This window comes from Homo sapiens, chromosome 8 (assembly GCF_000001405.40).
Source record: "Homo sapiens chromosome 8, GRCh38.p14 Primary Assembly".
Lineage (NCBI taxonomy): Eukaryota > Metazoa > Chordata > Mammalia > Primates > Hominidae > Homo > Homo sapiens.
Window position 1 is genome coordinate 21584151 of NC_000008.11, and position 65825 is coordinate 21649975.

General features: G+C 44.9%; 1 long non-coding RNA gene across 1 annotated transcript, besides 1 other annotated feature; it reads right to left on the reverse strand.

The window, feature by feature from the left end:
* Positions 1-42527: 42527 nt before the first annotated feature.
* Positions 42528-57330, reverse strand: LOC107986922 (uncharacterized). The gene is made up of 3 exons (XR_001745823.2): positions 55976-57330; positions 47427-47542; positions 42528-42979 (listed from the first exon to the last, which is right to left on the reverse strand). It is a non-coding gene; the product is annotated as an uncharacterized LOC107986922 (long non-coding RNA).
* Positions 65736-65825: part of an enhancer, noted in NCBI's record as "NANOG-H3K27ac-H3K4me1 hESC enhancer chr8:21507398-21507984 (GRCh37/hg19 assembly coordinates)", that runs on past the window's edge. NCBI's record gives its function as "activates a minimal SCP1, AML or CMV promoter by ChIP-STARR-seq in naive H9 embryonic stem cells {active_cell/tissue: H9 hESC(naive)}" and the evidence as "EXISTENCE:reporter gene assay evidence [ECO:0000049][PMID:30033119]".

The following is a 65825-nucleotide window of genomic DNA, read 5'->3' on the forward strand; positions in this document are numbered from 1 at the left end:
ACCTGAAATCGAAGGGGACCTTACAGAAATTATGCCACCTATTCTTGAAACAGTTCTAAAAGGGAATGGGAAGAAATGTTTTCCCTGCTTTTCTAGGCAAAGACTGCTCAGAAGGACAATATTACCAGCTATCATTTACTGAGCAGCTATTATGGGCTAGGGTTTTACATATGTTACATCTCATCTTTTTAACAAATCTCTGAATAGATATTTGTATCCATAGTTTACAGACAAGGTTCAGATAGGTTAAGAAACTAGCTGAGGTTCAGATAGGTTAAGAAACTTCTCCTGAGTCCTACAGAAGTCACTGGTGAATCCAAGGCCAGAGCCTGTGCTCTTTCTGAAATACCATGGAGGGGGTTTCATATCACCTTAAACATAGAAGCCAGCCACAGCCAGTTTGTCTGTTCCTCACCATGAAATAGAAACTTGCCTCATCTTCATACATCTTTGTATTCTCCTAGCCCAGCACATTTTTCTGTGTACAAAAGATGTTCAATATATGGTTATGGATAATGAGAAACCCATACAGGCAAACAAAATCTTGATTAACCAGAACCCTGCCAACTGAAACTCTCAAGTAACTAAAATAAAATTGTAGAGCTTCTATTTTAAGTGAAACAAGCAAATCACAGCACAATACACTTGTATCTGACTGTCATTTCAGGTCAGTGGACTAGGTAGGCAGTTGAACGGGTGCATGGAGGAATGCAGGCATGCTTGCAGTGGGTCAGTGTCCTGCCCAGCCTGTGTATCCAGTCGCTATCTTGCTCAGAGAGAACTGATAGCTATGAGGCTGACCCCAAGGCCCAAGAAAACTGTTATTCAACAGAATCAAGAGTCAGGACTGGGGACCTACTATGTCCTTGGAAATGCACCACATGTTGAAGGGAGTATAGAATTATAATTATGTTCCTAACATGTACATTACATTATAGTAATGGAAGCAGAAAATCGTCAGAAAACTTCAATGGTCAGGGTGGAAAAGCACAGTATATTGAGTTGACTCTTAGTTAACTTGACAATTCAATTACCCAAGTTAACCAGTCTCAGTTAATCAAGGTTACAATGCAATTGAGATTCACCCTACAGATTACTTGTACCCTGATGACCAAATGTTCCATAAATGTGTCCTTCCTCAATGTAAAATGGAAGTGTAGCTTTCACTTCTCATCAGTTTCACCCACTGGCCACTTGCATCAGTGGCTCCTCAAATCCCCTAATACAGCAATTTCTACCTATGTTTCTGAGCTTGAGGAGGGGGTGAGAAGAGACCAGGCTGCACAGTCAGCCAGGCCTGAGCTTGACCTAGACCATCTACTTAGTACTGCATGACACTGGGCAAACTTATTTGCCCTTCAGGGCCTCAATTTCCTCACCTTTAAAGTGGGGATGACAACACCCACTCCCTTGAGTTATTTATTTACTCATGTAATAAATACAGCAAGGTCCTCACCTTGCTGTAGACAGGCTTTAAGGAGGTTGATGAGATTACATTAGAGAAACAAGCTAAAGGTTAAAACTGATAGCAAGAGAAGAAAGGGAATTAAGGTAGGGATAATCAAAAGCTGGAATCGAGGCTGGAAAAAGTGAGGATGACAAAGATCTAGGAGTTGCCCATGCACGTGACTCCAAGCATCATAGAAACCAGTGTGAAAAGGAAAGGCTGGTCTTTTATACAACTCACAGGGTTCCTAAGAGAAACACCAGGTGATCAGGACAGAGGTGCACTTGGCCCTGAGAGCAGAGGGGAAAATGCCTTCTTAGACACCTCTTAAGGAGGCCCCTACATGATGTAATGAGCAACATCGTTGAAGTAAACACCCCATTTTCTTTTCAACCACTCCATTGTGGGCTGGGAGCATCCCATCAAAGCCTCATTCAGTAAAAGCTGCTGAATTCAGGGGAGAGGTCAGGGGAAGGGCAGAGTGATGAGAGCTCAGTGCCCGACTCCAGTGGTACAACTTGATCTGGGACACATTTTAGACTATGTAAACTTTAGACTCCAGATTGTCACTTGAAAAATTCTTTAAGGTATCATTTCTCTTAGCTGAGTTCTTTTTTCTTTGCTAACTTAATTTTCAACAATGAGTTCAGTATTGTTTACTCCTCAGAAGCACCTGTGGTGCCACAAACCTGGGCTGCCCATCAAACCCATGCATCTCAACCAGCAACAGAGCCAAGAGTAAATGTGAAGTCCTCTTATTGGAGCTGAGCTGAGCAGCCCTCAAGGAGAAAGCCTGAAGGAAGCCATCCCTCCTCCAATTGACAGTGCCATCCAAAAGGCAAGGCCAAGATTCTCCTTTGTAAAGGAGTCTTGGGTCAATTCCAGTATGTAGATAAACGGGTGAGCAAGGCTACACCATAGAGAATGGCCATAAGGATTTCGGTCTGGAATTTTTTTTCAATTTCATTTAATTTTAAGTTCTGTTATACATGTGCAGGACAGGTAGGTTACATAGGTAAACATGTGCCATGGTGGTTGACTGCACCTATCAACCCATCACCTAAGTATTAAGCCCAGCATGCATTAGCTATTTTTCCTGATGGTCTCCTTCCTCTCACCCTCCTCCACCAGGCCCCAGTGTGTGTTGTTCCCCTCCGTGTCCATGTGTTATCATTGTTCAGCTCCCACTTATAAGTGAGAACATGCAGTGTTTAATTTTCTGTTCCTGTGTTAGTTTGCTGAGGATAATGGCTTCCAGCTCCATCCATGTCCCTACAAAGGACATGATCTCATTCTTTTTTATGGCTGCATAGTATTCCATGGCATATTTCTACCACATTTTCTTTATCCATTCTATCATTGATGGGCATTTGGGTTGATTCTACGTCTTTGCTATCGAGAATAGTGCTGCAATGAACACAGGCATGCTTGTATCTTTATAATAAAACGACTTGTATTCCTTTGTGTATATGCCCAGTAATGGGATTGCTGGATCAAATGGAATTTCTGGTCCTAGATCTTTGAGGAATCACCACACTGTCTTCCACAATGGTTGAACTAATTTACATTCCCACCAACAGTATAAAAGTGTTTTTATTTCTTCACAGCCTCGCCAGCATCTGTCGTTTCTCGACTTTTTAATAATCGCCATTCTGACTTAGCTTGGAATTTTTTAAGTTGATGTGCACAAGAGCAAAATGTATAGGCTTTCAAAGCAAACACTTACATATGCCAAGCTATTCTCAGGACCCTACCTACAATAAGTCACATAAGCTCACCAAGGAGGTGGGACCTATTACTATTCACAGTGTACAGAAGAAGAAAATGAGCCACAGGGCCACACAGCTAACAAGTGGCAAAACCTAGACTTGAACCCAAGCAGTTGGAAGCAAAGTTCATGCTCCTAACCACACACTATTTTTGCTTATTAAGCAGTTGAAGTACTAGAAAAATCTACCAAAATTAGTAATGTTGCTTTCGTGATTGTTGCTCTGAAGGGCTCCTTCCAGCAGTTTACTAGTAGTTATCAGACCTCTTGTCTCTCCAGTCCACTCCAAGTTCAACGCAGTGGAAAGTGTGATCTGAATAAAAATGATGTGTGTCTTTCCATTCATCATAGCAGTGGGCTCATGCCCCGCTCATCCACGGGGATATCAAATCATTAAGAAACAAATTGAAATGGTGGGGTTCAAAACACTTCCCTGATTTTACTGCTCCATCTACTGCCCCTGACTGTGATTATACAATAATAGTATCAAGTATGTAGAAGCATCAAGAACTGCGGGTCTTTGATGAGCTCATGTATCCGTTCTTAATCAATATGAAGGCTTGGGAAGAGTCAACAAAAACCACACATGATCGGATATTGCTCCTGGTGGACTTCACCACCAGGTGATAATTGGTTAAAAACATGGTCTGTGGTTGAAAGACCTATCAAAGAGCCTGTCTGCTTCTCACATAAAACACTGGCCTGGAAACCCCAGGCTTCATGCTCATTCATCAAGTATACATTATCTATAAAATATCCAAAAATTGATAAATCTTTTAGGAGAAGTAAAGAGATGTCTTTTGTGTGTGTGATGGGATAAAATACAATCATAGATTCAATAAAAGTGAGCAAGATATTATGGCTCGGAACCCATCTTTCAGAAAGTTTATTTGGCCAGGCACAGTGGCTCATGTCTGTAATCCCAGCACTTTGGGAGGCCGAGGTGGGGGGATTGCTTGAGGCTAGGAGTTCAAGACCAGCCTGGCCAGCATGGCGAAACCCGGTCTCTACTAAAAAATACAAAAATTAGTCAGGCGTGGTGGTGTATGCCTATAATCCTACATACTCAGGAGGCTGAGGCATGAAAATCACTTGAGCCTGGGAGGCGGAGGTTGCAGTGAGCTGAGATCACGCCACTGCACTCCAGCCTGGGCGACAGAGTGAGATTCTGTCTAAAAAAACAAAAAGAAGAAAGTGTATTAACAGCTCTGGGTACAAATGATCTTTCTCTGGTGTTGTATTCAGCAACAGGTTTTAAATTAACTATACAACGTGAGGGGCTGGACCAAGAGCAAACTAGTCTCTGCAAAAATTGGGACAGATGCTTTTAAGCCTCCAACTCTCAACTGGAATCAGTGCCCCAGAGTCTTACTCCCCAAGTTTGTGCCACAGGTAATTGTCCTAAAATCTGTTTTTATTGCCAGAACTATCAACCACATTAAGGTCATCTCACTAAATTTTACTACAACTTAATGTTTTCCAACCAATGTAAAATTTATAACTGACTTTAAATTTGATAAGGTCCTCGTTGGAGGCTTCTGATTTTTTGTTTGCAAAGTTCTTCACCAATTCAGACACCATTTTTCCACCCCTTTAAAAAGTTCTTTTCAAACTAGGGAGGATAAAGCTCATTTTTACTGAAACACTTGGTACCTAAACCCAACTTTACATTTTCTACATTCTGCTAGGAAGTGAGACATCTACCTTAAGGGCTCAGAGATGAAATATGTTGAAATCCCAGAACGTCAGAAAGCTCTTCTGCCTGTCCTACACTTCCCAACCTCATAAACTTTCCAGGTCAAAGTTGTGGACCTGTAGGTTCTAGGATAGCCATGCCCAAGGCTTACACAAGAGAGGCATATTCCCGGGCTGGGCGCGGTGGTTCACGCCTGTAATCCCAGCACTTTAGGAGGTTGAGGTGGGTGGATCACCTGATGTTGGGAGTTCGAGACCAGCCTGACCAACATAGAGAAACCCCGTCTCTACTAAAAATACAAAATTAGCCAGGCATGGTGGCGCATACCTGTAATCCCAGCTCCTCGGGAGGCTGAGGCAGGAGAATTGCTTGAACCCAGGAGGTGGAGGTTGCAGTGAGCCAAGATCGCACCACTGCACTCCAGCCTGGGCAACAAGAGTGAAACTCGGTCTCAGAAAAAAGAAAAAGAGCGAGAGAGAGAGGCACACTCTCTTTCTACCTGATTCAGATCTTATACCCTTTGGGTGCTGTAAACTCAAGATGGGCTGACAACAAGAGTCAATCATGCTAGAGGTAGCACAGTCGAGAAGAGGTATAGGTAAAATTTCCCCCAGATGTATTCCACAACCATACAACACCACAGGTTCTATGCATAACTGGGTTTGTTAGGAAATTTTTCTTTCAATGGATCCAACTGTCTCTGGGGGATTCATCCCACAGAGAAGTGAGTCGCCCATCCCCCAGAGGACCCCAGTGAGGCTCAAGCAGACTAGCAGCCAAATCTAATGCTCCAGACCCCCAAAACAATCAGCCCCAAGATGAATAAGAATAACGTTCAAAATAACATTTTTAAAAGACCATGTGTCCAAACATGCTGTGCATGTCCTGGCAGGGGAAGCTGAGTGTTAAGACAAATCACATCCAACTTGCCAGGGAACAGGATCAAGACTAGAAGAAAAATATCCCTGTCATGTGAGCCAGGCAATCTGACAACGTTTCCCCCAAGTCTGACAGAGATAAGAGTGGCCAGTCTACTTTTACTGCTGCCAAAGTTATTTTTTCCCTGATGGCTGGAGAGATAAAAGACCTGAAACCATAAATATGAGCAGGTGAATTTGTAAAATCCAGATTCCTTTCAAAAGGAAACGGTTTATTTAAAAAACAAACAAACAAAAAGACAACTTCAAACAGGAAAAACATCCAAGCTGTTATCTTTAGGGTCCCAAATGGCCACATTCCCAGAAGGAAATTGTAACCATTGTAGAGCTCATTCCAGGATGTGTACCAGGTCTAAACAATGCTGACATCACTTAGGCTGGTTGGCTGGGCACCTACCAAGGTATCTTCTTTCTATGAAGCAACAGCCCTCCTATTTGGCAAGAACATCCCAGCCAAAGGGGAGGTTCTTCAAGGAATTGAGATAGCCCTGGAAGCATTAACTGTGGAGATGAACAGAGGAAAACGCATACTGGCTCTTACCAGGAAGAGAAGAATCACATACTCTGCACAGAAGGCTGAGGGGTGGTAGTGAGACCATCCTCCATCAGGAATGAGCAGAAAAGGGGAAATGTGGTTGTGTTTGATGGCAGCAAAGGGGAGGGTGATCACACCGGTTGAGTGGTGGGGAGACCGCAAGCTGAGGGAGCTACTTCAGTGGGGAACTTCATAGAGACCTGATGGGGATTTGAAGTATGATTAGGTGGATTCAGAGCTGAAAGTGGATTGAGCTACCTGTCAGGGACTCTGTCCTCCACTAGTGAATTAAGCCAAAGAACCTTGTCATTCACTGTCAGAGATAACCTCATGCAGTGAGAGCACAAAGCACTGTGTCCATAATCTAGTAAAAGGAGGACACTGTCCCCTAAGAGCTGCCAGGAGCAAAGCTGGGGGCATCCAATCCATTTTTAACAGCCCAATCAGGGTGACCATGGCTCCCATGCTACAGCAAGGGAGCTGGGAAGAGCCACGATGCAGGTTGGCCCTCCCATGGTTCAACCAAGAAAGGAGATGGAGCAACAAGACAATAGACTGGGGTGACTCTCACAGGTATCAGCACTATCTGTTTCTTCATCAAGGTTGAGCAAGAGAAGTCACATGCATCTTCTCTCCCGGGATATGACTCCCTCATGCCAATCCTCCTAAATCACAACACACTGATTGATTGGCATATATCGTAGTCCACTCAAGCTGCTGCTATAACAAAATGTCAAAGACTGGGTGGCTAAAGCAACAAAAATTTATTTTCTCACATTTCTGGAGGCTGGAAGTCTGAGATCAGGGTGCCAACATGGTCAGTTTCTGGTGAAACCTCTCTTCCTGACTTGCAGACAGTCCCCCTCTCACTGTGTCTTCACACGGTAGAGAAAAAAGCAGCAGGCTCTGTGGTGTCTCTTCTTATAAAGTCACTAATTCCATCATGAGCCCCAACCACATGACCTCATCTAAATCTAATTCTTTCCCCAAAACTCCGTCTCCAAATACCATCACACCAGGGGCCCAGAATTCTGGGGGGACACCATTCTGTTCCTAGCAGCATGATTTTCTGTGAATCCAGGCATTCTCTGTGTTATGGGTCTTCACTCACAAGCAACGCTGTTTCAACATGCCAACCTTAATGTTAGCATCATGAGGCTTATGGTTCTATGGTGGCATGAGAAGTAATAATAGACAAAGTGACTGCATAAAATACATGTTCATCAAATATCTGTCCCTCATCCCAACTGCCATCCCCTTGTCTTCCACAGCCTGTTTCCAAACCCTTTGCTCTGATCTTAAATCTCAAAGGTCTTCTAAATTCCAGACATTCTGGTTCCTGAAAATTCAAAAGGGACAGGACACCAGCCCCTGAAAGAGGGACTATTGTGGAAACACTGGAGATAGAGGAAGAACAGGGGAATCTATCCACTCACAAGTTATGCAAAGAGAAGAGACTCCAGCCATCACCAATATGTATTTCTTGAGACTAGCCCTATGCTAGGTACATAGTGGGAAACAGGGGAAGACAGGGGAAGGCCCTCAAAGAGCTCGCATAACCCAAAAAGAGGAGCAATGACTTTGTAATTTACATGGTACTGGCTCTAAGTGCTGAAAGAACTTGGAGGAAGGAGAGATCTGAGTCAGCCACAACAATCAGAGAAGGAATTACGGGAGAAGAAACATGGGAGCTGGGGCTTGAAAGACAGAAAAACATTTCAGAGAGGAAAGAGGAGGGTTTCGTCAAGCAGGAACCAGCATGAGCAGAAGGACAGAGGCAGAGATCTGGCAGAAGGAGAAGACATGAGGAGACCAGGGTGGCAGGGTGTTGGGATGCATTCATTTATTGACTCATCTTTTCCTTCATTAATACATATTTATTGAGCACCTATTATATAACGGACACTATTGTAGGTGAAAGGGACTCAGCAGTGAACCAAAAAATCCTTGCTCTCATGGAACTTACATTCTAGTAGGAATAAAAAAAATATATACATAACATCAGTGGTGACAATAATTATGAAGAAAAATAAAGGAAACCAGGGTTTCCAGTCAGAATGGAGTAAGAAGGACCATGACCCTTCTTTCTGAGACATTCGAACTATTTACAAAATATAAAATGCAATGGTTTTGAAGACACTGAACATTAGGCAACAAAGGACAATGATTCCTGAGAGACAAGAAACAGGTGAGCTCTACAGTAGTCCCAACTTGAGAGAATTTCTAGGTCAAGGCACAAGGAGGAGGAACAGATGGAGCCCAGAAGACATTTTTAGTTGAAGAGACAGAGAGCTTGGAGTCCAGGGAAACCAAGGCAGATAGTTGCCAAAATGGAGTAGAAACAGAGAGAGATGCAAGGAGAGATAACTTTGGATATCAGGACAGGGCTCCTACTGAGTAGTCAGCTGAGTACTGATCAGCATGTATGTGTGTGGAAAATGTCCAAGACCAGGGAAAGAACCATCCGAAAGGATTGAAGGAAACAGTGCCCACTGCTCACACAGGGCCAGAGACAGTGCCTATTCCCATCAGCCGCACTGTAAAACCTTATAACTCAGAGCCTTGCCTCAGTAGTGAGGAATGCCTAGACTGAGCATTGCTTTGGTTCCATCTAACAAATCTTAAGCCCAAGACCCGAAAGAAGTCAAACTGTTTCCAAGTCACTTGACTCCACCACAGAACTAAGCTCAAGAATATTTATATGAAAACACAAATATCCAGCACCTAAGTAATATTCACAATGTCTGACAACTGATCAAAAATTACCAGGCATACAAAGAAATAGGAAAATATAACCCACAATGAGAAAAAAAATCAATCAATTGAGATCAACTCAAAAATGACACAGATATTAGAACTGGCAGACAATAACATTAAATGGTTATTATGACTGTAATTCAAAGAGTTAAGTAGAGACATAAATGATAGAAAGATAATTGGAATTCTATAGATGGAAACTACAATGTGTGAGATAAAATTACACAGTGTGGGATTAAAATCCCATTAGACATTTCGGAAGAAAATGGTAGCAAATTTTGAATACATATCAATAAAATCTATTCTAAATGAAACTCAGGGAGACAAATAACTTTACAAATAAACACAGCATTACTAAGTTATGGGATAACTCCAAGTGCTCTCACGTATGTGTAATTGGAGTCAAAGAAGGAGAGGAAAAAAGGGAAGACAGAAAAATATTTGAAAAAATAATGGCTAGAAATTTTCCAAATCTAATAGTCAAATTGCACAAAACCAACAATAGAGAGAAAACTTTGAAAGCAGCCAGAAAAAGAAGCCCACATTTTGGGTACAGCAGAACAGGATACTATGTGAGCAGATAACTCATCAAAAACAATGCAAGCCAGAAAGCAGTGAAGCAACAACTTTAAGTTACTGAAAGAAAAATTTGTCAACCTAGAATTCTGCAGAAGCAAAGATATCTTTTAAAACCAAAGGCAAAATAATAACTTTTGAGACATGAAAAAGCTGAGAGAATTTATCACCAGAAGATCCAGAGTACAAGAAATGTTAAAGAAAGTCCTACAAGCAGAAAAAAAAATGATACTAGATGGAACTAGATATCTACAGAAAAGAATGAATAGCCCTGGATACGGCAAATACATAGGGAAATATGTAAAATTGTTTTTTATTATTTAAATATCTTTTAAAGATAGCTAATTATATAAAAATAATAACAATGTAGCCTGGGGTTCATAACATAAATAAAAGTAAACAGTGTAGCAACAACAGCACAAAGAACATTAGAAGAGAAATAGAAGTATATTATTATAAAGCTCTGATGTTATTCATGAGGTACTTATAATACCACTTAAAGGTAGAATGATAAACTAAATATGTATATTAAAAATCCTAAAGCAACCACTAAAATAACAAAACAAAGAGTTATAGAAAATCACTTTATAAATTAAATAATAAAAATAATCAATTACTCCAAAAGATAGTAGAAAAGAAGAAAATAATAAAAAGAATAGATAAAACAAATATAAAAAACTAGCAAAATAATAGATTTAAGCAACTATATTAATAGTCACATTAAGTGCAAAGGTCTGAATACTCCAACAAAAAGCAGAGATTTTCAGCTGCGTACTGCTCACAAGAAACTTTAAATATAAAAGCACAATTATATTAAAAGCAAAAGCATGGAAAAAGTACTATGCTAACACTGATCAAAAAACACTGCAATGGCTATACTACTATCAAAGTAGATTGTAGAGCAAAGAATATAATCAAAGGTAAAGTAGGTTATTTCATAATGATAAAAGGGCCAATTCATCAAAAAGACACAGCAATGCCAAAAAGGTAATGCACCTAATAATAAAGTTTTAAACTACATGAAGCACAGACTGACAAAACCGTAAGCAGAAATAGACAAATCTCCAATTTTAGTAAAGAATTTCAATGCTTACTTCTCAATAATTGGTAGAACAAACAGAAAGGAAATCAGTAAGGACATAGACTATTTAAGCAACTTTATCAACCAACGGTACCTAATTGATATTTATAGAAAAGTACACCCAAAATAAGTACAAGAAAGGAAATAATAAAGATGACAGCCAAAATCAATGAACTAGAAAACAGAAAAGCAATATAAATATTAATAAAATCAAAAGATGTTTTTTGAGATCAATAAAATTGATTAATTTCTAGCCAGATTAATCAAGAAAAAGGAGAGAAAACATGAAATACCAATATCAGGAATTAGAGAGGTTATATCACTACAGATTCTGCAGATATTAAAAGGATAATCAGAGAATCTTACGAAAAACTTCGTGCCAATAAACAAGCAACTTAAATAAAATGGACATGTTCTTTGAAAGAAAAAAACCATCAAAGCTCAATGAAGAAAAAGTTGGTAACTTAAGTAAACTTATATGTATTAAATAAATTTCTTCCCACCAAGAAAATTCCAGATGCAGATGATTTTGCTGGTATATTCTATCAAAATGTTAAGGAATAAATAATAACAATTCAATACAAACTCTCCCAGAAAATTGAAGAAGAGAAACACTTCCTAATTCATTCTCTGAGGTCAGGGTTACCCTGATACCAAAACCAGATAAAGATATTTCAGTAAAACTACAGACCAATATCCCAACAATTGGATGTCTATAGGAAAAAAAGTAAACTCCAATCCATACCTTAGCATGATATACAACCTGCTTCATTTTCTTGACAGGTTGCATGTAGAGAGGGAGAGGAAGAGAGAAGTCAAACATGATTCTAGCTAATTAAAAATGGATCATAAACCTAAATATACAGCCTGAAATTATAAAACTTCTAGAAGAAAATACTATATAAGTAAAAGCTTTTGTCCCTGGGTTAAGCAAAGATTTCTTAGGTCTAACACAAAAGCAGTATCTATAAAGGAAGAAATTGATATATCAGACTTCAAAATTTAAAACTTCTGATCTTTGAAAGACACTGTTAAGAGCATGAGAAGACATGCCACACACTGGGAGGAAGAGCATACATCTGATAAAGAATGTGTATCCGGAGTATATAGAGAACTCTCAAGATTCAAAAAGAAGAAAATAGATAACCCAGTAAAATAATGGATTGGTGAACACACCCTAAGATGACCTCCAATGAGTCATGCCCTTGTTTAATCATCTGCCTTTGAGTACACATAGATTCTGCAACTTGCTTTTAACCAATAGAATATGGCAAAGATGATGGGCTATCACTTCATGATTACCTTATGTTACGTAAGACTCCGTCTTAGCAGACTTGCCTGCTGGCCTTGAAGAAGCAAAAAGCCATGTTTTAAACTGCCTATGGAGGGGGCCACATGGCAAGGTATGGCAGACAACGTCTAGCAGCTAAAAGACAGCTAGTAGGAAGCCAGGGCCCTCAGTCACACTGCTCCAAGATAATCCTGCCAACAACCTGATATGCTTGGAAGTGGATTTGTCCCTAGCCTAGCCACCAGATGAGAAATCAGCCTGGCTGACACCCTGATTACAACCTGGTAAGACCCTGAGCAGAGGACTCGGCTAAACTGTGCCCAGACTCCCAATGCACAAAAACTGTGGGATAACAAATGAATGTTGTTTAAAGCCACTACGTTTGTGATAGCTTGTTATACAGCACCAGAAAACTAATAGTCATGCAACACGTAACAATGTTTTGGTCAGTGATAAATCACATATATGATGGTGGTCTCACAAGATTATAATTCCATATTTTTACCGCACCTCTTCTACTTTTACATGTATAAACACTTGCCAGTATGTTACAGTTGCCTACAGTATTCAGTGCAGTCACATACTGTACAGGTTTGTAGCCTAGGAGCAATCAGCTATGCCATCTAGCCTAGTGTATGGGAAGCTACGCAGATTGAGTATCCTTTATCTGAAATGCTTGGAACAAGAAGTGTTCCAGATTTCAGACTCCTTTAGATTTCGGAATATTTGCATGTACATAATGAGATATCTTGGGGATGGGACCCAAGTCTAAGCACAAAATTCATTTACATTTCATATAAACCTTTCATGACTATCCTGAAGGTAATCTTATACGTATTGTATAATAACGGGCATAAAGCAAAGTTTTGACTGCAACCTGTCACATGAGGTCAGGCGAGGAATTTTCTACTTGTGGCATAATGTCGGCACTCCAAAAATGTTTCAGATTTTGTAGCATTTCAAATTTCAAATTTTTAGATTAGGGATGCTCAACCTGTACCACTTAAGTTTATGTAAGTACACACTATGATGTATTCACAATGACAAAATCACGTAAGAATACATTTCTCAGAATGTATCCCCATCATTAGGTGACACATTACTGTCCACAGACAAAACTTCTGAACAGATGCTTCACCAAATGAAGTATATGGGTGGCAAATAAGCACATGAAAAAGATGCTAAAATAATAAGCACATGAAAAAGATTACTAAAATAATTAGTAATTAGAAAAATCCAAGTTAAAACCACCATGAGATATCACTACATACCTTTTAAAGTTGCTGAAAGTGTTGGCGAGGACATGGAGGAACTGGAACTCGCCTTCACTGCTAGTTGATCTGTAAAATGTAAAAAGCTTTGTTGGAAAACAGTTTGACAGTTTCCTAAAAATTAAATATACACCTACCAGTCATTCCTCTCCTAGGCATGTACCCAAGAGAAAGGAAAACATGTGTTCATACAATGCCTTGCCCATGAATGTTCACAGCATCTTTATTTGTAACAGCAAAAACTAGAAATGTCCCACACAGCAGTAGGTGAATAGACAGGTACACAATAGAATACTACTCAGCGATAAAAAGGAATGAACTACCGATACCTGCTACAACATGAAGAAGTCTCTAAATAATTGTGTTGAGTGAAAGAAACCAGGCAAAAAGGAATATATACTGTTTGATTCTACTTGTATTAAATTATAGAAAATGCAGACTAATCTATAGTCACAGAAAACAGATCCGTAATTGCTTGTGTATGGGAGAGAGGCAGGAGGGAGGATTACAGAGCAGCTCAAGTCAACATTTGCCAGTGATGGATAGGTTCATTACCTTGATTGTGGGGATGGTTTTGCTGATGTATATGTTATATCAAAACTTATCAGATATGTGTAGTTTACTGTGTGTCAATTATACCTTAATAAAGCTCTCAAATTTAAAAAACAAAAAGAATAATTGGGGAATAGAGAATGACAAAGGGTGGTGTTTTTGATAGGAGGTTCATGGAAAACTCTCTGGGAAGGTACCATTTGTGTAGACCCAAATGAAGTGAAGGAGTGAACAATGTGACCAGCTTTGGAGAAGAACATTTCAGGTAGCAGGAAGAGCAGATGCAAATGCCCTAGACTAGGACTGTGCTGGGCACGTTAGAGTATGATGTGGCTGCAAGAGAGTGAACAAAGGGCAAAGGAGGTCAGAGAGGTAGAGAAGGCCTAGATCATGTAGAACTTATCGTTTTTTCACTGACCCGGTGAGGTGGGGGTGGGGGGCAAGCCCCAAGGGGCTCTTGCATCTGGCACCAAACACCTGGCTGCACGCCACCCAGGCACAACCCGCTCCAGGGACAGTGCCAGGTGGAGAGTTTAACTGGGGCAGTACACTGTCAAACAGTAACGCAAGTGTCCTAAGGTGAGCTCAGGGAGCACAGAAACCTCCAGTGGAACAGAAGGGCAAAAGCTCATTTGATCCTGATTTTCAGTATGAATACAGACCGTGAAAACAGGGCTTCACAATCCTTCAGACCTTTTGGGCTTTAAGCAGGTGTCAGAAAAGTTACCATAGGGATAGACTGGATAAAGAAAATGTGGCATACATACACCATGGAATGCTATGCAGCCATAAAAAAGAATGAGTTCATGTCCTTTGCAGGGACATGGATGAAGCTAGAAACCATCATCTTCAGCAAACTAACACAGGAACAGAAAACCAAACACTGCATATTCTCACTGGTAAGTGGGAGTTGAACAATGGAGAACACATGGACGTAGGCAGGGGAACATCACACACTGGGGCCTGTCAGGGGGTTGGGGGGCAAGGGGAGGGAGAGCATTAGGACAAATACCTAAGGCATGTGGGGCTTAAAACCTAGATGACAGGTTGATAGGTGCAGCAAACCACCATGGCACATGTATACCTATGTAACGAACTTGCACGTTCAGCATATGTATCCCAGAACTTAAAACAAAAATAAAAATAACATTGGAAAAAGGAAGTATTTGCTTGCAGAAGAAAATAAGTAGAAATATATATAGAATAAAATCTCAAATGCCTATGGGATAGCCAGTAACATAACACTGGTATAAAAATAAGAGACTATAGTAGAGTTTGTGGCTAAATGCGCTGACTAAATATATTCAAGCCAAAACAGCAGGCAAAACAATATGACAACCACAATATTTAAGCCAAATAAAATGTATTTGCAGTTTGAATTTGGACCCAAAGGCCACCAATTTTTATCCCTGGCATAGAGGTTCCCAATTAATAAACATTAAGAATACATAATTTACATTACAATGTTATATCCAATGTTGTCTTCAATATACTATCCATTTATGTTATACTAGTTGTCATTTTCCCACAGAAAAAAAGAACTTATCCTGAGAGAGATGGGGATGGCTTGGATTGTTTTGCACAGTTGTGACATGATCCCATTTATGTTTTAAAATTAACATCTAAACCATGACTATCATTCCCAACTATAAAAAGGAAGGATGGAAGCAAGGAAACCAGTTAGCGGACTGTTGAAATTGTTAGGCAAGAGATCATGGTGACTTGCTCCGAGATGACTGTGGTAGAGTTCAGGAGAAGGGGTAGGAGGAAGGGAGGAAGGATTACTTCAAAAGTAGAGCTGCCTCATTTTTTTTTTTTTTTTTGGCAGGTTGCATGTAGAGAGGGAGAGGAAGAGAGAAGTCAAAAATTATTTTTAGATTTTTTTTGGTCTGGACATCTGGAAAAAAAATAATTTTCCCATGACAAAGATGAGGAAGTCTGAGTTGTCAGTTTCTAAGATGCACTCAGATTTGTCTATGGTGAGTTTAAGGTACTTGCTAGACAACCAAGCAGCAACACTGGGCAAGCTGGATATATCAGTCTGTAATAAAGGGAGGGAAGTCAGAGGTGGGACTGGAGATATAAATTTGGGGAGGAACCCAGAGAAGAGCTATTAGAACTGAGCACCCTGGGGAACTCCAGCATTAAAAAGTAAGGAAGATAAGGGAAAACCAAGAAAGACAACTGTTAAAGAACAAGAGCGAGCCAAGGGAAGAAAGTATTTCAAATAATACAGTGATTAGTTGTGACAAATACAGCCAGCAGGTCAACAGGAGGACTCTGAGTTGACCAGTCAAATTAGTAATGGGCAACCTTGCTAGGAGCTATTTCAGTGAGGTAGTAGGAATGAAAGCTTGATGGGAATGCGTTCACGGGAGAATTAGAGGTGAGAAAGTAGATACAGAAAGTATCGACAAGTTTTGCTGTCAAAGCAAGCAGAGAAATTGAACAGTAATTGAAGAGGGACGTGGGGGTCAAGGGAGTTTTTTTTTAAGATTGAAGATATTATGGCATGTTTGTATTCTGATGCGAACACTCCAATAGAATGTAGAGAGGTAAAAATTAATGATGCAGGAGAGAGAGAGAGGACAACTGCAGGGGAAAAAAAAAGTCCTTGAGCTTTGGGAGCTGTAGGAGATAAAGATGAAGAAGTGAGAATAATGTACCCATGGAGGGCTCTTACTCAAATGTACCACTCCAGATCAGGACCCAAGAGGAAGGGAAAGGATCAGGAAGCTAACACTGATGAGTGCCTATGACATCTCAGGCACTTCCTGGTTATTCTTTTCAACCAGACTAGGAGTGATTCTTTTCAGCTTCCCTTTGCAGGTGAGGCAATTGAGGTTCTAAGAGATCAAATGACCTTCTGCATTGCCCATGGCCAATCCCAGCTACACAGAGGCTGCAAGAGGTCATCTTGAGCACACAGCAGCTGCCCCTTCACCCTCCACACTTCCAGACCTGCTTACATGATAATGTCCAAACGCTGAGGCTGGTCTGAACCAAGACTGTGCAAAGAACAGTTTGACTCTCTCTACTTGGGCTGCAGTTCAGCTACATAGTGGAACACGGACTATTGGTTTTCTTACCATCTTCTTTCCTCAGAGCCATAAAACCACAGAACACTAAAGCTAAAAGAGACCTCAGAGATCACTCAGCCCACCACCCCCTTTTTCCTAAAAGGAAACTGAGGCAAAAGGATACTTAGGCCCAGACTCAAAGACAAAGCAGAGACAATTGTCATCTCATGGCCTGTGAGCTGTCAAACACCATTCCTCTCTCGTCCCCAGAGACATGAGTACACGCACCGTGTGTACAAAACCGATTTGAAGATGCAAATTGGCTACATCCAATTTCATCCAACTGTCCTGGAAATTTAAGAGCTCTGCTGACAAGCACAGAGCAAAGAGTAAATTGTTCCCCTGAAAGAAATAGTCTTGGAAATGGCCTCGCCTGTCCCTGTCCAAGGTGCTAGGCATGCAGAGGCCATGAGGAAGAAGCATGTGTCTGCCAGGCCCAAATGCAACCTTCTTGTGAAAGGAGACGGGAGGGAAGGCTAGGGTTTAGAGAGAAGGCAGATAAGGGACCCCCTGAAATCCGTCAGACTTGGAAATTGATTGGCACCTTTGCCCAGGACTTCCTGTGTACCTCCTGCAAGTTTACTTTCCAAGGTAACTAGGTGTTATTGCAGGAGATGCATGCCGACCACTAAAGAATGTTCCTGCCCACTCTGGGTTTACAGAGAGAGAACAAAAGAAACAGAAGTTTGAAGTAACAGCACTACTTTCTTTTTATTTATTTTTTCTTACAAACCCCGCAGATGGCATCTGAAGACACAATTACTCTCAGGGAGACCTGGGCACATTCTCCAAGTGCCAGGGCCTCCCACACAGGGTATCGGCTGCCCCAAGCCCTGACCCTCTGACATGCCAAATGGATTCACCCAAAAGTAGATAAAACAGAACTCCACAGATTAGATCAGTGGTTTTCAAGCAGTCTTTTAGAAGCAGAAACATCATTTCAAACAAAATCTGATCAGAAGACAGCAACCACTAAAGACACTGTGCTTGAAGCCAAAGTGGGGGCTACACACCCTATGCCCTCAACCCACCCCATGCCTTGGAGATACCTCTGTAGGATGGTGGGGTTCACTGACAAGTCAAAAGTCACTTGGTTGCCAGGCACAGTGGCTCACACCTGTTGCTGCAGCTACTTGGGAGGCCAAGGCCGTAGGATCATTTGAGTCCAGGAGTTTGTTTCCTGCCTGGGCAACATAGCAAGACCCCATCTCTCTTTAAAACACACACGTATACACACATACACACACACACCCCACACACAAACGATTAGGTTAACTCACAAAAGGCCTGTAGAGCTCTGTTCCATCTCACTCTTTAGGAGGCAGATAGCCCTGTCAAGTCCCAGTCTGTAACACATCACATTGTGTCCTTCCACCCTTAGTAGTAAGACCCTACTCTCCAGTTGCAAAAATCTCTGGTCACAAACAAACCTGAACTGCACCACATTTTTTTAAATAACACTCTGCTCTTTCCCGTACCCTTCATTCAGTTTATCAGTGACTGACATGGGCTGGCTTTCATTTCCAGGTTCCACCTTGCCCTGGCATGCACCTAGGATTGACCTCCTTGCCTCTGTCTCTTTGAATGGACCTCTGGTACCTCTCCATAGCAGATGCTGTCAATGACCTGTCCATATCCCCGTGTTGGTACATGCCAGTGGTGTCCTGCTGCAAGCACATATACCTCCCTGCCTGAGGGATTTCTTTCAGTTTGCAAATCTACAGGAGATGCTGAGAGTCAATGTTCTTGGAGTAGCCATCAGCCAATAATCCTTGAGCAAAATAAGTCTGTGGAGTGTTCTAATCTATTTCCAGTTTCCCAGTAGAATTGAGCCCAGATTCTCACAGCGGGAATTTATACAATAATACATCCTTTTCAGCTTTCTTCCTTCCCTGTCTCACTTCCCCACTCCCTACTGTGTTTCCAAGGATCACCTCCTAAATAAACTACATGCATCCATCTACTTGGCTCAGAATATGCTTCTGGGAGAACCCAATCTAAGATATTTGGTGCCAGAATAAGAGTAGGAAGCAGATCTTCAGCATAAGGTGCTAGAATAGGATCACATGCCAACCAGATGCTAATGAGGACCCCATGGCTGGTGACAAATGGGATGGGGTGCAGACAACCCTGGCACACCATGGCATCACAATTACTAAAATGCTCACCTGTAGTGAAACGCATTGAGATGGAGTCCAAGTGGAAGGAAATGCACTGGCTTATACAATAGGTCTAGCACAGTGTTACTCAAAGTGTGGTCCATAGGCTTTCTTCAATTTTTTTAGAGACAGGGTCTCACTCTGTCACCCAGGCTGAAGTACAGTGGCACCATAATAGCTCCCTGTAACCTCCAACTCCTGGGCTCAGTTGATTCTCTCATCCCACCTTTCTGAATAGCTAGGACTACAGGAACACATCAGCAAGCCTGGGTAATTTTTTAGCTTTTTGTAGAGACAAGGTCTCACTATGTTGCCCAGGTTGTCCTCAGACTCCTGGCCTCAGGTGATCCTCCTGCCTTGGCCTTCAAAGATGCTGGGATTACAGGCATGAGTCATTGTGCCTAACCATATGCCTTTTTTATTTTGTTTTTTTTTTTTTAGAAATTCATCAGTCCACAAAGTATTGCTTAAACTATTCCTTTACAACAAATAGTCTGAGAAGTACTGGCCTAGACTTGAAAACAACGGGAGTAATTTTAGTTATGACAATTGTGAAGTTAGTTAAGTGTTGTTAACTGCCCCCAAAGTTCTGAAGGAAAAATATGATAGGTTCAGGCCAACTGAGCTATCAACTTGAAATTCAGAAGGTCTCCAGGAGCATGTTAGAGAGAACCTCGTCTCCTCCAGCTGAGAGGCAGACTGAACAGAAATTGGGCTCAATATATGACTAACAGGGTGGCAGAGATGCAAAGAAAGCTGCATTCAAAGCCTTCAATGCTAATGGGATGGCCCCCATTAGAAATGAATGGAACCCTGAGACCTGTGATAAAGACATTTAGATTGACTCACTTGAGAACCTTGAAGTCCCAGATTCCCCTAATCCCTTGGGCCAGCAGAAATACCACCTCCCCCATGGAGAGGAGACACTGTTTATTGGCCTGGATCCATGAAAAAGCCTCACTAAAAGCTAATGACTCACAAAATGATGATTACTGTCCCCCAGGGCTGCCTGCACTTCCCCTTGTTGTTTCTAAACCAATATCTAAGAACAAGTCTCAGCATGAATTGACTAGACAAATATGTCACTTCTTATGGAAGGAAATAGATTATTCCAAAAAAAAGAAGCTGCTGCAAATCCAGCAGGAACTTGGAGAATATGCCTGGGAATTAATCTTGAGTGTGCTGGACTGCATGGGTGGAATACAAGGTTAGGTTGTGGACAATTCATTGACATGAGAACACTTTCCTATGACTCAAGATTGAATGCCCTGGCAAAGACATTCAGAGCCAGTCCTAATGCACTGTTGGCATGGCTCCTTGAAGCTTGGAAACAATAACAGCCTATAGTATATGAGGTGGAAATGCCAGAACTGCCTTGGCAGGGTATTGAGGAAAGGAACAAAAGGCTCAGAGAGGCACCTTGTTGAATTGAATTTACTGTGTTATACCAGGGAACACGCTAACTATGTTCTCCAGGGAGGCCTGGAGGACATTGCCTTCAATAAAGCAATAAAGAAATGGGGCACTGTGATCAGTAGTTCAGTGGTGGCTATTGTCTGAGGCCAGGAAAAACAGTGGGAGATGCTGCCGTGGCTCCCAAATGTCAATGGGGCTGGGATTCTAGAATAGCCAGGACAACGTCAGAAGCAAAGTGAATGCAATTACGTGATGGGCAGCAAGGCTGGAATCATAACCAGGAGGAGGTGGGGTGGGGGGAGACTTGTTGCAATGACTAATAATCCTCGATGTTTCCAGAGGTGAGATAGATGTTCTTTGCCAACAAAGGTATTGCTTGGCTTATATAATCTAAAATGATCAAGACGGGGTGAGAAGGCTGATGTCAGTGGCTAGAATAGAACATTATAATCCCTCATCCAGTTTCCAGATCTGAGATAGTTCTTGGACTCACAGCCCATCGGTGAAAGAAGAGATCAGGGCCCCTTTGATAAAGGGTACTGAAAATGCCACAGAAAGTATATACAGTACCAATACTCTCATTCCTACCCTAAATGGACTTTTGGCCATTTATCAGAGTAACCGTATAATGGGAAAAAGATAATGCCCAGAAATTTCAGAGACTGCTGGATACAGGATCTGCACAGACTGAAACTGATACCAAGGGATCAAAAACACCATCCTATTTGAGTGGAAAGCATAGAAATATTATTTAATCAATGGACTCCCAGTAGATGTTCACTTCATAGAGGGTCCAGTGGGTTTACAGCCTCACTCTGTGGTCATTTCTCAGGTCCTTTTATGCATAATCTAGATGAATGCACCTAGAAGTTGGCAGACCTCTCACATTGGCTTCCTGGCCTGTGTAGTATTTGTTGGAGTAGAAAAGGCCAAGTGGAAGCCTCCCCACCTTTCCTGCCAGCAACACATACCCACACACTCACACACACATACTCTTACACACACTCAAACACACCCACATACATACACTCACACCCACAAACACCCACACCCACACACATACACATACTCTTACCGCTGCTATAGTTTGAATGTTTTTGTCCTCCTCCAAATTACACATTGAAATTTAATCTCTAATGCAACAGTATTTGGAAGTGTTTTTTTTTGTTTTGTTTTGTTTTGTTTTGTTTGAAAAAGAGTTTCACTCTTGTTGCCCAGGCTGGAGTGCAATGGTGTGATCTCAGCTCACCACAACCTCTGACTCCCGGGTTCAAGTGATTCTCCTGCCTCAGCCTCCCAAGTAGCTGGGATTACAAGCATGTGCCACCACGCCTGGCAAATTTTGTATTTTTGGTAGAGACAGGGTTTTCCATGTTGGTCAGGCTGGCCTCGAACTCCCAACCTCAGGTGATCCACCCACCTCGGCCTCCCAAAGTGCTGTGATTACAGGCATGAGTCACCATGCCCGGCCTGGAGGTGTGATCTTTTGGGATGTATTTAGGTCCTGAGAGCTCCACCCTTATGAATGGACTAATGCATCTTAAAAGGGCTTGCAGGAGTAGATTTTCTCTTCTGATCTTTTACCATTTGGGAACACAGCATTTGTCCCTTTTTTGCCCTTCTGCCTTCTGCCATGTAAGGATGCAGCAAGAAAATCCTCATCAGCTGCCAGTACCTTGATCTTGGACTTCCCAGACTCCAGAACTGTGAGAGGATAAATTTTTGTTCTTTAGAAATTACCCCATCTATGCTATTTTGTTACAGCAACAGAAAACAGACTAAGGCATTCCCATACTCACACCCACACCTACACTCACACACTAAAATGCACGTACATACACATAAACATATGCTCACTAGGCCAAGAGAGTAAAACAATACTACACCTTAGATGGAATGAAAAAGACTAGTATGGTATCACCTTCAAAGACTTAAAGGATGCAGGGTCATGGTCCCCATCATATCCCCATATAAGCCATCAGCAAAATTAGATGACTCCTGGCAGATAACAATGGACTACCATAAACTTAACCAAGCAGTAGCCTCAACTGCAAGTCTTTTTGCCAGACATCTTCAGTAGCATAGATGTGCACAGCCTCCAGCACTTAGTATGTGGTTTACAATGTGATGAATACATTTTTTTCAGTCTCTCTCGAGGAAGATCAGAACAAGTTTGCATTCACTTGCCATACATAACTGTACATATGAATGGTTTTGCCCAGACCTATTTAACTCTTCTGCTCTCTGTCACCATACAGTTCAAAGGAACCATCTTTTTCTCAACATTCCACAGAACATCAGACGGGCCTATTATACTGATAGCATCATAATAACAATTCAAATGAGCAGGAAATGGCAAGAACTCAGAAGTCCTGGTAAGATGTGTGCATCAGGGGTTGGAGATAAGCCCTACAAAGACTCAGAGGCCTGCCACATCAGAAAAGTTTTTAAAGGTCCAGTGGTATGGGGCATACTGTGGTATTTCTTCCAAGATAAAGAAGAAATCGTTAAACCTTGAACATCCCATCTTTAAGGTAGTGGCTTCATATTTGGTACCTTAAGACCTGGCAGATTCCAGGATGCTAGCAATATCTGAGATAGATGACAATGTTTTGAGGAGTCTTGGTGAGATTAAGCAGGGGAGTTACAGAACAAAACCCTAGGATTCTAGAGCAAGACTGAACTATCTACAGAAAAAAAAAAAAAAAAAAAAAAAAAACACCTCACCATTCAAAAGGCAGGTTTAGGCATGCTATTGGGCTGTAGTAGGGACTAATCACCTGACCATGGGATATCAAGGAACAATGAGACCAGAGCTGTCCATCATGGTCTGGGTATGTTTAGACCTGCCAAGTCATAAGTTGTGTGGACACTGGAGAATTCCACCATTTAATGAAAACAGCATATTCAAGATCAGTCCCTAGCAGGCCTAAAGGACACAAACAGGTGACCCAGATCTCATGTCACCTACTTATGTTGCACCAATGTGTTTCCTTCAGCTCCTGGTTGTAGGGAGTTCTCTATCACCAGCTGATGGAGAAGGAAAACCTTGGGCCTACTTCACAGATAAGTCAACTCCATATTCCGGTTGAACCCAAAAATGTACCACTATCTCCCAGTAGCCTGCTGCAAGGGTAGCCCTGAAATTCAGCAGTGAAGGGAAATCTTCCCATTGGAGAGGGCCTTGAACACTTGAACTGATCCCCAACCTGATGTGGCGGGAGAAGGGCCCTGAGGTTACGACAGTCACATACCCACAAGCAGTAGAGAATGGCTTAGCTGGCTATGGTCAAGAGCCTGGAAAGGGCAAGATTGCAAAATGAGGAAAAATGGGGTGGATCATTCTCATTGTCCACTAGAGAGCATTCCCACAGAGCAGGCATTGAACAACCAAACAGACAGGATCCTGAGGATGTCAGCCCACTGCTGCCCTTAAGCGCCCCAGTGAATGAAGCTTTGATAACAGGTAAGGAGGCCATGAGCCAGACAGCATGGGCTTCTTCTTACTGAGGATGGTCCAGTTATTTCCAGAGATTCATATGGTCCCTCATTCCCAATGCTGAGTCCTCAGTTTGACACCATCCCTCAAGGAAACCCTGCAGCCACTTTATGGCAAGTTGATGATGTCAGAATTCCTCACCCTGGAAAATGTGTTTTGTTCTTACTGCATTGACACATATTCTAGGAAAGGCTTTGCCTTTTGGACCTGCAGTGTCTTGAATAGAACTAGTGTCCAAGGGCTCATAGAGTATCTGGTTTACTATATGGGATCTTGCAGTATATCACTGTGGGCCAAAAGATGCACCTTGCAGCGAGAGAGGTGTGGCAGTCAGCACACAACCACAGGGCCCAGTAGTCCCGTCATACATCCAATACATCCATCTCTCAGAAGCCACCAATCTGATAGAGCTTTGGGTTGGCCTCATGAAGGTTCAGCTAAGCACCAGCTTGGTAATAACATCCATGGGGTTGGGACACTAGTCAAGATGCAGCATACTGTTTGAACTAATGACTACTTTGCGGTGTTGTATCCCCAGTGACTTAAATACATGGGTCTGAAGACCAAGGGCTGGCAGAAGAGGTAGCCCTTCTTAGCACCATTCCCAGTGACCCACCGGAGGAATCCATGCCTCTTGTCCCTGCACATTTAGGATCTGATGAACCTGATTCCAGGGTCGGGGGGAAATACCTGAAGCAGGAGACACAGTAAGGGTTCCTCTAATCCTAAAGTGAGGGCTGTTCCCTGGTCATTTTGGGGTCCTCATGCCAGCATACCAGCAAGCAAAGAAAGAAATTATCAAACCAGGAGGGGAAATTGACCTGATTCCATGAGCAGTTAGGATTTCTGCTACATCATGGGGGCAGAAAGGAACAGGTCTGGAATTCAAGAGATCTGCTGGGGATGCTGCTTTGTGCTTCTGCGCCCAGGGATAAGCATGAATGGGCAACTCTCTCAACCAACGGCCTGACAAAGTCACAGTAGCCAGGGGCTCAGCCTCTCAGGGATAATGGCTTGGTCCATCCCACCAGGCAAGCAAAATGTAGCAGAAATGCTGGCTGAGTGCCAGGAGAATGTAGAACCAGTTGGTGGTGAAAGAGCAACATGATGATTATCACTTACAACCTCAGAATCAACCACAGCAGCAAAAACTTCGTCTCACTAGCCCCTTAGTTGTCTTTTTTATTTTATTAGGATCGGTCACATTTGAAAGAAACAGTCAGGTTGCAGTCAGGTTAACTGGGCCATGAGGGGGTCTGAGTAGTGCAAGGGGAGGATCAGAATAGACGCTGTCAGTTCCCTGTCCATATCCCCTGCACACTTACCGTTCCAGTACACACCAACAGCATCCCTACACCTGCAGCTCTCCCCCTAGAGCTCGCCTGAAGTGCTGGGGAATCAAGGTACCCAGAGGTGTTGATATGAGTGGGATGCTGATGATAGGGAGGTGAGGGAGGATTCACACTGGGTTTCCTCAGCCTTCAGCATGATGTAATCATTTCACAATACACATATATATCAAAATACCATGCTGTACACATAAATAAACATAACTTTTTGTCAACTAAGAAAATATTTGTTAGGTTACAAACTCCCAATAGGGAAATTTAAAGCACCCTGAGTTTGATATCTGGGGCTCTCCTTGGTATCCCTAAAATCACACCACGTAGACAGCTACAACTCACCTATGCCTAAAACACCTTTAGGGAGCCTTTGAGAACTCATGGCTCATGGATCCCAGCAATGCAAGAAGATCCCACCCTAAATCCAAACACAGAGGGAGGGGATAGAGGGAAACCCTTGAGGAAATGAATCAAGAAGCAGCGAGGCACCAAGAAGGAAGAAACCAAAGAGGAGGCGACAGACTAAGGGCTTGAGGGGAGAGAAAGCCAGGAGAGAAACTACACACAGTCACCCACAAGCAAACAAAACCTGCACATACACACAGTCAAAGGAGAAGCATCAGCCGAGACCACAGATGAAATTTAAAGTTGTTATGGCAACCAGAACAGGTGGGTGGGCACTTATGCCCACCGAATTTACAAAATTAAAGTAAGCATTGCATTTGCTAACTAATTAAATAATGCCTTCTAAATATTTCTAAACCCCCAGCCATGAGTCACAAAAGAGGGCAGGGAATGGGAAGCCAGAGCTCTCATTCATTTACTCCAGGGTCTAGAGAGCTGCCTCACAGGGTGGCTCTTACTGAGGAAGGTGGGGGCTGAGAGGGTCGGGGACTAGCAAGTGGGGGTGGCAGAGACTTGAGGACATCCCTTTGGTGACAGCAGGAAAAAGCCAGTTTTAGGCAAAGAGTAAGCAAAGACTCAGAACTCTCCCTTGAAGCCTCCCAGAGGACAAGTGACAGAGGCAGAGCCGGCCCACCATGTGTGTCCTCCGCCCCAGCCATTCTGCAGTGCCCTCTTTCCCATCCAGAACCAGGGCTACGACAGAGACATGGTGGGTAACAACTGGATCCCAGGGGGTTGCAGACACCAAAGCCCACGTCTCTGCAGAGACATCGGGAAGCTCAAATAATCCAGTCAAATAAGGCAGCTGGCTGGAGGAGACAATTCGTTCAGATGTGGGGGGCGGATTGGTTTATTTTTAAGAAATAAAAGGAAAAGCAGCCTCTGCTAGGAATCAGATGCGCCATCTTAGCTGCTCTTCCCTGGGGAAATAAATTACACATAACACTGTACACAAACACAGCTCCACACACAAACCCAGCTGGCTGCGCTGTAGCACTTGTCTTCCTGGGGAAATAAATTTCAATGTCTATATATCTCTATCTATAGATACATGCACAGAAAAGGTCACACCATGTCTCCTTCAGTGCCCCTTTCACTTGAAATTAAACAATAATTGTTTCCGTGTTTAGTCTCCTGCAAAGGGAAATCATCACTGGAGTAGCTCACCTAAACACACAGGCATCGCAGGCCTTCTTGTTATGCCCATGGGCAAAGTAAGGCAGGAAACAGAGCACCAGGATGCAGAGATGTGGGTGGCATGAGCATCCCAGGAGACCCTGGTGCAAAGAACCCAGCCAGTGCCTGGGGACACATGAGTCACCCCACAGGGAGCTGAGGCTGCTCTGATGTTTTCTGTTTCCATGTTAGTGGTGCAATGGTGTGTGTGTGTGTGTGTGTGTGTGTGTGTGTGTGTGTGTGCCCATCCCCTCAGGACAGGACAGGTCTTCAGCTTTCCTTCCACAACTGCAACCAGCCCAGCTTACCACTCTAAGTTCCACTGAATTCAAAAGCTTCAGAGCTAGAAGTAGTCTCATTTTACAGAGGAGAAACTGAAGGTCGGAACTGGTGACAAGGATCCATGTAAGCTCCGTGAGGGCAGGGTGATGTGTCTTTTGTTTCCTGTTATAAAATGTACCTGTTATGTGAGAAAAGAAGGGAGGGAGGAAAGGAGCAGGGAGGGAAGGAGAGAAACACTGTGTACCCTGTCTCCTTGTGTGCTATTCTCTCTCCTAAATCTGAAGCCTCCATCAGGGTGAGCCACAGGACATAGCAGCACCGTGTCAGGGGCTGTAGCAACTGCAGGGTCATGCTTAGATCCTGAGTGGAGTCGGAACTGTGGTCTTGGTGGCACCAGGGCGTGTAGCAGGAATCCATCCAATCTGGAGGCCTCTCTCCTCTCCTGTTCATGGAACCACATCCTTCAAGCCCCCCAGTGCATGACCCTCCCTGATCACTGCAGCCCCTGCTGCTGCTCACTTCCAGAACTGCATCCATCTGCTGCCAATCGGTGCCTTAGAGGTGCCAACCCCCTCTCCCACGCAAGTCTATGCCTTACAAGAGACCACTGGTTGGATGTTTGCGGGTGTACACATCCAACCATCCAACTCATCTCTCCAGCAAGAGTGTAAGCATATGTCTGGACTGATGCTGCATGCATAGAAAGCCATCAACAAATGCTTGGTGGGTTGTTGGATTGATGTGTGAACCAAGAGAAGCAGAGGGGATTTCTGGAGGACGGAAGTCGGACCCTAAGAAAGGCTGCTGGGAATACCCATTCTGGTTCTGCCATGGGTGTCTGCTCTGATTTCACGCCTTAAACAGCTTCTGGCATATCCAGATTTGCAGCATGGTTTTAAAACCATCATAGTCGCTTCCGCTTCTGCTCAGGAATCCCTCCAGGCTTCCTTTCTGCATATATGTCTAACGTCCTCTGGCACCGGCTCCCCCAGCCACTTCTCTGCCTGGCTGTGCTTCCTGGCTCCTCTTCTCACATACCCTGTTTGAATTTGGCTTCAGGTGGCTCATCTTTCTTGGACCTGGGAATCTGCTGGGACGAGGCCGCCAGTGGTTGCTTGCATGGCTCCAAAAGTTGACACTTGGGACAAGCACTTCACAGCCTCCATCCTATGCCTAGAAGCCAGGATGCAGTCAGGCAGAGACCCCAGAGCCCCTAGCCCCTCTGCTCAGGGGAAGGATATGACCATCAGGACAAAGGTTCATTTGAGTAGGGAAATGGGAGAAACACCAAGCCCTTGGCATCCAGGCCCGAATTATGTGGCCCCTGCAGGCCCCCTTCAGTCACCCCAAGGCTGCTAGCCTCAGCTGTCTTGGCCAGGCTGACTGAGTCCTGGTGGGGAGGGCTGCTCTTGCCTTTTTGCCGGCATGCTCATTCCAGTCAAACTAGGCCTGTCCTTCCCTATCAGCTTCTGGGTCAAGTCCCCAGGGAAGGGGGAAAGGAGAGGTCAAGACACAAGAGGAGATGTCACTTCTCGTCGAAGTCTAGTGCCAAAAGCAGGGAGGAGGGCTGCCTTGACAAGCCCTAACACTGTCATTGTTGCCTCCCGTCCCTTCCAGGCTCACACGGGTGAAGAGTGGGGGTGCATGAAACAGGCACAGTGGGGCAGCCTGTCACTTGCACACTGGCTATCTGGCATGAGCCAAGTCCAAGGTTGTATCTCATGACAGAACCGGACAAGAACCAGGTGGTGGGCGGTCCATTCATTCCATGAATGTTGCACATCAGCTCTGTGTCATGCTCTGAGGCTAAATGGGGAGCAAGAATGGCCCAGTCCCTGCCCATAAGAAGCTCACTGTCTAGTAACAGGCCTCAGCAGTCCTGTGTGACAGACATGTTGAGGAGGGAAGGACAGGGTACAGTGGGAGTCACGGGGGAGGGCAGAGGAACGCTGGTTCCTGGAACATCAATGCCCATAGAACAAGGGGGCAGTCAAACACTCAGCAATGCTGCATGGGGGCTACAGGTGTGAGCTTGGGAGGAGCACAAGCCTGGGTCTAAATTCTGGCTCCACACTTACTAGCTGTGTGGCCTTGGGTAAGTAGCTTAGCTTCTCTGTGCCCCAGGTTCCTTCTGTAAAATGAAGGTGGGAAGATAAAAGTCCCTAAGTCACAGGGCTGTGGCGAGAATTAAATAAGAAAGTGACCTAGCCCAGAGTGAGCTGCCAGTCAAGGTCAGCTGCTACCATTGTCATTCTTAATAGTATGTTATTACTGCTGAGCACAGTAATAGCCATAGTAGTGGTAGCTGCTGCGGTTGTCATTGTTGTAACCATTAGCACCTGCGGAGTCTCAGCTGCTCGCAGTTGCTCCAGACCAGGGCAGCCTGGGTGAGGTAGTAGGGAGCAAGGGTGAGGGACTAGGAAGGCCACTCTTCTACAACCCTCAGGGCACTGGAGAAGCCGTCTGGACGGGGTCTTCGGCACAAGGAACAATATGGGAGCCCAGTCACCAGAGAACAAGGTCAGAGTCAGATTAGCTTGTAGGGTGATAATCTGGAATGACTTAAATCACTCCCTCCTGAGAGACATTGAGACATTGACTTGCTAGGGGGCTAAGAGGCCCCACCTATGGGAGAAGGGAGGGGACAGAGACAGAGACCCTCTGAGGAAAGAGGGCATTTGCAGGGCATGACCTGGAGACGGGAAGTGGCCACCAGCATCTTGGACCACAGTCTTGGCAGGGACCATCTGTTCCAAAGCTCTTAACCTGTTCCCACTTTGGAGCAATTCCAAAGTCTGATTAATGTCCTGGATCTTCTCTCCTCCAGAAAATGCAGGTCTTATATTTTGAATAAAAGGTCTATATTTTGTATAGAAGTCCAGGCTTGAAGGACTTCCATAATGTCATGTACTATAGGAATTCCTCCAGGCACAGCACACCCGCAGCCAGGGGACATCCACAAAAATGCTTACCTGTGGTACCAGTAACAAGAACACAAATGGCTTGCCGGGTGCCCACACCGCATGTCTCCTGCCACTTTCTGAAGAATGACACCAAGGCAGCAGATATTACGGCCCCCTTGAGTGTGGAGATACTCAAATGGCCTGTGGTCCATGTTCACTCAATGATCTGCCAAGGCCTGTGGAGCCAGGCCTGTCTGCGGCAGACACTGCAAGGGATACGGGATCAGGTGAACCCTCAAGGCTCTCACGGCTCATGGGGAAAAGCAAACATAAACACAACTAACCCCAAGCTACGGCACAGGACAGCAGGGGTCCCCCAGAGAGACAGATGGATTCTACAGGAGAAGAGAGCAATTCCACTGGGGGGTTCCCAGGGGCAGGATGACAGAAGACTTCCCAGAAGAGACCCTGATGCTTGAATCAGATTCCAAAAAGCATAAAGTTTTGTTGAAAGTAACTGTAGCAGAATTGCCAGGAACTCTACAGGACTTTTTTTTTTTTCTTTTTTTTTTTTTTTTTTGAGACGGAGTCTCGCACTGTTTCCCAGGCTGGAATGAAGTGACACGATCTCGGCTCACTGCAACATCTGCCTCCTGGATTCAAACGATTCTCCCGCCTCAGGCTCCTGAGTAGCTGAGATTACAGGTGCCCGCCACCAAGCCTGGCTAGTTTTTTTGTTTGTTTGTTTGTTTGTTTGTTTGTTTTTTAATGGAGATGAGGTTTCACCACATTGGCCAAGATGGTCTCAAACTCCTGACCTCAGGTGATCCGCCCACCTCAGCCTCCCAAAGTGCAGGGATTACAAGTGTGAGCTACCGTGCCTGGCTCTCTATAGGACTTTTGAAGAGACAGGGTGCACTAACCACATTTTCTAGTTTCCGCATTCGATGCTTTGACATCTCGGGGCCTTGCTGATACTGGAGGGCTGCCTCTCCCAGAGCTAGCAAATTCCTGGAGAGAGCGAACCAACCAATCCAGAGTCCACTCCTTTACCACTTACCCCTATCATCTTCTTACACTTCACTCTGGACCTCTCTCTACCTGGCCGACTCACCCCAGGGCCAGGGACCAGACAACTAGGGACAGTCCCTGTGCCACAGAGCTGCTGTAACTATTCAAACTAGCCAGCTCTGGGCCTGAGCTGTCCCAGGGAAACCACTGTAAAGGCTCCTGGCCACGTTTTTCCCTCCCTTCTTCTGCCTTGCGACCACCCCTGGTGCTTCCCTTCTGTGGCCCTGCACGCTGGGCCTCCCTTCTCCTTCCTTCGTGACAGTCATTTCTGTGTCTGGGTCTCATACCATCTCTGACTAAAACCAATCCCAGGTACCCTTAAAACATGGGTCTGCTTCCCTGAGGGAAGGAAGCCTGGTTGGGCTCTATCTGTAGATACCAATCAATGGAAGAAAGATGTCGATTTCTCCATGGGACCAACTCATGAGTAGAGAGGAAACTGTAAGGAAGACAGGCCTAGCCCTGCCTACATTTCAGCATGGTGCAGGAAGAGAGTCCAGGGGATCTGCCAAAGACCTCTTCTAGCTGGGGAACTGCACCAAGCTTAGGGAGATTCCTAACAGAGAGCTCTAAAAGAGAAATCCCACTGGGTCCATTTAAAGGCAACCACGAAAGGCCAAAGTGTTCTGCTTGGGCATCTTCCTAGGAGGAAATGCCATCAAACAGTGAGGGTGAGGACTGGCCCCTCAGTGCCTATGGCGATCTCTGGCATCAGGGACGGCCTTGCTGTTAACCAAATGTGTGCAGTTGAATCCCAAGACACAGGGCCGGGGGAGGCCGCAGAGTTAATAAGCAAAGAGACCCAATCTCTGGGGCCTGTGAAGAGGAGAGGGTTTTACCACTTCACCTGGCTGGAGGCTCAGGTATGTTGTTTCCACAAATCCCTGCAGGCCCCAGCGAGAAAGCCATGGGCAAGATGGGCACAGGAAGGTGGTGGGGACAATGGGTTTGTGCAGGGGGCAGCCAAAAGGATTCCATGCCCAGCACCAGGCCTGACCCCCAGGGGCCACAGGGAGGGGAAGAAAAGGCCCTGTCTCCCCTGCCTTGCACCATGGTCCAGCTGGACTCGAAGGACAATCCCATGAAGTCAGCAGATGGAACAGAGAGCTGCAGGGCAAAGGCTGGAACACTAGGCCAGTCACGTTTCTCTAGAGTCAAAGCCACAGCGCTGCTTTTTCCCGCTCCAGCCCCATAGCCAGGAAAAATCGGCCCCTTTGTGCTCTCCAGCTAGAGGTCACTGGGGCATCTCCTCCAAGGCTCTATGTTTGGGGCTTGGACCCAGGGCTTCCTGTTGCCTGGGAGCCATCTGGCTCAACAGATCCCATTGTTTGGGATGGGGACAGGGCTGGAGGCCCTGGGGAAGCACCCAAGGTCTCAAACATTTAAACCGCTACATCCTGCAGCAGTGGCTGTGGCCTCACTCGAGGAGCATTCTTGGGCTCCCTCTGGGGTATCCGCGCAGCAGGCTTTCTTCCATCAGCAGCCAGGGGACACCCATAAAATATGCTCACTGTGCCAGGAATGAGAATAAAAGTGCCTCACTGGATCCCCAAACTTCACACCTCCTATTGTGTTCTCAGTTTAGATTTGCAATAGCCCTGGGAGGCAAGTGTCCAGCACTGCAGGGCTGTGCCATGCTGGGCACCAGGTCTAGCACTCTATGGCCTTGCTTCTTTTGTCTGATCCAGTGCTATCACAAAATTCTTCCCTGCATTCACCCCTACCCTGACCCTCACCATCTACCCCTGCCTCCAACCTCTGTCACAAAGCTTTTCCCTGTACTAGCCTCAAAGCCCAAACTGGACAATGTCTTTGCTATGTCTTTTGGCCTCTGCCCAGTAGGGTGGCCATATGTCCCATATACATAGAACAATCATTCTCTCCATCCCTTGTCCCAGTTTTAATATTAATAGCATTCCCTTTCACCTGCAGCAGCATCTTCTTTTGGAAGATAAATTATTTGACTGGCTTCCCTCATGGGTTACATTCAGAAGTTCCCACCTGCCCTCTACCTATAGAGGTCCTGAAACCTCAGCCCAAAGTGGCACCTCTTCCTGGGCTGGGTGTGGCACTTTCACCGTGCCCAGCCTCACTGGGGAACAGGAACCAGAGGGAAGGCATTATTCCAGTGAACAAATGAGAACACTGAGGTCAGAGAGAATGCAATCTGCCCAAATCACTGAATTTGTTCATAGCAGGACTCAAGACTATATAAGGATTCTATGCTGGATATACTTTCACCAAACCAGGCCATCGTCATGACCGTGCTTCCCACCATATCACAATTGCAGGCTTGGATGCCCTCTTGGGACTTGCCTTGTTGTCTGCCATTGCTCTTGAGTTGTTTCATGTATAATGGATTCTCTTGTCCCAGGTGATAAAGTCACAGAGCCCAAGAGCTGTGTCTTCTCCTTTTCTCAGCCTAGGTACAGAGGATCTGCTCAAGAAATATTTGCAGAATCCATTTGAATGTTGCTGAGTCCTGCAGGTTTAGGAAACTCTCCAGAAGTGTGGCAAGACTTCTTCAACACTGATGTGATATTGAGTGGTGAGAAGGATGCTCTCTCTAAACTGCTTTTCAGCTCTTCTGCCATGACCTGTCCAGGCTGTCTGCACCAAGGCCACATATGGAGAAGACCCACCCCCACCAAAAAGACCAAGAACCCACCATGGAGGGAAGAGCTTCATGGACAGTAGCATGGCCAGTTGCATGGAGAAAGGTCCTAGGCCTGCATTCTAGATTTATGTCAACATCCCAAATCTATGCCAAGACTGGACAACTGGTGTCAACTTTTGAGACAGACCACTGGGATCATGCCCCCTCTCTCTCCACCCACCATAGTTTATACAAAAATAACTGATGCAGTGAAACAACATGTAGACCTCCCAGCTTTCTCTACTTAATCCCCACTGGGTATGAGGCCTTGGGAAACGCTTCCCTCCTCTGATCCTTAGGTTCCTCATCTGTAAATGAGAGCACTGGACTAGATCAGTGCTGCCCAGTGGAAATGTCATGTGAGCCATGGATAAAATTTTAAACTTTCTAGTAGCCACATTAAAAAGCGGGGGGGAAGGTGTGGAATTAATCTTAATAATGTATATCATGAACATCATATATACCAGGAGTCCCCAACCCCCAGGCCACAGACTGGTACCTGTCCAGGGCCTATTAGGAACCAGGCTGCACAGCAGGAGGTGGGCAGCAGGTGAGTGAGTGAAGCTTCATCTGTATTTACACCCGCGCCCCATCACCTGCATTACCACTTGAGCTCGCCCCCTGTTAGATCATCAGCAGCATTAGACTCTCATAGGAGCGTGAACTCTATTGTGAACTGCGCGTGTGAGGGATCCAGGTTGCATACTCCTTATGAGAATCTAATGCCTGATGTCACTGTCTCCCATCACCCACAGATGGTACTGTCTAGTTGCAGGAAAACAAGCTCAGGGCTCCCACTGAGTCTACATTATGGTAAGTTGTATAATTATTTCATCATATAATGTAATAAGAATAGAAACAAAGTACTCAATAAATATAATGCACTTGAATCATCCTGAAACCATCCCTCACCCCATCTGTGGAAAAACTGTCTTCCACGAAACCAGTCCCTGGAGCCAAAAAGGTTGGGGACCACTGAAATATACAACATGTTATCATCTCGACACATCATCAATATAAAAATTAATGAGATAATTTTAAATTTTCTCATACTGAGTTTGAAATCTGATATGTATTAGGCCAGGCGCGGTGGCTCACGCCTGTAATCCCAGCACTTTGGGAGGCTGAGGCGGGTGGATCACGAGGTCAGGAGACTGAGACCATCCTGGCTAACACGATGAAACTCCGTCTCTACTAGAAAAATACAGAAAATTAGCCGGGCATGATGGTGGGTGCCTGTAGTCCCAGCTACTCGGGAGGCTGAGGCAGGAGAATGGCGTGAACCTGGGGGGTGGAGCTTGCAGCGAGCTGAGATTACGCCACTGCACTCCAGCCTGGGTGACAGAGCGAGACTCCGTCCCAAAATAAAAAGAAAGAAAAAAGAAATCTGGTATGTATTTTACACTGGCATCACATGCCAGTTCAGACCAGTCCCACCTCAAATGCTCAGTAGCCACAATGTAGTGCCAAGTGGCTGCCATATTGGACAGTGCAGGACTAGACAACCCTAAGGACCCTCCTCGTTCAGATAACTTGGGATTTCGTGATCACGCCTCTACACTTTGCCAGACAGCAGATTCTCCATCACCAGGTTCTGCCCACCTGCTCTCAAGGAGACACAACTCTACCACCTGGGCAGCCCACGCCATCCTTTGCCACCCAGTGCTGACCTTGTGCTCTCCAGATAGGAGGCTTGGCTTACCTGGATCCACGTTCCAAGCCACAGGGGTCCTGCCCCAGTGCCTCTCTCAGCCCAAAGTATGAGCTTGGTTTCCAAGTCCAGGCTTCCGGGCCACCCAGCCTGCTCAGAACTTCTCTCCAAGTCAGTCATTAGAACTGCACACTATGGCAGGGAGGGCTAAAAGAGACTTAGGAGCCCACATATGTGGCAGTCCTCCCTCTGGACAATTCTATGTGTGTTTGTTTCATGCCAAGCATGTGGCAAGTTCTATGCCAAGCTTGTGGGCACCAAAGAGAGCTAGATAGTGGTCCTCTATTCCCTTAAGACCCTAACCCTGATGTGCATGGAATAGACAGCTGGAGGATGACAAAAAACAATATATGCTGAAGTGTTCAATCGGATACCTCATTGTCAGAAGCCATATCGGCGGGGGTCTCAGCAGGAAACAGATGGTACACTCAAGCTGGATAACTGAGGAGAGTTTCATGAGAATGCTATTTTGAAATATGTGGGAAAGGTTTAGAGAAATACACAAAGGATGACATGTACAACTCTCCTGGGCCTGGAGAGGCCAGAGGAAGGAGAAACTGAAGAAACAGAGAGGATGGTGGCATGGAGAGGTCCACTTAACAAGAGTTGTAGCAACTGAGGCAACCACTCAGGGAATGAGTATGCTCCATCCACTCTCCTCCCACCCTCTGATCTCCATTTGGGTCATTCCATTGGCTAAACCCAACCTGAGGCCAAAGACAAGGGAGTCTATAGGGGTTGGCCTCCCAGAGCACACAGTAGGGTAAGGGTGAGCATAGGGGGACCAAGAGAGGATATCCAGGCCATGGACTGATACGAGAACATCACAGGTGGTAAGTATGAAAGAGGTCAGAGTTACTTCTTCCCTGCTGGGGGAAGCAGGGCTAGGCTTGGATCCTGGGGGATGAGTGGGCTTTGGAGAGATAAGAAAGGAGGACCCTACAGCTTGGATGGCAGAGTCAAGGCAGATGGCCTGAGCGAAGTCAAACAGTTGGAGATCAGTGTGAAGTCCTCAGAGATGGGGTAGCTGTGATAAGTCACTGCAGAGACCTTGAAGTCTCCTTTCCTCACCAGCTCCAAGATCCTGAGATCCCAGGCTTCCTTCCTGGAAAGAATAGATGTGAACCTTGAAAGGCTGAATTTGAACTGGGCCCCAGAAAAAGGCAAGGAAGGCTATAGAAGTTCAGAAAGGAAAGAGAAGAGTTGATGTGTGATGCTCCCATCATGAAGACTGAGAGATAGCAAAGCAGTATAGGTGCTTCACGGTCTAGTATGGAAGAGTAAATAGTCTGGTCTCTAGATATAGCCAGGGAGGATAGAGGTCTAATAGGTATAAGAGTAATAACTAGAATAGGCTTGAGTATAAGTATAGCACTTTCCACATGATCCTTACATAAATTACCTCATTTGATTATCTCAACAGCCATATAGAGGAAAAGGAGGGAGCTAGGGAAAGAGGTACCAAATGCAATGAACACCAAATATGTGCCCAACACTGTATGTAACATTGTGCACTTCATGGGTCTACAGTCCCATTATTCCCATTACACAGAGAAGAAAACTAATGATCAAAGGAAGTAAGTGATTTGTTCTAGGTCAGAGAGCCATCAAGTGAAATGGGACTGGGACCCAAGCTATGAATCTAAATCTCTATGTCTTTTCCACATTCGTAAAATAATGAGAGAACAATGCAAGCCAGCATCAAATGAGATCCTGGATACCTATCACTTTATGGGAGGGCAGAGCACTGGGTAATTGAGGCATTATCGTTACAAGGGTTGGGGGCAGAATTTGGGCTGCAGACAACAGGTGGTGGAGTTCAGAGAAATGCAGCCTAGAAGAATGGACAAGAGTCAGTTTCATGTCAGAAGCAGGAGGAGCTTGCACACCCAAGTTAGGTTTCTATGGAAAACAAACTTCCTCTTCTGGGAGCCTTGATCTTCTCTCTTTCTCTAAGCATAATGGGAGGCCCCCACCCCCATCCACCCCCTCTGACAGGTCATGATAGGGAGCCTCCCCCACCACCCAGTATAGCAGTCACCATCCAGATTTCTGTCCCATGCAGAAAAACAAGATTGCAAGTATGCAGGAAGACATATGGGGTTTAAATGTAGGGTCTGTGGGTCCTGCCAGCCAATCCCCGCTGGCCAACAGAGCAAAATGATACATAAGCTCCAGGTCACTCTGTCCCACCAGCAGGCACGGAGAAGGGGCAATGATACACACATTCTGCCAAGGCCCATTGCATCTGTATCTTAATTATAAAAAAAAGAATGCTTCTGAGGATGGACCTTCCTATTTGCAACATCTTTGGTTTGAAAATTTAGGTCATCATTTCTTATTTAGGCTGTGTCTATAACAGAAAAGCACCAGATGGGGAGAGGGTCAGCCAGTGTTCCTGGCGGTTTCATGACTGATTTAGCCAATATGGTTTGTCTGAGCCTATGTGACCTGGTATTTAAAAAGGGGAGTAGGAGGGACAAAGGCAACATGACAAAAGGAAATCAATGGACCGGACAGCTCTATGACGCACTGCGAAGGTGCACTCAAGGAGCAGCATTGGGGTGGGGAGGGGCAGGGGCCTCCAGGGCTCTGAACCATGCCCCAGTGCACATCAGAATCACCTGCAGAGCCCCTAAGTAATACCAATCCTGGACCCCACCCTCGGAGATTCCAGTTTACTGGTCTGAAATGGGGCCACAAACTAATAGTTTTTAAAAATGCTTCAAGGACAGCCAGAGTTGAAAAAACACCAATATTAATCCAATTCTACTTTCTCTGAAGCCCTTCCCCTCCGCCCCCCACCTTCTTTTCCCTTCTTCTTCCCCATGCCTAGTTTCTGGGGTCACCGATCAGTACCACTGCTCTCCAACAAGAAAGGTGACCAGCCATCCCGCTTCTAAAACCAGAAGCCCAGCATCCCAGGAAGCCCCTAGCCCCAGACAAACTGGGAGGACCAATTCCTGGGTTGCCAGCTCTCCTGAGCCTGACAATCACCATCTTTAGAGATGATGAAGAGCTCAGAGCCTGCCTTCCTCTTTGATCTTTCCTGATCATCCTAAGCCCCGGGGACTGTTATGAGAACCCCAGAGCCCACCAGCCCTGGGTCCCCTCCTGCTGCCCTAGCCTGAGGCACCGCACACATTTGAGAAGGGACACAGGTAGGGCCCAGTGCCACCTGGTTGGTGCCCCGGGCTGATTTGCCCCACATCTGAAATTGCACCGTTGGTGCTAATGTGCTACTTCCAGTGGTCCTGGAGCTCTAAATTCAGGAGCCATTTACTAAGCAATATTCGTATTTATTTGTGAAATTATATGGACCTTTATAGCACATTTACAAAGACGAATAAATCCCTGCTCACATGGCCCAATTTGTTGTTCTAACCTGACACTTCCGTGTCATGATCACCTTTCTTTCAGCTGGTTATGGCCAAGGCTGTTAGGGATTTATTAGAGGCATTTTCTAATGTGCTTTACAAGATGTTGTTGAGGCTGTGGCTTTATTTATGGGCAAGAGGGGGAGGGATGGAGGAAAAGTGTTGGGGAGAGGGGAGAGAAAGAAAAAGAGGGCACTACAAGCAGGTGACAGAATGAGCTTCCGTGCATCTGGAAGCATCATCCAGGGATGAGTTTAATAGAAACCCTCTTTCCAGCCTCCACCCCCACCTCCCACCTCAGCTCACCCACCACTTGAAAAACTTTGATCTCTAACTTCTGCAATATTATTGATCTTCAGAGGTGGAAATTTTTTTTAAAGACACAGACATCAAGGAGATTTTAAGATAAGACTAGGGATGAAGGGACCTCCTTTATACCTGGGGAAATATCAGACAGCTTTGCTAGAAGTGAAGTTTCCACCCTCTGATTCTTTCTACCAAAAGAAGGAAAGAAGGAAAAAGCAAATGGGAGGCAACATTTGTCACGGTCTTCCATGCCCTTTCTGAGGGCTGGAGACAGCTCCCTTAGTGGCCAGCTCACCCTTTCCTAGCAAGGGTTAGACTGAAGATGGCTGAAATAATCCAAATGAGGAGTCCCAATATTCGCTTGACAAACATTTACTGAGTTCCTTGAACAGCAGCGCTGGATGGGCAAGTCAAGGTTTGCACCCTAGGGGAGTTTGCCCCGTGAGGAAGAGAGGTATGTTTGCAGGCTCACTATTGTTAGCATCTACCGGGCTGGATGCTGTCACGGAGACATGCAGAAAGATCAACAGGAGCAAAAGCAGAAGCCACAGTTTTCTGGATCATGGGGAATCAGACAGGGCTCCACTCACCTTTGAGCGAGGCCTTAAGAGAAGAAATAAAGCTTTCCAGGGAGAGACAGGCTTCCCATCAGAGAGCCAGCCTGCAGATGGCGGCACCAGTGCTTGGAAATAGTTGCTCATTCCATAAATGGTTGCTTAGCTTGGTCAGGTGCCAGAGGCTTTTCCAGGGACTAGAAGACAATAGCGAATGAGGCAGACAAGGCCTTTACCCTTGTGGCACTCATGAAGTTAGAGTCCAGGGGCTTTGAGCTGAGACCTGGAGCCTGGAAAGGAGTCAGCCAGGCAAAAACCGAGGAACACAAAGGAAGTCCAAAGGTTCTGGCTTAAGAACAGGAGTGAGTCCATTGTGGCTGCACAATGATTCAAAACAAAACTGGAAAAGTCACTCAGAACCAGATGACTATGGTAAGGAGTGCGCCTTTTATTCTAAGGGCAAAAATAAGTGTTTCATTTAGCATTTTCAACAGCACACTGGCCCAGTGCCCATGGACACACCCAGCTTCCAGATTTTCCTTTCTCTAAGAAAATGGCTCCAGTGCTCCTTGGAATAATGGCTGATTCTAGGGCTTGGGCAGGGAACACACCAGATGAGCCCACGGCACCTTCCAGTGCCAGAAAGCAGGGATGTGCTAAACAGAGGGAGCACGGCAAAGTGACACGGGAGCCAAACCGAAGCAGGTCCCCAAGGCCAAAGCTGGAACACTTTGCACAGTAAGTAAATAAAATAGTATTGAATTGGGACCCAAAGTATGATGCAAATACCCATGAGTCCACTGATATAAATACATGATGAATTAATAAATAAATGAATGGATGAATAAGTGAGAGAGGAGAAACAGATCTCCCCTATAAAACTCCAAATATTTAGTAGACGTTCTCCACTCCAAGTCATGGAGTTTAATTTTCTTCTCTTCCTGCCCCTTGAATGTGATCTGCTCTTGGTGACCTGCTTCCGAAGAGTAGAGCATGGGAAAGGAGCAGGAAAGGTAGCTGCAGAGGAGAAACCTGGCAAACATGACCTCAGCCAGGTGATCAAGGCCAAGGTCCACAGTGAAACACATCGCTGATGCTAGGTAGCCTTCATGTGATGTGAATAGAATAGCACTTCTCCTCTCCAAAACCCATAACTCCAGCCTAAACATGAGAAAACCATCAGATGAACCCAAATTGAGGGGCATTGAACAAACTGCCTTACCTGTACTCCTCAAAACAGTCAAGGTCATCAGTAACGAGGAAAATCCGAGAAGCTGTTACAAGGAGACATGATGACTGAATGTAATGTGGGATTCCAGCACAGAAAGAAAACTAGTGAAATCTGAATAAAGTGTGGAGTGTAATTAATAGCAATGCACCAATGTTGGTCCCTTAGTGTGATGAGCGTACCTTAGTACTGTAAGATGTTTACAATAGGGGAACCTGGGTGACGGGTGCCTGGGAACTCTCCACACTACCTTAGAAACTTTTCTGTAAACCTAAAACTAATGTACAATTAAAAAAAATTTTTTTTCAAAGATCCTTGGACTGCCATGTGCAGATTGAGTTGTGGGGGAGCAAGAGTGGAAGTGACTGGGGATGAGAAAGTGGGCAGTAGTGAGGTGTGGACCTGGCCAGGAGACTGGTGTGAAGAGGGGGAGGACGGGGATCAAGGATAACCACTGGTGTTCAGCTTAACGACTGGGGGAGGATCAGGTTGTAGGCAGAAAACACGGATCCAACCCAAGGCTCATTAACCTTGCGATGCTTGTTACACATCCAAATAGAGTGTCTGTCACATAAGCATTTGGATGTATAAATCTACAACTCGGGGAGATAAAGGAACTGAGGATATAGGCATCTATCAGCATCCATACTGTATTTAAAGCAATAAAACGTGATTCATTCTTCCAGCAGATGTTCTCTGAGCACCTACGTGGTTGCCAGGTTCTATTCCAGGCTCTGGAGTTAAAGTAATGAGCAAAGTGAGCAAAGAGGAGGAGGCAGCCAGACGGACAGAGGGAAGCTGCGGTCTCAGGCAGTGGCCAGGGCTAGGAAGAAAAGAGAACAGGAGAGACGTGGGAGCAGAGAGTTTGGACGGGGTGATCAGGAGGGAATTCTCTAAGGAAACTGCATTGGAGCAGAGACTTGAACAACATGTGGAGATGAGCTACACGGATACCCAGGGAAAGAGCATTCCAGGCAGAGGGAACAGCAAATGTAAAAGCTCAAGTGTGAGATGGGTGATAAAAATGGGAGCTGCCAGCACATAGCTGTGTACCAAAAGGAACCGTCACCAGAGAGCAAGAAACTGGTGATTGAGAAGAGGCCACACAGACAGAGGGAAGTCCTGAAGGTCACAGAGCACCTTTGGGAGCTGGCCTTGGAGAGGGCCAGGGACCTTTCTCCAGGCTAATGGGAAGGAAGGAAGAGTGTAGGGTGCAGAGGCTGGCCGCCTCTCAGATTTGAAAGCAGAAGCCAGTAATGATTTCTGGGCCAAGGTTGGGGGTGGGGAACAATATTTGCTTTGAAAAGATAGTTTGGACCCTTTAGATGGAAGATTGGAGGAAAGGCAGAGGCCACAGCTCAAGAGAAAGGTAATGAGGTCCTGAGCTGAGGGCTGCAGGGGGTTATATAAGTTCCCGCTTGCTGCTGTAGCAAATTACCACACACTCGATGGCTTCAAACAACACAGATTTATTATCTTACAGTTCTGGGGGTCAGATGTCCAAAATGGGTCTCACAAGGCTGAAATCAAGGTGCCTGCAGAGCAGTGTTCCCTTCTGGGTGTTTTAAGAAAGAATCCACTTTCTTGCCTTTTTCAGCTTCTAGAGGCTGCCCACATTCCTTCACTTGTGGCTTGTGGCACCCTTCCAACTTCAAAGCCAGCAGGGTAGATCTTCTCCTGCCTCTCTCCTTCACATTTAAAGAAACCTTGTGATTACACTGGGTCCACTCGGATAACCCAAGATAATCTCTATTTTAAGGTGAGCTGGAACCTTCATTCCATCTGCAACCTTAATCTCCACCCTTGCCATGCAGCCAGTGTATTCACAGGCTCCAGGAATTAGGACACGGACATCTTCGGAAGGGCCATTATGTCACCCACCATAGGAATGGATCAAGAGCCTGTGCAAGGAAGTACAATAACTGAATTTAGCAAGGCTTAGCAAGGAGGGTGGCATCCCTGCCTGTTGGTGAGGGGTGGGCATTTGGGAATCAGACAGATTGGGTGCATGCCCACTAGAAGGCAAAGGGCAAGCATCCAGCCCTCTCCAGGTCTCAGGTTTCTCATCTGTTAAAGGAAGGTAGCAGCATCTACCTCACAGAGTTCCTCCAAGGATTAAAAATTAAATCCTGACACAACCTGCTACCAAGAGGAGATCAGTAAATAGTAACTATGGATATCATTGGCAACAAAGCTATTGGTAGTGTCAAGGGGCTGTTGGGATGAAGGGAAAGAATGCAAAAAAGCAACTTGGGTTACTCAACTGGGCCACTGGCTGAACAGAGTGAAAGAAGTCACTGAAGGAGAATCCAATAAGGAAAGGACAGCCAGAAAACAAGTGCAATTTTCCACATCTGGGTCTGGGCTTTCAAGGGACCCGCCGAGGAGCCATGTCACTTTGGGTGAGTTACCCTGGCTTTACTGCCTCACCCTTGCAGTCCTGCCTTGTAGGATAATGATAAAGATTAAACACAATGACCTTCGTCAGCAGAGTACAGCGCCTGGCACATAGCACACACACACTTAACAAACACCAATAGTGTGCACTATTATCCAGGAGGCAGTTCAATATTACCCCACCGTGGAGCTCAGGGAAAAGGTTTGAACTGGACCTGAGGAAATTGGAGAAGCACATGGACGCGGCCTGCAGTTGGACAATAACAGCCTAAAGTAGGCTTAGTGGCACTGCTGGCAGCAAGCCCCCACTCAGTCTGTCCCTGCAGCACAGACCACAGGCCACAACTCACCATGGGAACAGCAGGGACATGGAGGGGTGCACAGGGAGAGGGCCACCAGGACTTGCAGAGGACTCAGCCGGGGTCACCCAGGTGAGGCCAATGCCCCTTCTCTGGGCTTACACAGCCAGGATGCAGAAGCCGGCTGGACAACCCCAAGACACTGTCATTATGCCCTGCTTCCCTGTCTTCCCCAGAAGCCTGTTGGAAGGAGGAGCAGGAATTCAAGAGCAGCCTTAGGGTTTCATAAGACTGTGAGATGCTTCCAATCAGATAGAGAAAAGCTCTATTTTTTTCTGCAGGTCAATGACTTTTAATAATTCTCTACAGACTTAGACATCCAATTAAAACTCCTCAAGGGCAAACGCTGGGCCTCATTCATCTCCAGGTAGCAAGAACCCAGTACTGGGCTGCATTATTAGGGATTCAAAGGAAGAAAATGAGGAAGAGAAGAAGAGAAGGAAGGAGGGAGATAGGCTGGGGGAGAAGGAAGGAAGGAGGAAGGGAAGGACAATGAAAGAGAGGTAGGAAGATGGGAAGGGATACAATGAATGAAGACAAAAATTTTGTGGGGGTTTTTCTGAGCCTGGAGAAAGCATTTCAAGGCCCTTAACTGTTATAAATAAACAGCTCGGCACCTGTTCCCTCTGCCAACTGATCACAGGCATCTTGGTGTGACAGAACTGAGTGGCCAGGCCAGGGTCACACTGGAGGTTTTCCCGAGCCAGAGCTTAACCCAGGGTCTAAGTCCCCACCCACCAAGCCAGACCAGGCCTTGAGCCAAGCTGAGAAGTCCCCAGAGGCTTAGGCAGAGCTACAGAAGTGTGGAGAGGACAGCAGAGACCAGAACCCCCACAGAAGCCACAGGAAATGCCCCTGCCACTTCTCCGATCAGTGGCAGCACCATCCCCAAGGTCAGCAGCTGCAATAACCCATCATCTGGGTCCTGGAACCAGCCTGGGGCTTTGCAACTGCTATTTCTGCAAACCACTACTATTTATTCTCTAATTTATTTATATTGTGTTTATCATTATTATCATTACTGCAATTTTCAGTTTTCCTCATCCTCCTTTTGAAAATGATGCCACAGGGAAATCATTTTCCTTTAACCAGTTGGCCGGGTCCATGGAGACCCAGAACATGCCACTGAACTGTGCAGAAATGGATGATTCCTCCTTCTGACTGAAGACTCCAGCCACCTCCTGATCCCCACCCCTGATGTTCCTGTCTCCAGGCTGCCTGTCCCAGGGCGAAGCATGATGACATTCCAGGACTTTCTAAAGAGCTTCCACCCAGACTCAGAGTTCCCTCCCTGACCCTGCAGGCTTAAATCCTGTGATGTAAAGGAGCAAATACACCAACCCCCGTTTAGCACATGGAAAAACTGAGGCATTGGGCACTGCCTCTGCTTCCCTGAGCTGCATTGGGAAACAGCTTCTCCTCCTTTACTCCCTTCACACTCTGAGTCATCCTCCCTTTTCTCCTCACTCCCAAAGGCTCCCGGGTGGCACCCACACCTACTGTGGGATGGCCTCGTCTGGTGTCTCCAAACCTCTTGAAAAGTACACACAGAATTGGGTGTGTCAGCACGGTGTGTACAGCACGGTGGCTCACGCCTGTAATCCCAGCACTTTCAGAGACCAAGGCGGGCAGATCACCTGAGGTCAGGAGTTCGAGACCAGCCTGGCCAACATGGCAAAACCCCATCTCTACTAAAAATACAATAATTAGCCAAGCATGGTGGTGTGCGCCTGTAATCCCAGCCACATGGGAGGCTGAGGCAGGAGAATCTCTTGAACCCAGGAGGTGGAGGTTGCAGTGAGCCGAGATTGCACCACTGCACTCCAGTCTGGGCGACAGAGCAAGACTCCCCCTCTCAAGAAAAAAAAGAATTGGATGTGCTGCTCTGACTTTCCAAACAAGCTGGAAAGGGTTGGAACCTTTATCTCATCCTCTCCACGGAATGTGTGCCATCCTCTCACAGTGGCCACAGTCAGCCACCCCCAGGTGTGACCAGCCCTGGCAAGGCCCCCACAGGGCTGTGCTGGGGACCATGAATCTGGGCTGCCCTGATGGCAGTTGTATTAAAATGTACCTGCAAGATCTTAATTGAGGTGACTGAGTGATGGCACACAGAAACTAATACCACTGAAAGATTTTATTATTATTCCCAACTCCCCTAGAAACGGGAGGCATCACCAGCCACGGCCACGCAGGCAAGCACCTGAATCAGGCAGGAGGCAGAAGCCAGCACGGGGAAAGCAGAGGCCATGCCTCTATCACAAGGCTCTTGGGAAGACAAGGTGGGGCAGGGTGGGCAGGCCTCAGGCTGGCTCCTCTGAATAATGTCAGTGGGCTCTGAGTATAAGGGTGGTCCCTAGCTGCTTGGTACCTGACCCTGGAGTGCTTCAGGGTAGGGAAATATTGCTGGGTGGGGAAGAGTTAGATAAAGGAGATGATTAGGAGGATGGGCTCAGGAATGGCTGGTTGGGGCATGAAGGGTGTGTTCATAGGCAAGATGTTTACCCTGTCTAGGAATCAGCTGGCCCTGGGGGAAGCCATCTCTCCCCAGCTGACAAGGCCCCTGCAAGACGTCAAAACATCATAAAACACAGAAAATTTAAAAACATGAAGAATACAGCAGAGAGGGAAGGCGAGGACAGAGGACAGCCCTGACTCTTGTATCAACACAACCCAAACATAAGAAGTCAACCTTCCTCAGCCCCCAGCTGCCCCCACCCCAGGCAGAAAGCAGCCCTTTCACACCAGTTTTCCTTCTGAAGCCTCCCTACACTGTCGTTTCACTTTGGCCTCACCTGGCTTAGATAGGAGGGGGGCAGGCAGAGCAGAATGCAGGGAGATGGACACAGTCTGTCTGGGTGGCTTCATCCTGTACTCCCCATGGACCTTCCAAAAGCCAGACGTCCCCAGTCAAGAGTGTCTCACACACCATCTAGACACCATGAGTGCTTAAGGACACAAGAGTCCCTGTGGGGGGCCTGCCTCTGCCCTGGCACATCCTCATCTCCCCGGAAGTCCCACGCTGCCGTCAGGGGTCACATGTGAACAAGCCTCCAGACCTGGCTCACTACACACAGGGCCTTCTTCTCAGCAGCCTGGCGGGAGGGGCTGTCACAGCCACACATGTGAAAGCCGGCATGGCTTACGCACACGTGGCTCCAGGAATCCAGAGGCCCTACTGCCTGAGCGCCTTTATCTCTCTGTCCCCTGCCAGTTAATGCTGACAGTCCTCTTTAATTCTTCTTCCCTTTCACATCAAGTCAGGTTCAAATGCCCATCTCCCTTTATTCTTTATAAAATGTGATTCTTTTCTTTATGCTAAGAAGGTGTTGTATTTGAAGCAAAGCCACCTGGGGTGCAGCTCATCACCACAATTCTTTCAAAAGTCCCTAAGTCTCTCCAAGCCTCAACTTCCTCATTTGTAAAATGGGAATGGGCCAGGTGACGAGGCTCATGCCTGTAGTCCAGCACTTTTGGAGGCCAAGACGAGATGATCACTTGAGCCCAGGAGTCTGAGACCAGCCTAAGCAACATGGTGAAACCCTGTCTTTACCAAAAATACAAAAAATTCACTGGGAGTGGTGGTACACACCTGTAGTCTCCCAGGAGACTGAGGTGGGAGGATCACCTGAGCCTGGAAAGTCGAAGCTGCGGTGAGCTGGGATGTCATCACTGTACTCCAGTCAGGATGAGAGAGAGATCCTGTCCCTAAAATAAACACATAAAAATAAATAAAATGTGAATAATAATTCTACCCTGTGGGATTGATGTGATGATTCAGTGAGAGCATATGTGAAGTTCCTGGCACAGAGCTGATAACACACACAAAGGTAATGCTGGCCTGGATGCTCCTAAGCCCTTTGAAGTACCAGAGCTGAAGGGCCTTAGGGTTTGGGGAGAACACAGCTGGATCTCTGAGGACACCAATGGGCCTGCCCATGGAGGAAAGGCCTGGATAGGAAGGCTGGGACCAGAGGCACATGCTCCTCTTCCCAGTTCAGCTGAGGATGTTGCTACTACCTGGTCTTGCCCAAAGAGACCTCCCCTCAATGAGAGGCATCCACTCATGCTCACTGGATGGCTCTCTAACAACAGTTAGCCCAGACCCAAGCAGGGATCCCAAAACACTGGATAACCACCCAGGCATCGGGACTGAGGATGCATCATGTTTATGTGTGATACAACCCGACAGGGTAAGAATTAATAATTGTCTTTGGCTGGCGAATTGCACGTCAATAATGCAGAATGGATGATATAATTGCACAGTGTGCCTAACTATAAACTATAGTGATGATAATAATTGGATTAATTAACCTGGAAAACACTAAGCACAAAGGGATCTATGGTCACTAAACAGCTGCCACAGAACCTGGAGGCGGGGGAAAGGGAGACTGCCGGTCTGTGTCAGCAACAAGGAGCCTGTTGGCATGGTGGCTGCAGTAGTCCTCTCACAGGGATGGCATGTCTACTAACCATCGGTCCCTGGAGGAGCTGTTCTGGCCTCCTGGCTGAAGATGCCAAGAGCTGGGGGATCCCCAAGGTGGAGCCTCTCTCTTAAAAGATCCGGTGATACTGGTAGCAGAACTGGAGACTTGTCCAGAAATGAGCCAAGAAGGATGACTGCGCTGCTCATCTCTTTGTGTCACTGGCATTGTTTTGGTGCCCCAGCAAAGGCTAGAGACACAGGGACATGCTGCACATTCTGGTGATGAAAGAACCAGCTGCCTTTCCTTGCAAACGCCTCACAGCAGCAAAGATGGCTGATCTGGTGGTGACAACTAGCCCCTCCAAGCAAACGCTTTCCCTGGCTGGGTTGTCAGCACTGTCTTAGCACCATGATCTGCTCTCAGCCTGGCATTCAGGACACACTGAAGCCCACAACTTTTACCTCCAACCTCTTCCAGTCTCTTCAACACTCTAGTCACGCCAAGCAACAGGCAAAGGGGACCAGAAGTCCAGAGGGGCCCTGTTCCAAGTGGTCACGTTGGCTTCTCCTCTCCTTCAGGTCCCAACAATATCTCCTCCACCTTGTCCTCCTCAGGGAAGTCTCCATCTGGACAAGGGCAGCTGTCACAGAATTGATCTCTACACCCACTGCTCCAGCACTAGGGCTCTGCCACCTGGCGATGGGACTCAACAGCCTCATGTGCACTCAGCACGTTTCCCAGTTAGAGAGCCATCTCCTACAGGTAGGCACAGTATCTTCTGCTCCTTGAATAGTTTTGGCCACATCATAGGTTTTCATTAAACCCTTATTAAATGAATGAATTATAAATAAAAGGCCCTTAGTGGATTGCCCTCTATCTGCCGAGCAGTGTCACTTTCATTTAATCCTCACAACAACCCTGCAAAGTAGATATTATTATGCCTCTTTACAGATAAGGAACCGAGAAGCAAAGAAATTAATTAATCTGTTTAAGGTGCTACAGCTGGAAAATGGCAGGGCTGGAATGTGAGCGGAGATCTTCCTAATCCCACGGCACCTTTTTTCACTACATCTTGGTTGTGGCAAATAGAGTTTTACTTGCAATTTCAGTTTCTATAAACTAGGGATATGGTGTCTAACAACATAGACATTAGAATACGTTCTACTGCACCAAAAGTGTGGTGAGCCACAGAGATAATTATAGGAGGGTTGCAGATTGTCTCTTTCCAGAAAGTTCAAAAAAACCTTGCTATGGTTTCAGTGTTTCCCTCAAAGTTCATGTTGGAACTTAAGTTTCCTGGGGGAAACTTAATCCCCAATGCAACAGTATTGACAGGTAAGACCTTTAAGAGGTGGTTAGGCTGTAAGGGCTCTGCCAATGTATAGATTAATGTAACCCCAGGAGTAGATTAGTAATCACGTGAGTGGACTTGTTATAAAAATGAGTTCAGGCTGGGCATGGTGGTTAACACCTGTAATCCCAGAGCTTTGGAAGGTTGAGGCAGGAGGATCACTTGAGGCCAAGAGTTCAGGACCAGCCTCGGCAACATAGTGACACTCCATCTCTCCAAAATATAAAATAATTAGGTGGGGGTGGTGGCGCACACTTGTCATCCTAGCTACTCAGGAGGCTGAGGTGGGAGGATCACTGGAGACCAGGAGTTTGAGGCTGCAGTGAGCTATGATACATTGTCTATGCTCCAATCTGGGTAGCAGAGGGAGATTGTCTCTTAAAACAATAAATAAATAAAATGAGTTCAGCTCCCTCTTGTTCTGTCCCTGGCTCCCATGCTTTATTGCCCTTCTACCTTCTACCATGGGATGATGCAGCATGAAGGCCCTCGCCAGATGTCAGCACCATGCTCTTGGACTTTCCAGCCTCCAGAACTATGAGCCAAGTAAACTTCTATTCTTTATAAATTATCCAGTCTGTAATATTGTGTTATAGCAAGAGAAATGGACTAAGACAGAAAATTGGTACCAGGAATGGAATTGTTGCTATAACAAATACCTGAAAATGTGGAAGCAGCTTGGAACTGGGTGATGGGTAGAGGCTGGAAGATTTTGGAGAAGCATGCTAGAAAAAACATGGACTTCAGTAAACAAGCATTAAGCATGATTCTGGTGAGGGCTCAGAAGATGAGGAGCACTGTGGAGAAAGTCTGACTCTTCTTAGAGATTATTTAAGTGGTCCGAATCAGAATTTTGGGAGAAATATGAACAGTAAAAGCCATTCTGATGAGGTCTCACATGAAAATGAGAAACAGGTACTGAAAAATGGAGTAAAGGCTAGCCTTCCTATAAAGTTGCAAAGAACTTGGCTGAATTATGTCTATACCTGAGGGCTTTATAGAAAGCAGAATTTAAAAGTGATAGACTAGGGTATTTGTCAGAAGAAATTTCTAAGCAAAAAGCTGAAGGAGCTGCATGGCTACTTTAACTGCCTAAGTAAGATGCAAGAGGAAAGAAGTAACTTAAAGACAAACGTTATAATTAAAAGAGAAGCAGCATAGGAAGATTTCAAAAATTTCCAGCCTGATCAGATAAAGAATAAAAAACAGTGTTCAGGAGTACAAACTAAGGGTGTGGCAATTGACCATTTGCTAAGAAGATTAGTGTGGAGATAAGAGATCATCAAGACAATGGGAGAATGACCCTAGAAACATTTGAGAGATCTTTAAATCTGCTCCTCTCATCAAGGCTCAAAATTCAAGGTGGGCAGAATGATCTGGGGGGGTGTGTCAATGGTACCCTCCATAGACTTGCTGCCCAGAGTTGCCTTGGGTCACTGCTCCTCACATTGGATGCAGTGCTCCTTGGCTGCCCCAGCCATAACTCAAATGGGCCCAAGTGCTGCTCAACCCATCACTCCAGAAGGCACAAGCCATAAATTCTGGCGGCATTCACATGGTGCTAATTTTGCAGGCACACAGAATGCAAGAGTTGTGGTAGCGTGGCTTCTTCCACCTAGATTTTAAAAGATATTGTAGACTGCCTCACTCTCCATTTCCTCTGCTGTAAATTGAGATCAGTAGCACCTAGCTCATAGTGTCATTGCAGAAATGAAATGGAGTACCCATGTAAAGCTTGTCCTGGTTCACAGTAAGCACTCAATAATGCTAGCTATTATTATAACACGTTGAACTTCATTTAATTTAATACAACAATAAACTGATGTGATAGGTGTGATGGGCTAAAAGAAGTTAAGTATGATGGCCAAGGTCACACCCTGCTGTGTGACGAAGCTGGGAATCCATCCCATATCTACGTGGCTTATAAGAAATCAAGAGAGATCTGGGATTTCCTATACATGGAAACATTTGCAGGGACCTTGGGGAGGACTTAGGAAGTCTGGTAGAGGCAGGTAAAAGAAGGAGGCAGGAGAAATTAGAAGCATTTCCTGTGGGGGCCCAGAAGTCTACTCTAGAACTAAGGGGAGCTCAGAAAGCACTGGTCCCAATCCCCCACCTATGACAGACTAACAGACTGGAGAAGAAGAGAGCAGCAAAGGCAGCCAGTCCTGAAGTCACTGAAAAAACAGGGTGTGGAGCAGATGTCTTTTTACCTTACTGATGGGGTCCTAGCCTGCTGAGGACAGAAATCACTGGGCTAGTTCCAAGATAGCCTGGACCCCTCTCCCAGCAGCAAATTGTCTGCTTATCAGGAGTCTGTTGCCAATTATACTTATTATTGTTGATTATGCATCTAGATTAAATATTATGCAAAGCAATAAGCTGTAAATGCAATCACAAATGAAAAGAAGGCTGGTGATTCTAAGTACACCATATTGAATGCTTTGGAAAGGCTTGATAAAGGCAAGTCATTTAAAATGGTGTTAAATAATGTGTGGGTGAGACCACTAAAACAGACTGGGGCTTGGGGAGCAGGGTGGGAAAGTGGTGGGCATAATTATAAAAAATTTAGAATTCTGCGTTTATACTGCTTTGCATGGGTCTTGATGTTCTTATTTTACTTTAAAGAAACCCGGGATTTAAAGAAAACCAGAGTTCTTAGATAATGAATCACAGGCATGGTTGATCCAAGAACAATGAACGGAAACTCTGATTAGGAGACTCATACTCCAAGAATAGGCTTTGACCCCTCCCCAAAGGATTGGCAAATAAGTACACATGTATATATTTTAAACTAAGGCAAAATGCTTAAGATGCATGCATATCTTTTTTTGTAATTACAGTACATGCTTCAGCATTTTTAATTGGATTTGCCAGCTGCCAGTGCCCGCTATGTCAGAGAGGGGAGCATGGCCTGTACTTAAAAGAAGACAGTCAATAAGGTCCAAAGGAAAGGACCCATAAAAGCCTGTGCCACACCCCACCTGTGATTTTCCTGTAATTTGTGGCAACTAGGAAGCCTGGTGACTATGCCCAAGACCTAGCTGTCAGGGACAAGCAGGGATCCACCCTGAAGCCTTGTTGAGATGCGACCTTCCTGTAAGTACCACAGTTTTCATAGTATAGTCTCCCTTTAAAGAGTCAATGCACTAATCAAAGACCTGACCCTCTACTTAAGGCCTTTTAATGCCCTCGGCTTCCCACCTGGCACAGGCATAGTCAGGACATGTTGCCTTCTTTGGCATTCTCTGCTGATCCCAGGGCAGGGTCTTGTGCCAGGGAGCACAGGAACCCTCATTCTTCCATTTACCCTTTCACTTCACAAATATTTACTGAACATCTATTATGTTCAGGGATTACTTGTGAAATAAAGATGACAGTCTCTGCCCACTGTTAAGTAGAATAGACAGAAAAAGATTATAGGTACAATGCAATCAGCACTGCAATAGATGCTAAATGAATAGAGAAAGAAGAGACAGTAACCAGATACTGTATTGACTGGTTAATGCCAAGCTCACTGTTGGGGATGATCATATGCACGGGTGCACACACACATGCTCTCACACGCATACACACACTCACACACACCATTCCTCCTACCCTACAGCAGCTCTCAACAGTTCACAATGTACTCAGGAGCAGAGAACTCTAAACCTCCAAAAGAAAATGAGTTCAAAAACCCAGCTACGAGGTCAGGGAATGCCTCCCTCCCCTCTGGCACTGCAGTTACCTGGGAGGCAGGCAGAGCTGTCCTGCAAACCACCAAGAAGTAACCCTCCCCTGAGCTCCAGAGTAACTCCTTCAGCAACATGTATGGAGCAGATCAGCGAGGCTCCAGAAATTCCATCAGGAAATCCTCCACATAGTCAGCTCTCTAGAGGACGTGATTCTGACCCTGTTACTCCTCTGCTTGAAACATTTCAGTGATTCTGTCATCTACATGACTAATTAAGTCTTTGCCCCTTGACCTGGTATTGACCAGTCTCCATGATTTGTCAACTATTTCATCTCATCTCCAGCATTTTATCCTCTAATTCCAATCCACTTACACACAAAAAAAACACCACACACGTGCGCGCACACACACACACACACACACCTTGCTTTATGCATCCATGATTTTGCATATACTCTTCCCTCTGCAGGACTTGTTGGCAGCTTTTGTTTCTTTGTTTTATTTTCTGTGGCTTGGTCTTGGCTAACTCTTACTCTTCAAGATTCAACGCCAGCTGCATCTCTTCCTGGAGTCCTTCCTGAAGCCCCAGCCTCTCCAAGTGCTCACATAAAATCCAGTACCTATCCCGACCTTGTTATTCCTCAAATTATAATATCTCTTCATGTGCTTATCAAGCATGTATCAGTCTCTCTGGCCCCCACCAATATATAGCCCAGCACCCAGCACATGATCCATGCTCAATAAATATTGATCATCTGAGACAGGCAACCTAAAGCAAAACCCACCTCCTCTGTGTCATGAAATCTGCTACATAGGAAGGGCAGGTTTGTAGCTAATACAGTCAGAGCAAGCATGTAAGTGTAAGCATCCCCATGGAAGGTGTCCTGACCTACTGACCTGATACACTGTCTGCTTGTTAAATAGGTCCTAAGAGAATAGGAATAGATATATTATCCAAAATACATAAGGAACTCATACAACTTAGTTGCAAAACAAACAAACAAACAAACAAATTACCCAATTAAAAAGTGGGAACCTAAATAAACATTTCTCAAAAGAAGATATGCAAATGGCCAACAGGCATATGAAAAAAATGTTCAGCCTCGCTAATCATCAGGGAAATGCAAATCGAAACCACAATGAGATACCACCTGATACCCCTTAGAATGGCTAATCAAAAAGACAAAAGACAAGTGCTGTCAAGGATATGGAGAAAAAGAGTCTTTACCACTGTTGGTGAAAATGTAAATTAGTATAGCCATGATAGAAAACACTATGGAGGTGCCTCAAAAAATTAAAAACAGAACTGCCATATGAGCCAGCAATCCCACTACTGGGTATATATCCAAAGAAAATGAAATCAGTATGTCAAAGAGATATCTCCACTCCCATGTTCACTGCAGAACTATTTACAATAGCTAAGATATAGAAACAGTGTAAGTGTCCATTAATGGGTGCATAAAGAAAATGTGGTGTGTAAACACAGGGGAATATTATTTAACCTTTAAAAAGACGGAAATCCTGCCATTTGTGGCAACACACATGAACCTGGAAGATATTATGCTAAGTGAAGTACGCCAGACACAGCAAGACAGATACTGCATGATCTCGCTTACATGTGGGATCTAAAATAGTCAAACTAGGCTGGGCTTGGTGGTTCACGCCTGTAATCCCAGCACTTTGGGAGGCCGAGGTGGGCAGATCACTTGAGGTCAGGAGTTCAAGGCCAGCCTGGCCAACACTGTGAAACCCCGTCTCTACTAAAAATACAAAAATTAGCCAGGCATGGTGGTAGGCACCTGTAATACCAGCTACTCGGGAGACTGAGGCAGGAGAATTGCTTGAACACAGGAGGCGGAGGCTGCAGTGAGCCCAGACCACACCACTGCACTCCAGACTGAGTGACAGAGCGAGACTCCATCTCAAAAACAACAAAAAAAAGGCAAACTCATGGAAACACAGAGTAGAAAGGAGATGCCAGGGGACAGGAAGAGGGAGAAACAGGGAGGGGCTAGTCAAAGGTACAAAGTTTCAGTCATGCAAGATGTATAAGTTTTGAAGGTTTAATGGACAACGTGGTGCACTATACTTAACGATATTGTATTATATACTGAAATTTGCTAAGAAGGTAGATCTTAACTGTTCTCACTACCAAAAAAAAAAAAGAGAGAGAGAGAGATAATTATGTGAGGTGGTGTATGTTAATTAACTTGACAGAAGTGATCATTTCACTATGTATCTGCATATCAAAATATCAGGTTTCATACTTTAAATGTAGATAATTTTTATTTGTCTACTATTCCTCAATAAAGCTGAAAAAAAAAACAAAAAACAAAAAAAAGAGCTCAAAGTAGAGGACCCAGCCCAGGATACAGTTACCCGGGAGGCAGGACACCCAGCATTGAGCCGTTTCCACGTCCGTACTGGTGCTCTATTACATACCAACTCTGTACATAATCACCAAATTTCTGATTCAAAGTAAACCAATCCATTAGTCAAAAAAGGAGATTATTCACCATGAAGCAGAGGAGCTAAAAGGGGGCTTAGAGATCAGCTAGCAGCACCTGGGCATTTCACCACAAGGAACTGAAGGAATGCCTACAGCAAATTGTAATCAACCTGGTAGTGAGTGGAATGTAAGAGAAGTCTGTTCTCTTGAAAAGCTTATGAACAAGTTTGGGAGTTACCTGGTATATCGGAGAGAAAATGAACTTTACAGCCAAATAGACAGGGGTCCAAATCCCCGTTCTGCTGCTGCTAGCTGTGTGGCTTTCAGCATGTTACCAAATATCTTCTCAACATCTATTTCTTCACCTGCAAAATGGGATTGATACTATTTCACAGAGTCATGGCTAATTGAGATATTGTATAGATCACATACTTCTTCTATATTAAGTGCTCAGTAGTAGTTTCTTTGCAGGAACAAAACACTAGTATAAGGACTGTCATTAAGGGCTAAACTGTGATGCCCACTTCAAATACTGTTAGAGTTTAAAAAAAAAAAAAAGGAAATACCTGCTTGGGGCTTTACATAGAGCAGATTGATGGGGGAGTGAGTGGCTCAGACTGGAACAATTTAGAGTTGTTTCACACCTATCAAAACCATCTGAAACCTCTGCTGGGTCCTATAATCAAACCAACCATTCTATAGCCCATCTTTTCATACCTTGTTATGAGTTGAATTGCGTTTCACCAAAATTTATATGTTGAAATTCTAACACCTCCGGTATCTCAGAGTGGCATCTTATTTGGAAATAAGGTCGTTGCCAATGTAATTAGTTGAGATCACACTGGGATAAAGTAGACCCCTAATCCAATATGACTGGGATCTTATTTGGAAATAAGGTTGTTACAGATGTAATTAGTTAAGGTGAGCTCACGCTGGAGTAGGGTACAACCCTAATCCAATATGAAAAAAGGGAAATTTTGTAGAGACACACATACAGGGAGATGCCCTGTGAAGATTGGAGTGCTGCTGCCACAAGCCAAGAAACCACCAGGAGCTGGAGTAAGGCCTGGAACAGATCCTTCCCTAGCACCGTCAGAGGACGCATTGGGCTTGCGACATCTTGGTTCCAGCCCTCTAGCCTTCATAACTGGGAGACGATAAATTCCTGTGATTAAAGCCACTTGATCTGAGGTACTTTGTTATGGAAGCTCTAGGAAAATAGCAGACACCCCATCCCTGCTACTGCAATCGCCATCTTGCCCTGGGGAAGAACTGAATCCAAGCAGTGGGAACCAAGGCGAACTGCATTCACGCTCTTGGCTCAGGGACTCTGCGCTAAGCAAGTTCCCACCACCCTCTTCAAAGCCTATGGTTTTCTTTTCCCATCTGCCCAAGGGAGTGGATAAAACAGACTGCATTTCAGGTCCATGGATTCCTGAAGCTGGATACATGATCACAGAATCTCTGTTGGACAACCTCTTCAAGGTCTCCTAGACCTGTCTGGTTCTCAAGTCCACTACAGCTCCCAGCCATAGCTAACTTCTGCTTAAGCATAAATACTGGTAGGAAGTTTGTTACCTCTTTGAGAGTTCCATTAAAAAGTTTTTTTCAACTTTGATCAATGCAAAGTTTGTCCTACAAATAAGTTAGTTACAACTCTTTATTCCTATAACTTCCATCCCTTAGCCTGCTAGCTGTGCCCTCTGAGGCCCTGCAGAAAAGAAAATTAAAAAATCCAATCCCATTTTGTGGAAGCTCTTCAGGCACTTGGAGACTTGCATCTCATTCCTCTTAGTGTTCTCTTGTCTCAGCAAGATCTCCCTCTCTGCTCTTCTCCTCCCTGAAAGGGGGGTGGCCTTGCAGTCGTACATACCAAAAGGATTTTCTCAAGTCTGCACTGTTGCTTCCAGTTTGGGGTTTACAGTTGGGTTTGCAAGTTCTCGTGGCCTCCTGCCTCCACCTTTCTTCCCAGCCATGGCACACATTAGGTGGGGCCCTACTATAAGCCAGGTGCTGTGAAGCTAGGAGAACCAAGATTGAGCATGGTGTCACCTGGATGGCAAAGTCTTAGCAGGCAGGGTGACCCTGACTATTGGCACAATGTGGGAAAACCACTTTCCTCAAACAGGCAGTACATGAAAATTAAAAGGAGAGAAGAAAACGCAAACACCCTCCATCCTTTGGATGTCAGGCTCCAAAAAAGCTCAGTCAAGGAAAACATCATTTTCCCCACAAGAGGAAGAAAAAAAGAAAAGCTGAATTGACCTGCAAACAACCCCTGACCTCATTTGAAAAGACTCCTTTCTTTCAGCCAAGACCCAGGGTCCCTTCTCGGGGTGTAAATTCCCCGAAAAGCCAAATCTTTTCAGGACATGAAACTGTTGGCTGCCCTTTTGAGGACTGAGAGCAAAGAGCTCCGAAATTTATGCACTACATTAAGCGAGATGCCTTGGTATCCAACTAGGTTAAATTGCTTTCTATATTTAAATCGCCTGCTAGCTGGTTAGATGTGGGAGCCGCAGCTGTGAAATGGATAGTTCCAGCCAATAAACAGAAAGGCATAAATCCTAATGGATTAATCTGTTATAATTAGACAATTCTGCGTGACTTTGACAAGGAACCCAACTCTTGGGAGGGAGAAGAGAGGTGAGGCGGCCTTCAGGTGTCGGGTGCATGGCAAGAGAAAAGCAGGAGGTGAAAGGCGGGGTTTGAGGACCCAAGGAAGTGTTGCCAGGCTACAGACAGCATGGCCTGGTGGGGCTGAGATGGGTGGGCAGAGGACTAAGTGTTCCTCCTTGAAAAAGAGAGCCATGCAAATCCAGAAATTTGCATTCTAGATAAGAAAGGCAAGAAATAGCAGTAAACTTTCTCCTTTCTCTCTCATCTCCCTCCCCTTTGCCTGTAGAAGTTCTTTGCTTCTGCTTCTCAAAGGGGGCAAACCCTTTTGAGAAACTTTCTTGGGACTGCACATGGTGGCTCACACCTGTAATCTCAGCACTTTGGGAGGCCAAGGTGGGCAGATCACCCCAGGTCAGGAGTTTGAGACCAGCCTGGCCAACATGGCAAAACCTTGTCTCTACTTTAAAAAAAAAAAAAATTAGCTAGATGTCATGGTGTGTGATTTTAGTCCCAGCTATGCAGGAGGCTCAGGTACGAGAATCCAAGAATTGCTTGAACCAGGGAGGCAGGGGTTGCAGTGAGCCCAGATCACACCACTGCACTCCAGCCTGGACAGTAGAGTGAGACTCCATCACAAAAAAAAAGAAAAGAAAAGAAACTTTCTTGGGAGTGATAAGAACTTGGAGAAACCGACCCGAGGCACTTCATTATGCTCTTGTCTTCCTCTTGCAACTCCTTCCTCTCGTCAAGACCAGGAAACCCTAAGGAGAGTCACTGCCCAGCAGGGAGAGCCATCTCAGTCACCATCCCAAAGATGGCCGGTCCCCAGGGGCCTGAGTGAAAGGTGAGGAGCCGACACCCAGATTGAGGCAGGCTGGAGGTAGCTGGCAGGAAGTGCAGGTCTTTCTGGTCCAGGACAAGTACTGGGAAATTCCCCCAACCCAGATCAAGATAAGGAGGATGTCTAGAGTGTAAGAGGAGCTGGAGACACTTCTGGCACATTGGGGTCTAATCAAATTGACAAGTTAAGATCTTGTCCACCTGGAATTCCAGGATTGAAATTTGAGCCCCTGGATGCCCCCTGGAACCATCCTCTGTCTCGAGACAACCTCCAGGACCAGAATGACCTTTGCACCCAATGTGTCCAACTTATTACTCTTCCCTTCCAATCCAAGCCCTCAGCTCCAGTGAGACTGACCTCTTTGCTCCAGGAAGACTCAAAGAGAACGTAGCTAGGGAAAGAAACGGTGCAGGTAATGAAGGGTGAGAACCAGAGGATATCCAGGCTCAAAGTTTCAGGCTGTCTAGACAGAGCTTCTGAAGCCAAAACACACACATGCACGCGCGCACACACACACACACACACACACATCACACATACAAATGCTAAGAGGTACAACTCTGGCTTTATCTCAAGATAGAGAAGCCAAAAGGGTCGCCCAAACATTTAGATGATAGACTGTGGCCAGGGAATAAAGTGGGTTCTTGATTTGTGTTACGTGGCACTGAGAGCCAAGAGATCCTTGCTGGGCATCATATTGAGCCATGAGGCCTTGCATTCGCCAGCTGAACAGGCTGTGTACCCAATCAAGCCTCACACCTATGGTAATATTCTTCCACCATGAAAGAGTATCTGCTCTCCGCCTGTCTCCCCAGAGCTATGCAAAACCATAAATCCAAAGCCAGATAAATCATCAGAAATGAAGAGAGTGGAAATAAGACATGAGCAGCAAAAACAATCTAGAAAGAGAAGCATGGCTGCTATAGGCTTCCAGATCAGGCATGGGCAGCCTTGAGCCTCTGGGCAGAAGCCAGTGTGCCCCACTTAGGAGGCTCCACGTGGGGCTCCTGGGGAGAGAGGTAGGGTCAAAGGCAAGGACAGATGGGGACAAGCTGCTACCCAGCCTCTCTCTGCCTTCCCAGCACATCTGTTCCCTGTTCCCATCTTCCAGGTGAACCAGGCTGGCCCCCAACTCTGTATAAATAAAATAACAATCCCTATCAAAAGAAAACTTGAGTAAAGAGAGTATACCTGTGGGTGGGAAAGCTGAATCTTGTAAAGAAGTCAGTTCTTCACATAACACTTTATAAATTTAGTATAACTCCAATCAAAATGCCAGGGGAAACTTTTTTTCCTTAAAGTTTAACTAAGTGATTCAAATGGTCATCAGTAAAAATCAAGATACAATAATCTCCCAAAAGCGTTATTAAAATAAGGGTAATACAAGGAACTTGCTGTGACAAGTATTAAAACTGACTATAACTACAGCAATTAAATGGCATGGAGCTGATGAGAAAATTGATATGTAGTTCACAGACAAATTCAAGTATGTAAATGAATGACACATATATACAAATTTATTTTTTAAATAGAGGTCATCAGTAAGCACCCAGAAAAAGATTATTTGGGACATTTGGTTAAGTATGTGGTTAATAATTGAAAACAAATAATTTTCATCAAAGTAAACATCAGATGGATTAATTTTATCATTCATAAATCATATGAAATCATAAAATAAGTAAAATAGATGTAAGTAAATCATTAATTTGTTCTTGTCAATAATCCTACAGCAAAAAAAAAAAAAAACATTTTTTTCTAAGTCTTTGCCTATATCTTAAATTACTATTTGTAGTAGAAAATACTGTCTAAGCATAAGGGCAAGAAAGAGAAAGAAATTTTTCTACATGTAAAATTAAAGTCTGCGCATGTCAAAAACCCCATTGTAAACAAAAAGGCAAATTATACACGGGAATAAAATAAAATAAGGATATAATTAAACTATCCTTTTTATGTTATATGGAGAGATCAGACTTAGCAACAAAAAAAAATTAAAACAAAGAATATAGATTACTACATAAAAATACAAATGGCCATCAAACATTTTTAATAGTAATATCCAGTGCCATGAGATGATCATTCCCAATGATCTCCAATAGGAGTATAAATTGATTATAGCAGCAAACAAAAAAAAAAGTCCACACCCACTCAAATGTTCTGGAAAGTAATTTGACAATATGCAAGAAAAGTCTGACTTCTAGAAAGCTATTCTAAATAATCCAGGATATAGACAATGACTCATAAACAATGTTTTTTGCGTAGTACTATTGATAACAACAAAAAATTGAAAATAGTTCTGACATCCACTAACTGAGGACTGACTAAATAAAGTACAGTGCATCCACAAGGTAGACTATTCCAGTCATCTTCTATCAGTGGGATAGGAAAAGGATAAAAATATCATCTTAAATTTTAAAAAATTAGAACATAGGCTGGAATACTATTAAAATTGCACTTAAACATAGAAAAAGACTGGAAGAAATTTTTTAACATGCTTATAGTGGTTATCTCTGGGCAGTAGACGTAGAGTTATTTTAATTCTTGTCTTTACACCATTCTGTATTTTTCACATGTTCTATACTAAACACATTTCACTTTTATAATTAGAATTAAAAGCAATCAAGCTTGCTTTAAAAAAGATTAGTCCTCCAGTGTTCCAGGAAAAGAAAAAAGGGAGAGGTCCACCTCTCTAAAAAATGTTTCTGAAACAGCCCTGGTGCTTCCTCCTCCAGCAGTAAACAGAGTAACAGAGGCTTTAACTCGGGCTGACAGCTGGATTATTTATACTGGTGGCCACACCGCCGCTCGCTCACCTGAGGGGAGCTCCCTGCCGGATCTCCTCCTGCCCTAAATAAATCAGCTCCCACAAACCAAGCCTCACTGGTTGCACTTATCCATGTAAATTAGCTTGATTTGATATCCATAATTTCTCTCTTCAACGGCTACATTTGCAAGTACACACGCACCTGCTGCCTCTCCGATGTGGCCGGCACCCACTGAGCCATCACTGTCTCTTTCTAGTCTCACCTCAAACCGTCAGCCAGGCCTGGCTCTCAGGCTCCCACCTATGCCCTGATCAACACGGCTGCATTGCTGAGTCACTGCTCACACTGTTCTCCTCCCGGAATACCATTCTCCCTCCTGGTAGCCCGTCCACATCCTGCACTTAATGCAAAGGCCTCCATAGTCCCCCTGCTAAAACCCTGTGAGGACCCTATGCCAGTCATTGTGCATGAGACGGAAATGGATAAGCATGAGACACAGCCCATAAGAAGGTCATCATCAAGTGCTATAGATACACAGATAAAGAGACCATTGAACTCACCTAGAGGAATGCCACGGAGGCAGATGCTAGATGTTAAACGGTCATGGAAGACTTCCCAGAGGATGTGTTTCCTGACTGAGACGAGAAGGATACGTAGGAATCAGTCAGGAGGAAGCCGTGGGGGAGATTCTAGGATAGGAAACAGACTAAATGAAGACCCTGACATGTGGACAGCTGATGCAATAGGGACCCCCAAGCTGAAAGTTCTGCACTGAAGGAACAAGAAGCGGGAGGGAGGAAACAAAAGGGGGAAATGAGCTGGGAAATGCATAGAGAGCACTATGTGCTGTGCCTATGAACTCGACATGGCCCAGGACTTCCATAAAGCTGTCTCTCCCTTCCAAGCCCCCATGGGTCTGCTCAGGAGCTCTTCCTCAGCAAGCACCCACCTACCTGGGCTGGCTCATTAAAACAGCTCTGGGGTCTGGCAGGATTATCGGATTCACTCCTGTGTCTGCTGCTCTCACTTGGGACTAGCAGCTCCCTCCCTTCTACACTCTTGATGCCTGGCCTGGGCTCTCACAGAGTCATAGCTACCAGCAGCAGACTTCTTAATCCAGTCATTTCTCTTCTGGGCCTCCTCCAATCTGCCTTTCCTCCCCACCCTCCTCCAAAACTGTTCTTATCATGTCACCAGTCATCTCCCTGTTGTTGAATCCAAGGTGCAATTTCCAGTCCTCATTTTACATGACATGTCCACGACATTCAACACAGCACTGACCCTTCTCCCACGTACACTTTCTTCACCAGCCCTCCAGAACACCACAGTCTTCTCGCTGTTCTCCCATTTTGCTGGTTTGGCTCTCTCAGTCTCCTTTTCCAGTTCTTCTTCATCCAGAACTCTTAACATGGCCAAGCCTGGGAGCTCAGTGTTTGGCATCCTCTCTAATACTGTTTTAGTATTGTGTTCATGACAACCTAACTGCTGAACTCCCAATTCATCGATCCAATCATCTATATGAAATTTCACTTCGATGTTCAATATTTACCTCGAACTTAACATATCCCAACCTGAATTCCCCACAGCCCCACTCAGACACTGATACTCCCCATCTTCCTATCTCAGTGGATAGCAACTCTATCCTTCCAGTTGCTCAGGTCAAAGACCTTAGAACTATAAAGCTTCTAGAAAAAAATATGTAGAACAGTTTCAGGATCATGAGTTAAACAAAGATTTCTTCAACAGGATACAAAATCTACTAACCCGAAAGGAAATAAATAATAACATTACAAATAAGAGCTTCTGTCCACAAAAAAAATACCATTCAGAAAGTGACAGGCAATCCCAACTGAGAAATTATATTTGTGTTGTATATAATCAAAGGACTTGTGTCCAGAATACACAATGAAATCCTAAAAATCAACAAAAAAAAGGCAACCCAATTTTTGTTCAATGGAAAAAAGACATGAACAGGCATTTTTATAAAAGTTAACACTTCCAAATGGTCAATATACATGAAAATCTGCTCAATCTTTTTTCATCATCAGGGAATCAATAATTAGAACCATAGTGAAACACTGCCAGCAGAATTGCTAAAATACCAGCAGAATTGTTGAAATAAAAAGAACAGACAATACCAAATGTTACCAATTATGTATAGCAACTGGAATACTCATACATGTTGGCAGCAGGGTAATTAGGACAAATACTGTGAAAAAATGCTTAGCAGAAACCCATCTCTACTAAAAATACAAAATTAGCTGGATGTGGTGGCACACGCCTGTAATCCCAGCTACTCGGGAGGCTGTGGCAGGAGAATCACTTGAACGCGGGAGGCAGAGGTTGCAGTGAGCCAAGATAGTGCCACTGCACTCCAGCCTGGGCAACAGAGCAAGACTCCATCTCAAAAAAAAAAAAAAAAAAAACTAAACATATTTTTTCAGCTATGACCTAGCAATTCCATCCTTACACACCCTACATATGTGCAGCAAAACACACATACAAGAAGAATATTAACAGGATTATTATTTGTAATACCCAAAACCTGGAAACAATCCAAAATGCTCATCAGCATTAAATTGGATAAGAAAGCATTGTACATTCACACAATTCAATACTATACAACAATGAAGGAGAATGAATTACCATGACAAGCAACATTATGAATGAATGCCATAATCTCAAGTGAAAGAAGCCAGACACAAAAGAGTACATACTGTATTATTGCATTTATATCAAATTTAAGAGCATTAGCTGGGCGTGGTGGTGCACCCTTGTAGCCCCAGCTACACAGGAGGCTAAGGAAGGAGATTCACTTGAGCTCAGGAGTTTAAGGCTGCAGTGAGCCATGATCTCACCACTGCACTCCAGCCTGAGTGACAGAGCAAGACTCTGTCTCTAATAAATAAATAAATAAGGTTTAAAAGCAGACAAAACTAATCTATGGTTTTATAATTCAGATTGATGACAATCTTTGGGAAGAGGCACCAGGGGACTTCCAGAGAGCTGGCAGTGTTTCAATTTCTTGATCTGGGTGATGGTTACATGAATGTATTACTTTTGTGAAAGTTTATCATCTCCGAGCTCCTTAGAGGTAAAGCCTGAGATGGAGGTCCTTGTGGAATAGCTTATTGAGGGGATATGCTCAGGAGAAGTGGGGTGAGGAAAGTAGGCAGGCCAGGTATGTTAGGCCATTCTTGCACTGCTATTAAAAAAAATCTGAGACTGGTAATTTATAAGAAAAGAGGTTTAATTGGCTCATGGCTCTACAGGCTGTATGGGAGGCATAGCAGCATCTGCTTCTGGGAAGGCCTTGGGAAGCTTCCAATTATCGCAGAAGGCAAAGAGGGAGCAGGTGCATCACATGGTGAGAATGGGAACAAGAGGTGAGGGAGGGGAAGTACCAAACACTTTAAATGACCAGATCTCACAAGAACTCAGAGCAAGAGCTCACTTATCACTAAGGGGATGGCCCAAGCCATTCACAAGTGATGCACCCTCATGATCCAAACACCTCCAACATTGGGAATTGCAATTCAACACGAGGTTTGAGTGGGACATTCACACTATATTACTGCACCCCTGGCCCCCCCAAATACAAATGTCCTTCTCATATTACAATAATACAATTATGCCTTCCTAACAGTCCCCCAAAGTCTTAACTCATTCCAGCATTAACTCAAAAGTTCAAAGTCTCATCTGAGACAAGGTAAGCCTTTCCACCTATGAGCCTGTAATATCAAAAACAAGTTACTTACTTCCAAGCTACAATGGGAGTATAGGCATTGGGTAAACATTCCCATCTCAAAAGGAAGAAATTGGCCAAAAGAAAGGGGTTACCAGCCCTATGCAAGTTCAAAACCCAG